General features: G+C 42.5%; 2 protein-coding genes across 3 annotated transcripts; both read right to left on the bottom strand.

The window, feature by feature from the left end:
* Window positions 2019-17486, bottom strand: AMACR (alpha-methylacyl-CoA racemase). Its single transcript, XM_018065752.1, has 5 exons — window positions 17146-17486; window positions 14316-14459; window positions 10276-10436; window positions 6747-6933; window positions 2019-2771 (listed from the first exon to the last, which is right to left on the bottom strand). Exons 1-5 carry the CDS (start codon window positions 17390-17392, stop codon window positions 2362-2364), a joined length of 1149 nt encoding a protein of 382 aa, XP_017921241.1. The 5' UTR covers window positions 17393-17486; the 3' UTR covers window positions 2019-2361.
* Window positions 21711-51621, bottom strand: C1QTNF3 (C1q and tumor necrosis factor related protein 3). 2 transcript variants are annotated; one of them, XM_018065775.1, is made up of 6 exons: window positions 51174-51621; window positions 43491-43602; window positions 40990-41144; window positions 35392-35521; window positions 25384-25483; window positions 21711-23834 (listed from the first exon to the last, which is right to left on the bottom strand). In XM_018065775.1, the coding sequence occupies exons 1-6, from the start codon at window positions 51474-51476 to the stop codon at window positions 23675-23677; spliced, it is 960 nt and encodes a 319-aa protein (XP_017921264.1). In that variant the 5' UTR covers window positions 51477-51621; the 3' UTR covers window positions 21711-23674. The 2 variants fall into 2 exon arrangements, with proteins under 2 accessions (XP_017921264.1, XP_017921265.1); XM_018065776.1 differs by having other exon boundaries at window positions 21796-23834; window positions 51393-51550.

The following is a 61803-nucleotide window of genomic DNA, read 5'->3' as shown; positions in this document are numbered from 1 at the left end:
CCATGGACTACAGCCTACCAAGCTCCTCCGTCCACGGGATTTTCCAGGCAAGAGTACTGGAGTGGGGTGCCATTGCCTTGTTGGGACCTAATTATTTACAAATGGAATGATTATGTATTTCTTTTGGCTTAGGGCCACCATGAAAAAAATCAAGACACTAAGGGACATGTGAACTAAGGTTTAGGACCATCTGAGCCTTGTGTCCACATCTATAAAGTGTAGAAACCTATGCTGTCTACCTCTTGTGATTGGTAAAGAGCAACTGAGATATTGTATGTCAGAGATGTTAACATAAATTCTCCACTCCTTCATCCTGATGGAATCTGGACCAGCTTCCAGAATCTACCCCTCCCTCAAACACCCACATGCTTCCAGGAAGTTGAGTCCAGGGGAGCTCCAGGAGCAAGTTGGTTTTCTCTAAGGATAATCCTACCTTCTCCACCAAAGACCAGTATGGGGATGGCTTGTGATTTAACTTGACCCAAGGAGACACGCTTGCTCCTTGGAAGAAAAGCTATGACCAACCTAGACAGCATATTAAAAAGCAGAGACATTACTTTGCCAATGGTCCGTATCGTCAAAGCTATTATGGTTTTTCCAGTGGTCATGTATGGATGTGAGAGGTGGACCGTAAAGAAGGCTGAGTGCTGAAGAATTGATGCTTTTGAACTGTGGTGTTGGAGAAGACTCTTGAGAGTCCCTTGGACTGCAAGGAGATCCAACTGGTTGATCCTAAAGGAAATCAGTCCTGAGTGTTCATCGGAAGGACTGCTGCTGAAGCTGAAGCTCCAATACTTTGGCCACCTGATGGGAAGAACTGACTCACTTGAAAACACCCTGATGCTGGGAAAGATTGAAGGCAGGAGGAGAAGGGGATGACAGAGAATGAGATGGTTGGATGGCATCATTGACTGAATGGACATGAGTTTGAGCAAGCTCCAGGAGATGGTGAAGGACAGGGAAGTCTGGCCTGCTGCAGTCCACGGGGTGGCAAAGAGTCGAACATGACTGAGTGACTGAACAACAAAAGGAAACACGAGATAAGATTTGCAGAGGGCGGCTGAGACCCTCTCTTCTTTTGGATGTTGTGCTGTGTGGAAATGAGATTCCAGATCTCGCTAAAGATGGGGGGTGGGGAAATTGAAGGCAATGATACTAGGGGTATAAAGCTGGGTAGGGAAGTTGAACAGTAGTCCAAGGAAGAAGTGATAGTGTCTGGATGAAAGAAGCAATGGGAGATGGGGAGAGGGAAGGAGATGGGAGTTCTGAAAATGGAACTGATAGCACTTCACTATTGAGATTCATCAGTTTAATAAATATTCACAAAATTTCCAATATGGGCCAGGCACTATTCCAGGAACTGGGAACTGAGCAATGAATGAAACCTACAAAGTCCTTCATAAAGTTTCCATTTTAGCACTCCCTAATTTAGAAGGAATGAGGCAGGGGTTAATCCATACAATGTCAGCAGTGATAGGCAGTATGAAGGAAAATGAAACAGGGTTCCCAGAGAGTGAGTGATAAGGCAGTTGCTATTTTAGACAGGGATCAGGAAAGGACTCTCTGGAAGGGACATTTGAACAGTGGCCAAATGGAGTGATAGGTAAACTGTGGGGTCTATTGAGACAGAGGTAGACATACTGGGAGTGGAAGCTGGAGACTAGTAAGAGGAAGGAAAGTCTAGTAAGACTTTCAAATGGATGATGGCACAGTTTATTGATAAAGAGACACACGTGGATGATGCTAATAACAGGCAGTTATACACAGGAGCTGGTCTAGATGGAGAGGCGGCAGTTATCTGAAGGAAACCTCAAGGACATTTTCTAAAATTTCAATTCAGAGACACCAGCTGAATGGTTTCCTTACCAAATTAAAAGGATCAGACTTTTCCATCTAAGGACATTCATTCTGGTTAACAGTAGAGCCTAAAATATTTCAATGAGCAACAAAAGGCTATTTTAGTACTACTGAAAGAACTTTCTTGAAAGCTTTTCACAAATTTAGAAGCAGGAGTAAACTTTATGGGGAATAAAGCTTTATTTAATAAAAAGCATTATATTAATGTATTTCAAGTATTTTATAAATATATAAGCATTTTAAATTGACAAATATAACCTATCAAGTAAATTGAAAGGCAGAAAAACTGCCACAATTTAGTACAGGCAAACTAAAAATATTCCCAAATCAAAAGCCACAATAACCATTTTCACAATTCCATCATTACTCTATAATCAGTCCTGTTTCCTGATTAGAATAGTTAGACCACTGTGATACTATTTTTTCATGTTTCCATGCACACAATTTTTTGTATTATACTGTAAATGCAATGTTCAAATTCATTTGCATTATGGGGCTTGGAACTTAGAGATTAACACTAAGTTTATGAATTTCAACAATATTATCTAACTTAAGCTGAATGATCTCTTTCTGGCTGAACCCAAGTTCTTTAAGAATCTGTTCAGTGTGTTCTCCTACAAAAGGATCCCTTTTAGTCGAAGGGAGAGCTGGGGTGTTGGACAGCAGAGGAGCAGGGCGGGGACTCACACGCTGCTCTGTATCAGTAATAAATGAGCCCCGATCTTTGTTGTGACCATGATGGATAACCTCTTCAAAAGTCAGCACAGGGGTCACGCATGCATCAGTGCCGTCAAAGATCTGACACCACTCTGCCTTTGTCTTCTTTGCAAAGATATCTGCAAATTTCTTCTTCATTTCTGGCCAATCCTTTATACTCATCTGATTGGGAAGTTCATCAGACTTTAGCCCAAGTCCTGAGAGAAAAACAGAATTTCTTAAATCAGCATGCTTTGGGTATAGTAAATATAATCAGTGCAAATGAGTTTTGAACTCATCATACTTGCCCCAAATGGGACATTTTATAAGAATTCTCAAGTGAGTCAAGAGAAGAAATTTAAACTCAACTTGAAGTTGGAGCCAAAGCTGGAGAAGGCAGTAGTGTAACGGGACTCAAAACAGACTTTCTAAGTCTTTGCGAGATCTTATTATTTACATTTCATCAAAAGCAGTCCATTTTTAATTGTCTAGTTTCCAGAAATCAACTTCTTCCCTCTGAGAAGTTTTTCCAAAAGAGACTTCCTCATGAAGTTATTATCTGCCATGTGTGTGCTAAGTCGCTAAGCTGTGTCTGACTCTTTTGTGACCCCCTGTAGCCCAGCAGGCTTCTCTGTCCATGGGATTTCCCAGGCAAGAACACTGGAGTGGATTGTCATTTTCTTCTCCAGGGGATCTTCCTGACGCAGGAATTAAACCCAAGTCTCCTGCATTGGCAGGCAGATTCTTTACCACTGAGCCACCTGGGAAGCCCAAAGACACATGCAAATTGTTCCGATAGCACACATGAGAGCAAGTTATCAGCCAGCCAGTCAACAGGGGACACAGAGACTTTTTCTCTCTCAAGTACAAAGAGTTCTGAAGGGCCCCTCAACACAAGGGGCAGAGACGATGAAAGGATTTGCCAGGGAATATCACAAGAAGGATGGCTTGTCCAGTCCATGACTTCATCTGTGCTCCCTTTATTGACTACAGGAACCCACCCCTGTAGACACACCCCAACTCCAGTGCTGATTAAATTATACCCAAAGGGCAATTTTGCCTTTGGGGTTTGGTGTAACTGTCATTTTTATTCTCTCTGTATAAGAGGGTTTCTCAATTTAAATTATGCATAATATTTTGCATAAGTTTAGCCAAGTTAATCAAGCAATTCTCATTTTTTATCATCCTTTCCTTATCTACCATGTTGAAAAACAATGACCAATAATTGTAAGCTGCTCTGAAGATGCAGAAGTGCCTACAGAGGTAAGAAGACAGGAATACTATAGGCTCTTCTTAGAGTTTTGAGGGATATAAGGCTATAAGAACTCACATAATTCTGAACAGCTGTGAAAAAACACCTGCACAAATACATTGTTCTCTGTAGCCACCTGTCCCATTCAAAACCAGGAAAGATATAAAGCCATAGTTTCAGATTTACCACAGTAATCTATGAAGAAATATTTCTAAGGATGTCTTTCACTTTGCTTTCTTCTTCTTGATTGTCCCAAACTCTGTGATTAAGAAGCATATAAAATGAGCAGTTAGCCAAAGCACTTAAGTAGACCACAGCTAACTGCTGGAAACATACACGCATGCTTTTATAAAGTTTCCTTTTTTTTTAATCAGAATGTGATCAGAATCACCAACTAAAACTGGAGCCAATAGTTCTCCAACAAACACTAAACTTAAGGTTACACAGGTTTTGTTAAGGTACACAGGTTTGTACACTGGAATCAGTTCAGTTCAGTTCAGTCACTCAGTCATGTCCGACTCTTTCTAGAAATCAGGACACTTCCACCCCTGACTGTGACACACCAGCTGTGTCAACACAGCTGCTATTTAAAAGGGTGAGGCTGAAGATATTCGGTATTGACAAAAAAGGATGTCTTTGCTATACTTTTTAATTAAAAAATTATTAATTATAAACTTACATGATTATGTATTTTACAAATTATATAATGTATATAGTTATATATATTATAAAAATTATATAATACAAATACATATACAAATTATAATACATTTATATTACATAGATTATTTTAAAAATTTAATTGTGTCTGTATGTGTACAGGGAAAATTCGTAAAGGCCACATTCCAAACTTTCCTAAAGTAGAAGGACATGGGAGAATTTTTACCTCTTACCTTATAAATTCTGTGTTGTTTACACTTTTTTCATAAAAAATACATTATTTTGAATTTTTTCCTTTTTTAAAAATTGTGGTAAAATATACAAAATATAAAATTGACCATTTCAGCTACTATTAAGAATATAGTACTATGTTATTAAGTACATTCATATTGTTCTGGAACCATTATCACCATTCATCTCCAGAACTTTTCATCTTTCCAAATTGAAACTGTACCAGCTTCCCTGGTGGCTCAGATGGTAAAATATCTGCCTGCAATGCAGGAGACCCAGGTTCAGTTCCTGGGTTGGGAAGATCCCCTGGCGAAGGGAATGACAACCCACTCCAATATTCTTGCATGAAGAAATCCATGGACAGAGGAGCCTGGTGGGCTACAGTTCACGGGGTTGCAAAGAGTAGGACACAACTGAGCGACTAACACTTTTACCCATTAAACACTAACACTCTATTCTCTGCTTCCCCCAGTCCTTGTTCAAATATCTGTTCAAGTTCCCACTTTTAATTCTTTTGGATATATAACCAGAAGTAGAATTGCTGGATCATATGGTAATTTTTGAGGAGTCACTATATCATTTTCCACAATGGTTATACAATTTTACATTCTTACCAGTAATGCATGGGGTTCCAATCTCTCCACATCCTCACCAACACTTATTTCCTGGCTTTCTTTTAATAAGTATTTTGAAATTTTAAAGCAACTTAAAAAAATTCTCTATTGCCTTTACTACAAGAATGTTATGTCATGAGAGTCTCAGTATCTTCAGATTTCTTTGCCCTGGAAAGCATTAGGAACATAGCACAGAGGAGTCTGAGCCTTACAAAAACCTTGTGTATTTATGCTCAGACACTGAGAGCTAAATGAAGCTATGGTCTCAAAGATCTCAAAATGTACGGTGAAATAATAAATTAACACTAACAAAAAAATCATTACAGATGTGGGAGTTTGTCCAAACCACTCTGTTCTATCGTTCTTCTAACTTACGGTTAAGTTAGTGAAGTTAATATAGTTGGTCACAGAATGCATTCTGATGCTTATATAAACCATCATTCCAGCTATATACAGACTACTCTGAGCAGCATTTTGCATCTGAAAAGCTATCAAACATAGAACTCCAGACTTAAAACTGGAAGATAAATGTGCTGCACCACATGTGCTTGTCACACTGCTTCAGCATATATTCTGAAACTTCTTAGAAACCAAATGATCTGTGAAGTAAACTTTAAATTCACATTTCACAGGGACAAAATAAGTGCAGTCCAATTATCAGTCAGGGCAGAAGGGATCCCACATTTTTCTGCTAACCTGTGGCAACATATCAGTAAGACAAGAATCTGCAAGAAAGGTGAACCGCAGAAGCATCAAGTGATGGTGACATATCCCAACAAACTCTCACTTGCCAAAGTCTCTCTGTGCTCTAGTGACCCCGTTATTAAGCACCAGGAGGGGCAACTATCCATCAAGGAATAAAAACTGGTAGAACCAGCAGATCATTTCTAGGCAAGAACAGACTGTGGCCATGCAACAGGCAAGATAAATATCCAACACTACTGAGTGTGGGCTTCCCAGGTGGCGCCAGTGGTAAAGACCCCGCCTGCCAGTGCAGGAGACGTAAGAGATCTGGGTTCGATCCCTGGGTTCGGAGGGTCCCCTGGAGGAGGGCATGGCAACCCACTCCAGGATTCTTGCCTGGAGAATCCCAGGGACAGAGGAGCCTGGCGGGCTACGGTCCATAGCGTCGCACAGAGTTGGACACAACTGAAGAGACTTAGCACAGCACCGAGTATGAAATGTAATAAAAACACTGAACGCCCACAAAAAGGATTATGATCTGTTTAATCTGAGCTATTTTATAGACCCTTTTAATAAAACTACTTGTCAATTTAAAAGATGGGGGAAGTGCCTCACAATATAATGATGACCATCATTAGGCTAATTAGAAACTGGATATATACATATAATAAAAGACATCATGAACTTCACAAGACCCCAAAATAGAGGCTGGAAAACATCCACAGAAAAGAAGTTCCTGAAAAGTTACTCACCCTTGATCAGCAGCTCGTAGAACTGGGGCTCTAATGCTCCGACAGCCATGAACCCCCCGTCGGCTGTCCGGTAGGTTGTGTAGAACGGTGCTCCACCATCTAACATGTTCTGTCCACGGGGCTGGTCCCACAGTCCTGCTTTTTGTGTTTTCCACAGAAAAGAACTTAGATATGCTGTTCCTTCCACCTTTGAAGAAACAGAACGCAATGTGAATCCAGGTAATGCAACTATACAAATTATGACTGTTTCCTACTTGGGTTTTTTAAAAAATGTTTGTATAAAAATGTTTATCTTCTAATAAGAAGGATTATACCTAATAATACAACTTCTTTGATATTTTGAGAAAGTGAATTAGGGCAGGTTTATGATAGAGCTCCTGCACTATTCAGATCAGGGAATATTGTTCAGAAAAGACTTCAAGGAACTACTTCTGCTCTTCCTTTCAAATAAGATTGGCAGAATGTTGACAATTTTTGAAGCTAAGTGAGGCTAGCTTCACTAGTAAGCTTACTTCACCATTAGGAAGCTAATTATATATTCTCTTTACGTTTATATATGTTCAGGATAAAAAAGCTGAAAATAAAAAGGTTTTTTAAAAATCTATCATCTGATCTCAATACTTATAAACACATACACACAAACACATGAAGCAGATCACATTTTAAAGGTAAATCACATGACAGTTATATTTAGTCGATTCTAGTTTTGATACCAAGCACAAGAAAAACAAATTTGAATATTTAACATATTTTAACTTTAATTATCACTAGAAAGTTACAGAATACACATAACAACATGGGTGGCAGGTGATAAGGGTTTTCTGAGTACAGACAAACTAGTTTGGGAATGCCAGCTTCCCACTAGTCCTGAAATAAAAAGGACTCACATCTCCGGTATGATCGCCATGAGACTGGATGCACTGAGCTAACTAAAGCACACTTCCCTACGCTTCTGGCAGTCCAGGAAGAGGGCCAGCAAAGTATCCTTGTCTCTGAGGTTACTAATAGAAAGGCCGCATTCCAACCGTGAGCATGGGATTTCTCACAGATTCTGGCTACGAAACAAACACAAAATTTAACAGGCAAGAAGACTGCAGTGGGTTGCCGTTTCCTCCTCCAGGGGATCTTCCCAACCCAGGCATCAAACCCTTGTCTCCAGGGTCCGCAGGTGGATTCTTTACCACTGAGCCAGTTGGGAGCCCATCTTTAGATATGTCTCAGTTTTCTCTTTTAGCTTGCAGAAGCTCATGAACACTTGAATCCATGGATCTGACATTTGCTGTCACCAAGTAGTGGAGTTTGCATAAGTGGCCTTTGGTGGTGCTGTTTTTTGAAATGAGGTTACACAGATTTTACAGTCCCCACATTTATACATACACACACAAACACACATATAGAAACATCTCACACACACACATATATACATTTAATCTCTTTCATACACTGGATGTACTGATGAGTATTGAAAAAAGACATCCTGTCAGTGTTATGGGTCTATTTTGGGTCACTCAGGATACAAACAGGCTCTAATCTAACTCCACCTTTACTGGGCGCCATAGAAGGACACAGGACAAGACACAGCAATTATAATCCTTATCTCATCAAGAGGCTGCCGAGCACACACCTTTCTTCCCCCTTCATCCACACGCAGCGTATGCTGCCACGGATGACAGCCCTTGACACAGGGAAACTGCAGCCTCAATTTCCCAACTTTTTATATTATTCTCATCACATAGGCAATGGCCTGCATGCCAACATGCAGTCCCCCAGGTCAGAAGCGTTCCCTTAGGTCAGGAGTAAACACAGTAAAACAGACCCCACATGCCATGTGCATGCATGCTGTTGCTTCAGTCCTGTCTGATATCCAGACTCTTTGTAACCCAATGGATTAGAGCCCAGTAGGCTCCTTTGCCCATGAGGATTCTCCAGGCAAGCATACTGGAGTGTCATGCCATGCCCTCCCCAAGGGGATCCCTGCAACCCAGGGATCGAACCCAAGTCTCAGGCATCTCCTGTATTGGCACGTGCGTTCTTTACCACTAGCACCCCCTGGGAAGCCCTAACTCTAGATTCTAAGGGAACAGTCTGATGAAGAGATGACTCCAGGTCATCATGGGCAGGCCTAGGTCACAGACTCTGCTGCTAAAGTCATTTGGAAACTATCCGTCTAAAAGAATAAGATGTATGTCCCCTCCAATCAGCCTCCTCCTTCAGTGGTTCTCCCCAGGGTACCAGAGCCACCATCCACTGGGTCTTCTAAGTCAGAGATCAGGGAGCAATCCTTGATTCCTTCCTCTCCCTCCACTGCCAAATACGAATCGTTAAATTCAGACCTATTCTATCACTGACCATTTTAGTACTTGCCTTTATCTCTTAGTCTTGTCTTCATCAGATCCACTCTACAGCCTACCAGCAAAGATAGGTCCAAATGTAACCTGTATAGTGGTACTAGCCTGGGCTCTCATCAACTAGCTGTGAGAACTCAGGCAAAGTTCTGAATGCACTGATGAGTCTGTTGAAGAAAGATGTCCTAACAGCTTTATGGATCTGTGCTTAGTTGCTCATTCATGTCCGACTCTTTGCAACCCCACGGACTGTAGCCCACCAGGCTCCTCTGGCCATGGGATTTTTCAGACAAGAATACTGGAGTGAGTTGCCATTTCCTCCTCCAGGGGATCTTCCTGACCCAGGGATCAAACCCACGTCTCCTGTGTTTCCTGTACTATAGGTGAATTCTTTACCTGCTGAGCCATCAGGGAAGCCCTGTTACAGGTCTAACTGGGTTCAGTACCAACGTATCTCAGGAGAAGGGAATGGCAACCCACTCCAGTATTCTTGCCTGGAAAGTCCGTGGACAAAAAAGCCTCATGGGCTACAGCCCATGGGGGTCAGGTCACACAACTGAGTGCACATGTGTGAGGGGTCTGGAGGGAGATGGGTTGGTAGCAATAAACAGGTAGAACTGGAAAAAAACAAACAAACAATGTATTCCAAGTGAAATTGTTGTTTTGGGGATTAGGAGAGATCACACAGGAGAAGTGCCTAGGAGAACATGAAGCAAGTGCTCCGTGCGTGACAGTGAAGACACTGAAGCATCCTGACATTCGAATCTCCACTACACAGAGCAGCAGGAAGGTCTAGACGGTCCATTTTATTTGAGCATCATCAAGAATCTCTTCTTCCTGCTAAAGGAGACCTCCTGAGCCCAGTTTTGAATGAAGATCTCTTAAAAATCATATTCAAAGCACGAGACACAAGATGGGGAAAATTGCTGAAACACACTGTAGTAATCAGGTGAGTCATGAACAGTTTAGAAAACTGACTCCACAAACAGATGATCAAAATATGACACTGGGACACATGTCAAACATAGGAAGCTATTTTAAAGAGAAGGCTGTCTTTGCTAACTTGGATTCAAATTTCAAATCTCAATTTATCTCTTGTCTTGTTCAAAAGAGGATTTGAGGCAGCCATGTATAAACCTTAGGAAAAAACGCTAGGTTTATCATTTCCCCCAGTTATCACTTACCATGCTTGCATCGATGACCTGACCTTTGCCAGAGCGTGTGCGTTCAAACAACGCCATAATGATGCCCATTGTGCACATGAGGCCACCACCACCAAAATCAGCCAGGAGATTCAACGGGGCATATGGATTCTCACCACTTCTGCCAATTCTTGATAAAACACCTATACCATGGGAAAAAAAATGGAGGACCATTAAGGGTAAATTTAATGTGTCTTTTAAATTTGTATATATTTATTTTTGGCTGTGCAGGATCTTCGTTGCTCTCTCTGGTTGCACTGAGTGGAGGCTGCTCTCTAATTGCGGTCCGTGGGCTTCTCATTACAGTGGCTTCTCTTTTTGCAGAGCACAGGCTCCAGGACACACAAGCTTCAGTAGCTGTGGCACGTGGGCTCTGTCATTGCGGCTCCGGGGCTCTAGAACAACAGGCTCAACAGTAAGCCTGTACTTTACAGGCTTAGTTGCTCCACGGCATATGGGATCTTCCCGGACCTGGGAGCAAACCCTGTGTCTCCTGCATTAGCAGGCAGATTCTTTACCAACAAGCCATCCAGTGGTAAATGGATTAAAAATCCCATTTAATGTGTACTTTAAATAAATACCTGAACATCTTAGAAGGAAAACCAATCTCTTTAGCTACTAGTTGTAAGTAAAAATTAATATCTAATGCCTTTCTAAATCTAAACTTGTTCGGTATAAGATGGTTTTCCTTTTTTTTTTTTTATGTCTTTATTTTCTTTAAAACTTTATTCCTACAAACATTTTCAGAATTCTACTGCTAAGTTTTTATTCACTGAGTTGTGGAGGGGAGAGGAATGGTTGCTATCCACTTAGTTTATAACTTAACAATGGTATAAGGCACTTCCATTCTTATTAGAAAGAGATGCAAGAAAATAAACACAAAAAAGAAAAGGAATTGCATTTTTAAATAGATGTGAAAAATCAACTCTCCACTCACTCTTTTACTCAACCTTTAAATGTGTACACACAGAATATTTGAGACTTCTTTTACTCAGCAATATGATTCTTATAAATCTAGAATTAGGTCATTCTAAGAGCTCCTTATTGCCAAATTCAGACTTAAATTGAAGAAAGTAGGGAAAACCACTAAACCATTCAGGTATGACCTAAATTAAATCCCTTATGATTATATAGTGGAAGTGAGAAATAGATTTAAGGGCCTAGATCTGATAGATAGAGTGCCTGATGAACTATGGATGGAGGTTTGTTACATTGTACAGTAGACAGGGATCAAGACCATCCCCATGGAAAAGAAATGAAAAAAGCAAAATGGCTGTCTGAGGAGGCCTTACAAATATGTATGAAAAGAAGAGAAGTGAAAAGCAAAGGAGAAAAGCAAAGATATAAGCATCTGAATGAAGAGTTCCAAAGAATAGCAAGGAGAGATAAGAAAGCCTTCCTCAGTGATCAGTGCAAAGAAATAGAGGAAAACAATAGAATGGGAAAGACTAGAGATCTCTTCAAGAAAATTAGAGATACCAAGGGAACATTTCATGCAAAGATGGGCTCGATAAAGGACAGAAATGGTATGGACCTAACAGAAGCAGAAGATATTAAGAAGAGGTGGCAAGAATACACAGAAGAACTGTATAAAAAAGACCTTCAAGACCAGATAATCACAATGGTGTGATCATACACCTAGAGCCAGACATCCTGGAATGTGAAGTCAAGTGGGCCTTAGAAAGCATCACTAAAAACAAAGCTAGTGGAGGTGATGGAATTCCAGTTGAGCTGTTTCAAATCCTGAAAGATGATGCTGTGAAAGTGCCCCACTCAATATGCCAGCAAATTTGGAAAACTCAGCAGTGGCCACAGGACTGGAAAAGGTCAGTTTTCATTCCAGTTCCAAAGAAAGGCAATGCTAAAGAATGCTCAAACTACCGCCCAATTGCACTCATCTCACATGCTAGTAAAGTAATGCTCAAAATTCTCCAAGCCAGGCTTTAGCAATACGTGAACTGTGAACTTCCAGATGTTCAAGCTGGTTTTAGAAAAGCCAGAGGAATGGGAGATCAAATTGCCAACATCTGCTGGATCATCGAAAAAGCAAGAGAGTTTCAGAAAAACATCTATTTCTGCTTTATTGACTATGCCAAAGCCTTTGACTGTGTGGATCACAATAAACTGTGGAAAATTCTTCAAGAGATGGGAATACCAGACCACCTGACCTGCCTCTTGAGAAACCTGTATACAGGTCAGGAAGCAACAGTTAGAACTGGACATGGAACAACAGACTGGTTGGTTCCAAATAGGAAAAGGAGTACGTCAAGGCTGTATATTGTCACCCTGCTTATTTAACTTCTATGCAGAGTATATCATGAGAAACGCTGGGCTGGAAGAAGCACAAGCTGGAATCAAGATTGCCGGGCGAAATATCAATAACTTCAGATATGCAGATGACTCCACCCTTATGGCAGAAAGTGAAGAGGAACTAAAAAGCTTCTTGATGAAAGTGAAAGAGGAGAGTGAAAAAGTTGGCTTAAAGCTCAACATTTGGAAAACGAAGATCATGGCATCTGGTCCCATCACTTCGTGGGAAATAGTTGGGGAAACAGTGTCAGACTTTATTTTTCGGGGCTCCAAAATCACTGCAGATGGTGATTGCAGCCATGAAATTAAAAGATGATTACTCCTTGGAAGGAAAGTTATGACCAATCTAGAGAGCATATTCAAAAGCAGAGACATAACTTTGCCAACAAAGGTCCGTCTAGTCAAGGCTATGGTTTTTCCAGTGGTCATGTATGGATGTGAGAGTTGGACTGTGAAGAAAGCTGAGCACCAAAGAATTGATGCTTTTGAACTGTGGTGTTGGAGAAGACTCTTGAGAGTCCCTTGGACTGCAAGGAGATCCAACCAGTCCATCCTAAAGGAGATCAGTCCTGGGTGTTCATTGGAAGGACTGATGCTGAAGCTGAAACTCCAATACTTTGGCCACCTCATGTGAAGAGTTGACTCACTGGAAAAGACTCTGATGCTGGGAGGGATTGGGGGCAGGAAGAGAAGGGGATGACAGAGGATGAGATGGTTGGATGGCATCACTGACTCAATAGACATGAGTTTGGGTAAACTCTGGGAGTTGCTTATGAACAGGGAGGCCTGGCGTGCTGCGATTCATGGGGTCGCAAAGAGTCGGACACGACTGAGCGACAGAACTGAACTGAACTGAAGCGCTTCCCTGGTGGCTCAGAGGGTAAAGAACCTGCCTGTCATGCAGGAGACTCAGATTCTATCCCTGAGTCAGGAAGATCCCCTGGAGAAGGGAATGGCAACCTACTCCAGTATTCTTGCCTGGAAAAATCCATGGACAGAAGAGCCTGGAGGGATACAGTCCATGGGGTCATGAAGAGTTGGACATGACTGAGTGGTTAACACTTTCAAGATATGTTCGTACAGGTGAAAACCATGGGCTTTTTCTAGTATTCATAGAATTTCTAAAATCATGCCTCAGTCAACAATTCACAATAAAGTAAGGGGGTACCAGAATCAAACTATTAATATATCTTTGCAAACCACAGAGCAACCATTTCTACTATCAATAAGTCTCTTACTTCTTAGCAGGGGCTTGTTTGAGAATTCACTCCACAAACATAGTCAGTAAATGTTACTAGTGAGTGTATTACCCCTCCCTGTGTGTTAAGGCAGGGGAAAGTGAAAGTGTTAGTTGCTCGGCTCTTTGTGACGCCAGGGAGTGTAGACTGCCAGGCTCCTCTGTCCATGTATTCTCCAGGCAATACTGGAGTGGGTGGCCATGCTCTCCTCCAAGGGATATTCCTGACCCAGGGATCAAACCCATGTCTCCTGCTTTGCAGGCAGATTCCTTACGATCTGAGTCACCAGAGGGAGGCTGACAGTGACTGTTCCAAGACAAACCAATCTTTTTTAAAGAAGTACACGCTCTTTATTAATTCCAATAAATATTCCAAACTTCACCTTTAAAACATTCTTTCTAATAAGTGTAACTGTAGATCTTGACTGGGGGAAAAAAGAGTGTAGAGAAATTGCTTTTTTTTTTCCCAACATACCTGACAAAGCCAAATAGTTGATGTCATGTCCGGCTGCCTTGGAGAACCTTCCTGACTGGCCGAATCCACTCAACCTGCCATAGATAAGCCTTGGGTTCTTCTTCTGCAGAATCTCTGGACCGAGCTGGAGTCTTTCCATTACCCCTTAAGAGAAAAGTTACATTTTTTTTGAAGACAGCATGAACTGAAGATGGGTATAATCCCTTCTTTGTGGCAAATATAAAATAGCACTTTTTTGCAAGGAAAATTGGTAACATTTGTTGTGAGTTTATAGTGAACGTATTGCCAGTAATTAAGAACCCAGACAGTGAAGCCCCCATTTCTGGAATGTGTGGCAGATCCCCCCACCCCAAGAATGCTATTTCCCTTCAGCACTGCCCTACATCCCTGCAGGCATACCCAAGCATCTTCAGAGTGGACATGCCATCCCTTCAGTCAGCCCCTTCAGAGTTTCCCCAGTTTGCTCCTAAGTAATTTATTAGAAGCGGTCTGTTCTTTTGGAAGTTACTCTAGGTCTTTAGTTGATCAAAAATTCACTTTGGAAGCTGCTTTTCCTTTCAGGACCTCTTTTATGTCTATGCCTGCATGGGTGCCTGCTATACTTATGCATGTATATATTCCATCTTCCCAAACAGCTCAGATGCTCCTCTGGCAGGATTCATGCCTCATCTGTTCCCACAGTCCTTTAACATGCCCAGCAGTTCCTCTACAAAAAGACTCAGTATAAATATCTGGTGGAAGAAGGGTTAGCAACAACAGCATTTAATTGCTCTTATCAGTGAGTACAGCCGACTCTTGAACAAGGCGAGTTTGAACTGTTTGGGTCCACTGACATGCAGTTTTTCAAAAGTAAATACTACAGTATTACACAGTCTGTGGTTGATGGATGCCGAGGAACTGTGAAGAACCACTGTAACTAAAGTACAGGTTAGCCCTGGTTTGTTCAAGGGTCAATCAATATTTATTCTGCTAAAGCCAGGGAACCTAAGGAGTCCTGGGGTTAAAGACATAAAATTAGATAATAAAACTCACTGACTTTGTCTCCACAAAGCTATGATAAGTTACAAAAGGATTCTATTCCTAGACTGGTGGTTACCAAGGGGGAAGGATAGGAGAGGGATGAATTGGGAGCTTGGGATTAGCAGATGCAAACAAGTATATACAGAATGGATAAACAATAAGGTTCTACCATATAGCACAGGAAGCTCTATTCAATATCCTGTGATAAACCTGTGATAAACGAAAAATATGAAAAAGAATATATATGTAACTCAGTGGCTCTGCTGTACAGTAGTAATTAACACAACATTGTAATTCAACCATACTTCAATAAAAAATAGAACTCTATTTCTCTAACTAGAAAAACATCAGCCTCAAACCACCCCAACAACCCCTGCAACTAGCTCCACCTCTCCCCTAATACTACAACAAATTATTTACCCATGTGGAGTCTCCTTCAATTTCAAGTTGTGTATTATTAAATTACAATATAATCCTAATTACTAAATTATTATTGTTGTAATCTCAGATCTGAGGGTGGATTTGTTCACATATTTAAATATACCTGGTGCCCCACATAGCAGATGCATTCCCCATTTACTGACTTCCAGCTATATACCAAAGCTTGGGATTTGTACTTGAGCAAGAGCAGGTGTCTGAGCAAAGATCAAAGTGGTGCTAGACCCAAACATCAGCTTTAAAAAGGCTGTTACAACTGTTATCAAGGAAGCTGCAGCAGGCGTGCAAAGAATCCGGAAGTCACAGAAAGAAGAAGGATGGGACTGATGATAACTGAAAGCTGGTGGTGGAAAAGGAAGATTTGGGAGCCTAGACAAAGGTACGAGTTTTTCATTCAGGCAACTGGGTGGACGTTGGTTCTATTCACTGAAATGATACAGAAAGAGAAGAGGACATTTTAGTAGGGAAGACGTGGGACTGTTTGGAAGATGTGGAAGCTGCAGTGCCTAGGAGACAGTCAGATAGAAGTGGGCAGAACTTGCCTATTCTGGAAGTCTGTGGCTCTAAAAGAAGGGGGCACAGTTATAGACTTGGCCATCACCTGCCTATAAAAAATAAAAACAGCAGAAAGGGATAAGGGCTGCAAGAAGCAGAGTGTAAAGGAAATTGAGCAGAAGCTGGAACCTGAACCCCAGCATTTAAGGAAGCAGGTGTTAGCCTGGCTTTACCCCGGTAAACCAAGCTCCAAAATTTGTCAAAGTTTGACTATGAACCTACATGCAGTTTTCCAGGGAGAGAATCTATGGCTTTCGTTTGTTTCTCATAGGGTTCATGACCTTCACGTAATTAAGAAACGCAAATGGGAAAGAGTAACTCAAAAAAAAGGAAGGAACTTGGGAAGAAAAGGGGGGAACTAGGTATAGGAAAAGTGGGGACAGCAGCATTATCTCGGACTCCAAGACTGGAAGATCGTCTCGGGGGCGAACGATCAGCAACATCAAATGCAACAGCAAGGTCTAGAAAGGGACGGAAAGGGTTCAGGTGGCAACAGGGCAAAGGTATGCCGGCAGGCTGCAGTCCATGGGGTCCCTAGGAGCCGGACACGACTGAGCGACTTCACTTTCACTTTCATGCACTGGAGAAGGAAATGGCAACCCACTCCAGTGTTCTCGCCTGGAGGATCCCAGGGACGGGGGAGCCTGGTGGGCTGCAGTCTATGAGGTCGCACAGAGTTGGACACGACTGAAGCGGCTTAGCAGCAGCAGCAGCAGCAGCAGCATGCGGGGTGCAGCCCCAAGCGGCCGGGCGCGGCGACCTCCCTTCTGCGGGGACCGTCCCCTCTCTGGCCCCGCGTAGGGGCAAGGAGGCTCACCGGGGCGGAAAGGTTCCAACAGCACGTCCGCCTGGGCGCACAGGCGCCGCAGCACCGCGGCTCCCCGCGGCTGCTTCAGGTCCACCACCAGCGAGCGCTTGCCTCGGGCCAACCCGCTCGGGTCGCTGCGGGTGCCGGGTCGGTCCACACGCACCACGTGAGCCCCGAAGTCCGCCAGGACCATACCGCAGAAAGGAACCGGGGCCAGGCCGCCGAGTTCCACGACTGTGATGCCCCTAAGCGCCATGGACTCCGCGTCTCCTTCCCAAACCGAAGAAGCAGCAGCTGCCTGAACTTCGACCTCTACAGCCTAGCGTCAGCCCCGGGGGCACATTTCCTCCCTCGTGGCCCCGCCCCCACGCGCCTGCGCGCAGCCGTAGAGCCTGCGAGCTAGTGCGTCTTCCGACCGCCTCCAGATCCTGGCGGCTGTTAGTGGACTGAGGTGGCTTAGATTTTAAAATTCTGCTGCTGCTGCTGCTGCTAAATCGCAAACTCTAGGGGATCCTAAATTGTGCCCTAGGGGTTGACCTGGGGGGATGGGGGATGGGAGTGGGGGTGGGACCCATGGCTGGCCCTGGATGTCTCAGGAAGGTTTTATTTTCCTTGCAGTCCCAGCCGCTGTGCTCTATGGACCCGTTTATTACCTCTCTGGCCTTGAAAAACATGAAAAATACATAAATATTTAAGAGTAATGTTAAAGTGTTGTTTTTAGCTTCTCGGCTATCTGGGGTTAGTATCCTGTGTTTTTACAGCCTGAGTTTCCTCCCTTTCACACCGAGGGAGTGACTGTAGTCCCATGACTGTCAGAAGGAAGGCACTCTTTTCTTTCCTGAGCTGGTTAGGCTCACCAGCTCACCTTTGGCAATAACTACAATGGACCCTTCGTTTAGTGACATGGCAGGCAGTGTGCCAGTTATGATTATTCACCCCCCACAAAAAGCTTGTGTGCTATCATGGAACATAAAAAGCACGTGTGAGCAGGTGGTGCTCATGAGAGACAAATCGGAGAAGTTGAAAAATATTTTTAATTTGTCACCTGCCAGCTCTACAATTATAGTTTGGAGTTTTTAATTTCAGTGCATTTTAAAAGTACAATAAAATAACAAATAGCCCCACTCCTTGCAGTTTGGAGTCTCCAAGAGCTAGGGAGAGAGTTTAATAGAGAAAAGTTGAGGCAAGGAAATTATTCATTGACTAGATGTAATTGCCTAGTTGACTGGATTTGTTTCGTACTTTGATTTCTGGACTCTCAGACCAGGCTAGATTCCCCTTGCTCACAGAGGATGCCAGGGCACGAGAGCCACATCACCCTAATGCTTCCTTGTCTAGTTAGCACCTCTTTGTTCCCTCTAGCCCTTTGTTCAAGCATAAATTTTCTAACCCAGCCCTCTTTTATTTTGATTTTGAGAAACTTAAAAGGGAAATGTCTAAAAAATACTCTAGCAAACACCCATAGATGGAGGTACTATTATTTCATGGTGACCCCCAATCTAAAAATAAGCAGTACAGATATTGCTTAAGCTAACACCCATGATTAGATTCACATGAATCAGATATCTTACCAGAATTAAGCTTTACTAAGAAGGTCAAAGATGCAGATCGTAGAGATATTCTCAGACAAAGCTGAGGTCCTGGAAATCTCACTTGACACTGCAGGCCCTTCCTTCCTCCATGGGCAACATACTCTCTGTTACTGATCTCGAGAGGCAGCAGTGAACGGTCCTGAAGAGAGATCTTAGCTGCCTGCCTAGGAATTGAATGTGGGTAGTCTGGCAATGGTGCCCCACTCCAGTGCTCTTGCCTAGAAAATCCCATGGACAGAGGAGCCTGGAGGGCTGCAGTCTGTGGGGTCGCTGAGGGTCAGACACGACTGAAGTGACTTAGCAGCAGCAGTCTGGATGAAAACCAGGACTCCTAGCCACCAGATCATCAAGGTGTTAGAGGCCAGAAGCAGCGGCCCTGACTCTTTCTCCCATTTGAAAGTGAGAATGCTTCAAAAGAGACAAAAAGTGTGAAAACAGGTACAAAGTTTATTATAAGAGACACAGCATAGCATGTGGGAGAACGTTCAGAGAAAGTTTATTTATTTAAGACTGAAGCCAGGTGGCGCAGCGGTAAAGGATCTGCCTGCCAATGCAGGAGACACGAGAGAGATGTGGGTTTGATCCATGAGCCAGGAAGATCCCCTGTAGTAGGAAATGGCAACCCACTCCAGTATTCTTTGAAAAATCCCATGCTCAGAGGAGCCTGGAGGGCTACAGCTCACGGGGTTGCAAAGAGTTGGAGGGAAATGAGCACACACACAGGCAGAGAAACAGACCCAGAGAGAAAGGGTGCGGGCCTCCTCTCTCATGACGCATGCAGTAGTGAAATGATTGAAATCAATTATAGAGGACAGGTCTTCCAGGTCTTTGTTTACCTTTGGCCGGTTATCTCGTTTCTTTTCTCACACTTGACTGGTCCTAGGACCCTCTCCAAAATGGGTGCACAACTCTTTGTTAAGATGGATCCCACCATGTAGGACTGTGGGTGCATGTCTACTCATTATGGGGTGGCAGCCCCTCCCTTGTTGGCCTCCAAGGAGCCTTTCTGTGCATGTGCGGACAGGGAAGTTCTCCTTGACCTCAAGAGTGGTCATCTTATCTCTTTACTTCTGCAGAGCTCAGCTTCTGCCATTAGCTTTTTCCTTGGACAAAAATTCAATTTTACTCCACTTGACAAATAGCAGCTATCCAACCTTAGGGCCCATCAGTCTCCTACCTTAATACAAGCTGAATTGTGTCTCTTTAAAATTCATATATTTAAGTCCTTACCCCAGTACTGTGACTGTATTTGGAGACAGAGCCTGTAGAGGTAATTAAGACAAAAAGAGGTCATATGTGTGGGACCTAATCCAATAGGACTGGTGTCCTTGTAAGAAAAGATTAGGAAAACACAGACCGAGGGATGACCATGTGAAGACACAGCAGAAGGCAGCCCTCTGCAAGCCAAGAAAAGAAGCTTCGAAAGAAAGCCATCCTGCTGACCCATGATCTTGGACTTTTAGCTGACAAAACTGTGAGAAATTAAATTTCTGTTGTTTAAGCCACCCAGTCTGTTAATTTTTTCTGGAATTCCTTGCAAATTAATATATTCTCAGATCCATGGTTACAGATGAGGATCTAATGAGGTCTCTAATGAGGTTCTCAGATCACGAAACAGACTATTTTCTATTCCAGAAAGTTACTTAGCCATGGAACCATGTTTCCTAAATTCTGGGTTTATTTAGCATAATCAAAGGAGATCCAACCAGTCCATCCTAAAGGAGACCAGTCCTGGGTGTTCATTGGAAGGACTGATGCTGAGGCTGAAACTCCAATACTTTGGCCTTCTCATGAGAAGAGCTGACTCATTGGAAAAGACTCTGATGCTGGGGGAGATTGGGGGCAGGAGGAGAAGGGGACAACAGAGGATGAGATGGCTGGATGGCATCACCAACTCAATGCACATGAGTTTGGGTGAACTCCGGGAGTTTGTGATGGACAGGGAAGCCTGGCATGCTGCAATTCTTGGGGTCGCAAAGAGTTGGACAAGACTGAGCGACTGAACTGAACTGAACTGAATCAGTCTTGTGACCAGGGATAACCATTAAGTCTATTCAATAAGTAAATTCTCTTAAGCCTGGCATGTTGCAGTTTGTGAGGTTGGAAAGAGTCGAATACGACTTAGCGTCTGAACAACGAACTTCTTCTTAGCAAATATGATTAATTTATTTACCTAGAGTCCAGTGGAGTCATGTGCCCTTTTCTTTGGCCTTCAGGGCTTCCCTGTACTAAAGAGAGTAAATAGATCAAAAGTCAGCTGCTTTCAACTCTTTCCAAAGCTTCAGTTCAGTTCAGTTCAGTTCAGTCGTTCAGTCATGTCCGACTCTTTGTGACCCCATGAATCGCAGCACGCCAGGCCTCCCTGTCCATCACCATATCCCAGAGCTCACTCAGATTCACGTCCATTGAGTCAGTGATGCCATCCAGCCATCTCATCCTCGGTCGTCCCCTTCTCCTCCTGCCCTCAATCCCTCCCAGCATCAGAGTCTTTTCCAATGAGTCAACTCTTCGCATCAGGTGGCCAAAATACTGGAGTTTCAGCTTCAGCATCATTCCTTCCAAAGAAATCCCTGGGTTGATCTCCTCCAGAATGGACTGGTTGGATCTCCTTGCAGTCCAAGGGACTCTCAAGAGTCTTCTCCAACACCACAGTTCAAAAGCATCAATTCTTGAGCATTCAGCCTTCTTCACAGTCCAACTCTCACATCCATACATGACCACTGGAAAAACCATAGCCTTGACTAGACGGACCTTAGTTGGCAAAGCAATGTCTCTGCTTTTGAATATGCTATCTAGGTTGGTCATAACTTTTCTTCCAAGGAGTAAGCGTCTTTTAATTTCATGGCTGCAGTCACCATCTGCAGTGATTTTGGAGCCCCAAAAAATAAAGTCTGACACTGTTTCCACTGTTTCCCCATCTATTTCCCATAGTGACTTATAATGACATGATTATTCAACTTAATTAAAAACATTCTAAAATAGTACATTTAACAAAAGTGGGTTTATTTCCATGTAATGCTTATTACATTTTTCTCATCTCAGTTTTATTTAAAGCCAGGTCAATATCTTACTCTAAATCACTTTATTAGTAATGCATGCTCTTTAGATATAAAGTCCTTCTGGGAAACATGCAACATTCAGTTATCTGTTGGCAATGCACTTCAAGGAAAGTTCTGAAATTTGGTAAAAATAAACTTCAACCCGTGACCCCATACTAAGGTGAGGTGGGAGAGGGAAAATATACACAAAAATCACAAAGATATTACAGTCAAGCACCTTAGAGCTAATATCCATTTCACTTTAAAATAGCATTGCGTATGGATTCAGGAAGAATTTCAAAATATTTGAAGATCAAAAGAAAAGAGTCAAAGACTGACATGAATTTGGAACACATTAAATTAGCTAACAGGGTAGCTCTCATTCATTATTTCCATTTTTAGCTATTGGAGTAATCAAATACAAGTAAATTTACAGTTAAAAAGCTTTTGTGAATATTCAAATTATAACAGAAAATAAATTTAAGGGTTTGTTACTTCCACGGGAATTCATTATGTAATATTTGTTAGATGGACATCTCTGTAGCACATTTTAAATATGATTCAACATCAAGATAAATTCATATTCCAATAATTCTTTGCTTAAAGTTAACTCTTTGGGGTTCTATCATCAGAATTTATGGCGCATTCTCATGAGCATAGTTTTCATGGAAAATTTAATCCTTTGAGAATTGATTTTGGGGGAGGAATAGGCAAAAGTCTAGCTGCATGGATGCTCCGTGAAAACGGATTAAATATGGTAATCAAAGAAGTCATATAACTTTTTAAAATACACAGATTTTAAAAAAATTTTGGCCCCACTATGCAGCTTGTGGGATCTTAGTTCCTTGACCAGGGATTGAACCCAGGCCTAGCAATAAAAGCACTGAGTCCTAACCACTGGACCACCAGGGAATTCCCATATAATCTTCTATTTTTAAAAAAGCTTAAGCAATTTTATTATATGTCTGCTGAGTGAAATGCCCTTATATTTTGTACGCATCAGTTTGACTGCATATGACTGGGTTTACAATTCCTTAAATACTCCATGCCAGTGTGTGTAAAGAATATTAGGCTAATTTCTAAGCTGACAAAAAAGTAGGTGATTACATTTGCACAATATGAACCTGCCCTCACTGCAGGCCAGAGTCAACAGAGCTCTATCGTAATGTAAAAAATGCAATGGAAAAAGAGTCCATCTGATAATCTCGACCTGATAAGCCCAATTTTGGATCATAGGAAAATTCTATTTCCAAAAATAAATGCCATTAGAAGTCAAGATTTAATTATAGCAGTATCCTTATGAAAAAGGAGTCAATTATTTGTGAGCATTGTGAATACTTCTGCTATCTAAAAGCTATCTGGAATTACTAAAATATATCTACTTTATTCATGAATATTGACCCACTGGATCAAAGTGTTACTCCCCAGTTTAGACTTTACAAATATTTCTGGTACCTTGGTCCAAGCAAGCGCCCCTTATTCTTTTCTTGTCCCCATCATAATCACTGCACCCTATTCTCTGAAATGCTCCAAAGAATAAGGAACCCCAAACCTTACAGCTTCCTGAAAGCTGTTATTAGAGCACCAAAAACTGACTTTTCTGATGGGAACAATCATTTCTAACCTGTATGAAGAGGGGAATTCTCTTTTAGGTGCCTAGAAAAGAGCAATAAATGTTGCTGGGTATATTAGTCAAGGTCTCTTGGTAAGACTGTTTTGTGGTTTATTCTTCTGAGCCCCTGAGTCATCCCATATTATTGATGTAACTGTACTGTGATTAGCAATGTAACCAATAAAAATGTTTTTAAATACAACATGTAGAGCCATCAACTCTAAAATCCCTTGGATCGTGACAACACCATCTCAGCTATAAGTCTCCCCCATAGTGGAGCTGGTCTATTCATAGTTTTACTTAGTTTCAAAGAGCAGGAAGCCTGCAAAGGTAGAGAAGCGCTGGTGGTCCCCATGAAGAGCACCGTTGCCCATTCTCAGCCACACCTCATCCCCTTTGGCCAGCTTCAGCACTGCATGGTTGCTGGATGTATCTGATTTCCCCTTTGTTTCATAGCTAGAAGGAAAAAGAACAAGCACCAACTACTTAGTCTGTGAAGAGAACAGTCGGCTCTTAACCAAAATCTATCCCCCTTCTCTCCCAGAGTCCCATACATTTAGGTATAATCTGGATTAAATTCTCTAAATGACACGTGAGCAGAAATTACATGTGCCACTTATAGAACTGGCCAGTAAAACTCCCACAGACAATCCCCCTTGATCTTTCCTCATTACGACTCTGTGGAATACTAATAACAATGACCAGAATGAACTTGGAAACCTTTTGTTGAAGCCTGAGTGCTTGAAGACTGTGGCATGAAAAGGAATTTCTATCATGTTCAAGCCCTTGGGTCAATGTTAGAGCAGTTCAATCCACCTTAACTAACAATAGAATTTGTATCTAAAGAAGTGTGCTGCCCTAACCCAAACTAAAACATGTTGCATCAGCTAATGGTCAGGGATGGAGCAATGAGGAAATAGATATTGCGGGCTTCAAAGCTGGACATCCTTGTCATGTTAGAGAAAACCATTTGGGAAAATGTGGTGACTTGGAGTAGAATGTCTGATGCATCAAAGCTTGTTCTTCTTTCCACCTTCTGACTGTGGCAATGATAATGACCAGTGCAAATTTGGGAGTCAGTTTCACAGATGGCAGAAAAGCTTTTACCAGCCCACATCCCTCAGAAACCTGTTGGAGCAATCCTCCATCCAACTTCCATACATTCCCCTCCTCTCTTTCTACCCCATTGTTCCCCAACCTGGAACCAACCAAGAAAAATAGAATTCTAATACGTTCAAGCCACAATCTTCTAGATCTCTTTGTTGTAGCAGTTTCACCTATCTAACTCATCTTTTCTCTTTTGGCTTTTCGAATACCCCATCTTACTAGAGGCCAGGTTCCAAAAGGAAAAAAAAAAAAGAAGGCAATCCCCACAAATCATCAAAAAAAAAAAAAATAGATAGCAAACAAAAAGTTTTTCACAGTTTCTCAACGCCCATTTATTTAATTATGGGAAAGGTGTTGGCCCTCTGCCTCTTTTCTACATTTTAGGCTTACATCAGAGCAAAGTGCATTTTTTCTTTTTTGTATGGACTTTTCTCCAAGGAGCCTTAGGGCCAGGTTGCTAAGATAAACATCAGAGTTGCAGCACAGCCTAAAGAAGGAGACTGGTTCCCAGCTCTTAATCTGCCAGCTCCAGGGACGATGAAGGTCATCAAGAGAGCTAAACTCTAGGCAAAGGGAGCAGAGAGTAGGAAAGGAGAAGGAAAATCTGAGAGAGAAGGAAAGAAAGAAAGAGTTAAGAAAAGAATGCAAATAATTAGTTATGATGAGCATTGCTAGTAATTAGCTCAAGACCTCTTATCAACCTGTGTATGTTCAAGTTTATCAGATTCACTGCCCCACAAAGAGTAATGGTAATCTGACCATATACTGGTGTGTGGGAGCTCTGGATGACACCAAAGTTTGTGCTGATCTCTGTTGAATCCTATTCACGTCCTGACATTGGCCATCCTTTGAGCAAATAATCGCAGCATGGATACCTACGATAGGAAAGACCACTTACCTGTACATGCTGAAGACCGTGTTGCCATTGTGCATGAGGTATACATACACTTCCTCAACATCCTCATGCTTCATCATGCTGAAGGTGAAGAAGTACACACCTGGAAGAGGCAGATATGCATCCACACTTTTGTTAACTATTGAACACTGAGGACTGGGACTTCACATTCATGTCACTGGACTTCACATTTCATTTGTTGCTATTCTAAGTGGTATGTAGGTTCTTTTTAAAAAAAATTTTTTTGAAAGTGTAAATGTTACTCGCTCAGTTCTGTCTGACTCTTTGCAACCACATGGACTGTAGCTCACCAGGCTCCACTGTCCATGGAATTCTCCAGGCCATTTCCTTCTCCAAGGAATCTTCCTTTCCCAGCAATTGAAACTGGGTCTCTTGTATTGAAAGGAGATTCTTTACCATCTGAGCCACCAGGGAAGCTCGTTTTTTGTGTGTTTGGGGTTTGTTTGTTTTTTTTTTTTTCGCTGTCCTTGATCTTAGTTATGGCACTCAGGATCTTCAATCTTCATTGCAGCACGTGAGATCTTTAGTTTCAGCATGAGAACTCCTAGTTGTGCCATGCGGGATCTAGTTCCCTGACCAGGGATTGGACGTCAGGTCCCTGAGCTGGGAGCACAGAGTCTTAGCCACTGGACCACTGGGGAATTCCCGATATCCCATGGACGGAGGAGCCTGGTAGGCTGAAGTCCATGGGGTCGCTAAGAGTTGGACACGACTGAGCGACTTCACTTTGACTTTTCATTTGCATGCATTGGAGAAGGAAATGGCAACCCACGCCAGTATTCTTGCCTGGAGAATCTCAGGGATGGGGGAGCCTGGTGGGCTGCCGTCTATGGGGTCACACAGAGTCGGACACAACTGAAGCGACTTAGCAGCAACAGCAGCAGCAGCAGGTTCTTCTTGGCCTTTATTCCTATGAGTATCCGTTTATCTGCTTGCACCTTCAAACTCCTTTAAATTTTTATAAGACTTTCTCAGTGCATAGAATAAGGTATAAAAGCCTATCCTTTAGGTTTAGAGTAACCATCAGCAGCACCTTCCTCAAAACATATACGGACACAGTAGAGAGCCCAGCATGGAGGCACCCGTGGGCTTCTGTGGCCTGACAAAATGACCCAAGGACAACACTGCTATTAACCAAAGATAAGGAAGTCATACAGCACAGAGAAATGTTCATCACTTCTGATGGCTGCAGCAATTTCTCATGTTATTCACTGTAAGTAGGTGAAATTATGTACAATAAATAGACTGAACTTTGAGCAGCATGACCTTGCTACTAAAAATATGAACACTTTTCATTGAAAAAAAAGACCAACACACTTTAAAATATGTTAGTTTTCCTGTAAGGGCCTAGGGTTGCTAATTGAAAGCAACTTAATATACCTGATTCACTTTAAATACCAGTTTAGGAAATACTTTTACTGAAAGATTAAGAGGAATCCAATAGGAGAGAGATGAATGAAAAGGAAAATCTTCCTAACTTCAAATGATCTTGGTTTTGAGAGTGCATTTTAGAAAGATGAATGAACATAAAGTATCACATTCTTATTGATTTCCATGTTACATGTTTAAACTAACGGCCTTGCCTTAATGCATTTGAGCTGCTGTAACCAAATACAACCGACTGCTCGTGCTCAGTTGCTCAGACATGTCTGACTCTTTGTGACTCCATGGACTGTAGCCTGCCAGGGTCCTCTGTCCATGGGATTCCCCAAGCAAGAATATTGGAGTGGGTTGCCATTTCCTCCTCCAGAGGGTCTTCCCAACCCAAGGACTGAACCCGGGTCTCTTGCATCTTGTGCACTGGCAGGCGGATTCTGCCACTGTACCGCTTGGGAAGCCCCAAACAGACTCAGCAGCTTAGAAATAGCAACAGATTTATTTCTCACAGCTCTGGAGGCTGGAATTCTAAGACCAGGTTAGGGCCCTCTTACAGGTCACTGAGTTCTGGTTGTGTCCTCTCATAGCAGAATGGGTTAGGGAGCTTTGTGGGGTCTCTTCTCTGAGGGCACTAATTCCATTTATGAGAGTTCATTGTGATGCCTAACACCATCACCTTGGGCATCAGATTTTCAGTGTGTGGGTTTTGGGGGAACACAATCAGACCATAGTATACTTTGTAAAAGAAAAGCCCAGAAACATCTGGAAGGAAAAAAAAAAAAAGCACCACACACAGTTCTATGCTGTTTTCCAAAGGTGCAATCAAGTGAAAGAGAAGCTGTAAGGCTACCATGTTGATCCATCTGCCTCTGAGTCAAGTTGAACCACATACAGATGTATCAGTTCAGTTCAGTTCAGTTCAGTCGCTCAGTCATGTCTGACTCTTTGTGAACCCATGGAATGCAGCACACCAGGCCTCCCTGTCCATCACCAACTCCCGGAGTTTACCCAAATTCATGTCCATTGAGACGTATAATTTTGCTTAATTTAGAGCCAGGCTTGCATTTTCAATGAGCTGAGAATAAAAGATACAGTATAAAAATAAGCCATGCCCATTCATATGCCTAAAGATGGATCTACAGATGAAACATAAAGGCACCTAGAAATCAGAGACTCAAATAAAATAATTTCCATATGTGCAGTTTTTTTGCATTTTACAAAATTTCTTATTACTTACACAATTTTCAATGCTTCAAGAAGATAAAGTGGGAATCAAAATGACAGAAAAAAATATTACTTTTCCTGAAGAAAAATGATGACTGCTATTAAAAAAATAGATGTAGGGGTATTTTAGAAACACTAAGAAACCAGATGGCAAATAAATGAAATGACTAGACTTGGAAATTTAAAAGTGCATCTGTCTTACATCCACACATGGCTTTTCTCCGCAAGGGAACATACTGAAACCAGAGACAATATATTTTCACTCTGGTTTTCACATCTTCATGTGAAATTCAACCTTCTCTGTCCCTTAACTCTCGAGTGGTCATTTATAATCAACTCAAAGTTTAAACAGTAAAGTGGGAGTCTAATGATGGCTGTTATTGTCCAAATTATGTCCAGCCCAAGAAAATTCTAAAACCCAACTAAATCCCTGAGCTTCAATTATAAAATCATTGAAAGCAATGGAACCAGTCATTCGGCATATCTAGAAGTGTTTGACAAAACAGTTACAGGAAAATTTAACATAAATTTTCAGAGCAGAAAATCACATAAAAAGGCTTAAAGCTGACTGAAGGGTGATGAAAGATTGCTTCTTTCACTTCATATGTCAGTTCATTTCTGACTTCAGCTGGGTAGAAAAATAAATCAAAGCACACATTAAAAGTATTTGTGACAATCTAACATGACCACTGCCTCCATCAGAATTTTCTTCTTTTCCTTCTCAATGCCATAGACAGAGACAAAGAAAATTGAAAACAAGCACCCAAAATATCCATTCTCTGCAAAACAAGGAGACCGGAAAGAAAATCAATCAACTTAAAGCATCAGTTAAGTGCTGTCATATGTCAGTGATAGCAGGCAGAGTCACATGGAGACGACATGGACGTTGGGCAAGGAATTTTGCGGAGGCCAAGTGGCAGCAGATCTCAAACAATTCCCAGAAAAGTGCCCTCCCCCCACCCCCAGTACAGAAGGGTCACTCTGAAGTACTGATGCTAAAAAGAAGCTCCCTCGAGCAGAGCTGAGATAAAGCAAAAGTTATATTTGGGAGGAAGTTTGCCAGATAAAGTACAGAGAGTGTGAAAAGTCCTTCTGCAGTGGTGGATCCTGGAATCTGCCAGCAAATAGGAGGCAAAGGAAATGGCAAGTGCAAGGCTGGCTTCATGTGTTTCTAGACCCGGTGTAGTCTGGGAAGGCAGAGAAGTGTGCTCACACAGAGAAAACACACAGAGCTGCTATAGTTAAAAGAAATGGAGAGTGCTTGCTTCAGCAGCACATATATTAAAATTGGAACAATATAGAGAAGATTAACAGAGACCCTGCTCAAGGATGACATACACATTTATGAAGCATTTTATATTTTAAAAAAAGAGAGAGAGAGATGAGGAGTCCCCTGGCAGCAAGGGAGGAACCATTGAATTACCAAGCCAGGAAGTAGGGTGGGGTCCCTTCCCTTCTTCAAGAAACTATGGCATAGTGCTGATCTAGGAAATCCATCAACCATGAGTTAATTTTAGAAAGTAGAAAAGAACAAAAATCATCAATAGATAAGGACTATTCAACAAGAAGAAATGTCATGTGGGAGAAGAAAAATAAAACCAAAGATTCCATCATGGGTTTAAAAGTATATTAATGAAGGAAATCCCTCTATGAAAGAACATTGTAAGACAGAACGTGGAAACCCATGGTAGAAATGATCAGACAAGAGGAAGAACTGAAAACCGGGATGACAAGACTAATGTAAAACACAGAACAGGTCAAAACAGTACCGCAGAAACAAGGCAGAAGAAAGAAGGAACTGGGAGAAGCAAAAGGAGAATTAATCCTAGGAAGAAGCAATTAAGCATATGTAGGATGTGTGTGCAGAGAAGGCGATGGCAACCCCACTCCAGCACTCTTGCCTGGAAAATCCCATGGACGGAGGAGCCTGGTGGGCTGCAGCCCATGGGGTTGCTAAGAGTTGGACACAGCTGAGCGACTTCACTTTCACTTTTCACTTTCATGCATTGGAGAAGGAAATGACAACCCACTCCAGTGTTCTTACCTGGAGAATCCCAGGGACGGGGGAGCCTGGTGGGCTGCCATCTGTGGGGTCGCACAGAGTCGGACACAACTGAAGCGACTTAGCAGCAGCAGCAGCAGCAGCAGGCTGTGTGTGTGTTGGCCGCTCAGTCGTGTCTGACTCTTTGCAACCCCATGGACTGTAGCCCATTAGGCTCCTCTATCCATGGAATTCTCCAGGCAAGAATACTGGAGTGGGTTGTCGGGACCTCCTCCAAGGGCTCTTCCCAACCCAGAGATGGAACCTGCATCTCTTGTGTCTCCTGCATTGGCAGGTGGGTTCTTCACCACTCGTGCCACCAAGGGAAGAAAGCAAACATGAAATGGAACTTATTCTGTCTTTATTCTACAAAAAAATTAGAGAAAATAATACATGTAGAAGACAAACTAAAGAAAGCTAAAAACAACACAAAGTGTAATCAGAGTTCTTAAAAAAGTTAACAAGTGTTGTACTAAGATGGACGGGGTACTGTTTGTGAGCACATGAGAATATTTTATATCTGACATTGTCCAGAACTGCTAGTCTATGATGATGAAAATCTAGTTGACTTTTAATTGGGTTTATTATAACTGAAATATGCTATAGACAATATACCTTATTATTGCCTGATTTCCTAACACAAGACAAACTACTCCCAATGCCACCTCACCTTAGTACAACAATGAGAAGAAAAAACTGTATTTATATTTTAAGATATAATTCAAAGAAACTTTCCTGGACAAAAAGAAGGGTTCCATACACATAATGAAAGGACACAGCAGGAAAATTTGATCCAGAATGATTAACATTTCTTCTAGAAAAATCACTGAACTTTGAAGATAAAGAATTCTTCTGGAAGTCAAGCGAAAAGATTAAGTCATTTATAAAAGGAAAAAGCTCAGATTTATGTCTGAGTTCTCCAGGCCAAATGCCAGAAAACAGGACCAGAAAAAAATATATAAACTAAGGTTTTTATTTGCAGCCAAAGTTATAACATATAAAGTTGTAAAGCATGTAAGTTATAGAGCATGTAAAGTCTTAGAGAATACTGATGTCATAAGCTTTTTTGAGAAAATAATTAAAGGACAAGAATACTTGAGTGGGTAGCCTATTCCTTCTCCAGGGGATCTTCCCAACTCAGGAATTGAGCTGAGGTCTTCTGTATTGCAGGCAGATTCTTTACCAACTGAGCTATTAGGGAATCTCTAATTAATAGGACAAAGTTTAGCTAATAAAGAGATGTTTGGAAAACTCTGGCAAAATGACCAATGGTGAACGATGAATATATATAACTACAGGATAAGTTCAAATTGTAGAAGAGGATAATACTGATAAACTAAAATGCAATTATTTTATACCTTGACAATGTACAAATGATTCAACCAGCAAAAGTTAAAAATTAAGAAAGCAAGAAAGATAGAATAAGTTCATTGACTGGCTTATTGGTAATAATATATTTAATATTACATATTATATATATAAACACACATAATACTATCCAAAAGAAAACTGAAAAAGCTACAATGTATTAAACAAAATAGTTTTTGTTTTTAGTCGCAAAGTTGTGTCCAACTCTTTGGAGACCTCATGGATGGTAGCCTGCCAGGCTCTTCTGTCTATAGAATTTCCCAGGCAAGAATACTGGGTAGCTATCCCCTTCTTCAAGGAATCTTCCTGACCCAGGGATCAAACCTATGTCTCCTGCTTGGCAGGCATTGGCAGGTGGATTCTTTAATGCTGAGCCATCAGGGAACAAACAAAGTAGGCCTCAGAAATATTATTAAGGACAAATAGAAACATTATATGATGATAAAGGGTCAATTCACCAATAGTCTAAATTGCTTTTTAATTCATGAATGGATAAACTAATATCATCACTCAGTGAAATACATAACAAGAAAAAGGAACACACTGCTGATTCATACATAGACATGGATAAATATTAATTTTGTTAAGTGACTTATATTCTACTATTTAATACCAAAAGACTGTATGACAATTCCATTTATATGATGTTTTAGAGCTCTAGGGATGGAAAATCAATCAGTCATTGTCAGGGGTTGTAGTTCACAGGGGTTGACTACAAAGAGATAGCACAAGGGAATTGGGGAGATGGAAGCTTGTTGTGTTTGAAACTACAGTGATGGAGACATACCTCTATGTACTTGTCAAAACCCATAGAACTGTACATCACAAAGAATACATTTTGCTGCATGCTGAATTTTAAAAGCTCAAGTACAATATCAGAGAATTTCAAAATAAGATTATGACAAATGAATCTAACCGTGTTATAAAATCAATGAAGTAACAGAACTAAAGGGCATGAGGAAAAAAGATGATCGGTTTTAAGGGCTTCCCAGGTGGCTCAGCTCCGCCTGCCAGTGCAGGAGATGTGGGTTGCATCCCTAAGTCAGGAAGATGCCCTGGAGAAGGAAATGGCAGCCCGCTCCAGTATTCTTGCCTGGGAAATCCCGTGGACGAGGAGCCTGGTGGGCTACCGTCCCTGGGGTTACAAAAGAGTTGGAGACAACTTAGCCTCTAAACAACAACAGCAAGGGTTTTAAAGGTGGCATTTTGAATAGATACCATAAAAAGAAAAAAAATGTACACAAACATTACACCTTAGTTGGTAAATGTATTTTTCATGGGACATGGGTGTGCAATTTTTTAACTACTTTATTTTTATACCGCTGCTGCTAAGTTGCTTCAGTCACGTCCGACTCTGTGTGATCCCATAGACAGCAGTTCAACAAATCAGTAAATATATTACAGATTAAGAGAGTTGGGGTTCTCCTTGTCAAAGAAAAATTTACAAAGAAATAAAGAGGATGCTAGGATGAACCCAGTGGATTTGAGTTAGAGGTATCAGGATTAACTCATTTTTTTTTTTTAAACACACAAGATAGATAGATAGAAAAATACAGTAATGTATGCACTCATGATTAGTAATATGTATATTTCTCAGCCCTGCCCATGGATAGGACCCAGAAGAGGTGAAATCTTCAGAGCAATGAGTATGTTTAGCATGGGTCTTTGTTTCTAAATACTACTCCTCAACAAAAGGAACCAGGGCACCTTGGAAAAGTGAGTATTGCCAGAGCTGGGACAGAAGAAAATGGAATATGAGCTTGAAGCAGCTTGTGGCACAAGAAGTAAGAAAGTTGTTGGGGACTGAATAATAGATTCCACATATGCTCATGTCTGGGCTTCCCAGGTGGCAAGAGTGATAAAGAATCTTCCTGCCCATGTAGAAGGTAGATATAAGAGACCTGGGTTTGATCCCTGGGTTGGGAAGATACCCTAGAGGAGGGTATGGCAACCTACTCCTGTATTCTTGCCTGGGAAATCCCACGGACAGAGGAGTTTGGTGGGCTGTGGTTCATAGGGTCGTAAAGAGTTGGAAAAACTGAAGGGACTTAGCATGCATGCATGCATACTCACGTCCTAAAATCACAGGATCTGTGACTGTTGCCTTATATGGCAAAAGAGATTTTGCAGGTATGATTAAATTTAAGGTTTTATGATGGGGAGCTTATCCTGGATTGTCCAGGTAGACCCAAGGTAATCACACCATCTCTATGAAAGAGCCAAGGAGGTCAGAATCTGAGAAAACAAAGTGATGTAACAATGGAAGCAGAGCCTGAGATGATGTGGGGCTGGTGACAGCCTCTGGGAGTTGGAAGAGGCAAGGCGCTAGAGCTTCCAGAGGAACCGGCTCTGGCCACCCCTTGACTTTAGCCCAGTTGAAGTGATTCTGAACTACCTATCTCTAGAACTGTAAGAGGATAATTTTGTGTTGTTTTAAACATCAGTTCAGTTCAGTTCAGTCGCTCAGTCGTGTCCGACTCTGCGACCCCATGAATCGCAGCACGCCAGGCCTCCCTGTCCATCACCAACTCCCGGAGTTCACTCAGACTCGCGTCCATCGAGTCAGTGATGCCATTCAGCCATCTCTTCCTCTGTTGGCCCCTTCTCCTGCCCCCAATCCCTCCCAGCATCAGTCTTTTCCAATGAGTCAACTCTTTGCATGAGGTGGCCAAAGTACTGGAGTTTCAACTTTAGCATCATTCCTTCCAAAGAAATCCCAGGGTTGATCTCCTTCAGAATGGACTGGTTGGATCTCCTTGCAGTCCAAGGGACTCTCAAGAGTCTTCTCCAACACCACAGTTCAAAAGCATCAATTATTCAGCACTCAGCCTTCTTCACAGTCCAACTCTCACAGTTTGTGGTAATTTGTTTCAGCATCAATAGGAATTGAGTACAGAAGTACTCAAATAAAAGTTTTAATGTTTTTAAAAAATGATGTGACCTTCCTTGGGGGGTCAAGGTGAAGGGATGAACACAGCTATGACATGTTTAAATTGCAATGAACTCAGTTATACCATATTTAAATTGTGAGAATACAATCTAAAGGGTTTTTCAAGTTGGAGATAACTGTGCCCTCTCATTGAACTCTCAGTTCAAAGAGAGTTAAGAATGTACCTTCTCCAATATACACACTGTATTGTATTTACATATACATATACATATGTGTATGTATGAAAGTGAAAGTGTCAGTTTCTTAGTAATGTTTGACTGTTTGCGAGCCCATGAACTATAGCCTGCCAGGCTACTCTATCCATGCAGTTCACCAGGCAAGAATACTAGAGAGTTCCCATGCTCTCCTCCAGGGGATCTTCCTGACCCCGGGATCAAACCCGCATCTCCTATGTCTCCTGCGCTGGCAGGCAGGTTCTTTACCACTAGCGTCACCTGGGAAACCAGGAATTGAAGATTAACTGTACCCATAGCAATCAAGATGATGTTGGTCAGATGACTAAAGATGACTGTCAAAGCTGACTGTGCTGTTTCTGCAGGTAACCTCCTCTCTGTGTATATAAAAGCTCTTGCCCCACTGGTTGCCTGGGGTGGGGGTGGGGATGAGCAGTTGCTGGCATCTGAAATAAAGCTTATTTTCCTTTCCACCCCTGACCTGTTTATTGGTGGCAAGCAGCCAGACTCCCCCACCCCCCATCCTTTCAGTAACAGGTTGACATTTCCTTCTCCAGAGGATCTTCCTGACCTAGGGATCAAACCTGAGTCTCATCCATGGCAGGCAGACTCTTCATTGTCTAAGCCCCATGTATGTATATATATGTGTATATTTATGTGTGTGTGTATACACATATGTGTGTATGTGTGCGTATATATGTGTGTATGTGTTATATATATATATATATATATATGTATGTTTTAACCAGAATTACAGAGAACTCATTCCCTTCCTCCCTCTCTTCCTCCCTCCCCTCCTTCCTTCCCCTTTTTGGTTGCTAGATTAATTAATACACTCATTCATTTTTACCTCTCACCTGATACTGGGGCCCCAAATCTCCCGGTCATGACATCAAAGAAGTTCCCGATGTTGGTTTCAACACTGCTGAAAATGATCCCACTGTTCTGATTGGTGAAGTGAGTTGCCAGGGAAGCCATGAATGCAATCTAAGGAAAGAGTTAGAGGTTAATTAAAAGGCAATTTATCTTAGAGAAACAACGTTTCAGGACAAGTATTATTTCAGCAATATTTGTAACAGCAAGAGTGGGAATAATGTGAACATTAATCTATGGAGAAAAATTGAATCATGGTGATTTTTAACATTTTAATGCTATGCAGCCCCTGGAATGACAGTATATATCAATAGTTGTGAGCATGGGTTTCAGCGAACATTAGACTTTAAAAGGCTTTTTGAGATATTAAAATTCTATTAGCAAATAATATGGGAAAATTTTGACGAAATAGTCTATGTACAGTTATTAAATGCCCATTGGCATATACTAAAGGATCTGAAAAGTCCTTCAGACAAACAACTTTTTAATTTTATTTACCCTGTGTTTTTCCCATAAAAGACATCTGTGACATTATGATTTATGATAAATATATATTTAATATTTGTCCCTCAGTTTTGACAGAGACCTCCTAAAATCCTCAGAATTTCCTAAGTGTTAAGGGCAATCAATGTGTATTTTGTTATGTCAATGAGGTAACTTTGGAAAAGCCCCTCAGGAGGGTCTGGTTGCCTGTAGAGCCAACTGAAAGTTTTGAATTCTCAGTGCCTCCTGATGAAAGTGAAAGAGGAGAGTGACAAAGTTGGCTTAAAACTCAACATTCAGAAAACTAAGATTAGAGCATCTGATCCCATCACTTCATGGCAAATAGATGGGGAAACAGTGAGAGACTTTATTTTCTCGGGCTCCAAAATCACTGCAGATGCTGACTGCAGCCATGAAATTAAAGGACACTTGCTCCTTGGGAGAAAAATTATGACAAACCTAGATAGCACATTAAAAAGCAGAGACATTACTTTGCCAACAAAGGTCCGTCTAGTCAAAGCTATGGTTCTTCCAGTAGTCAGGTATGGATGTGAAAGTTGGACTATAAAGAAAGCTGAGAGCTGAAGAACTGATGCTTTTGAATTGTGGTGTTGGAGAAGACGCTTGAGAGTCCCTTGGACTGCAAGGAGATCCAACCAGTCCATCGTAAAGGAAATCAGTCCTGAATATTCATTGGAAGGACTGGTGCTGAAGCTGAAACTCCAGTACTTTGGCCACCTGATGGGAAGAACTGACTCATGGAAAAGACCCTGATGCCAGGAAAGATTGAAGGCGGGAGAAGGGGATGACAGAAGATGAGATGGTTGGATGGCATCACCACCTCAATGGACATGAGTTTCAGTAAGCTCTGGGAGTTGGTGATGGACAGGGAAACCTGGCGTGCTGCAGTCCTTGGGGTCACAAAGAATCGGACACGACTGAGCGACTGAACTGAATGGAACTGAGCTGTGCCTCCCATCCCCCATACCTCTCTGCTCCCAGCCCTTCCCTGACAGATCTCTGCGGAGAAGATAGGGCCTGGACAGAGAATCCAGTAGCTAGTGATTTAATCATTTATGCCTGAAAAATGAAGCCTCCATAAAAACCCAAAAGACAAGTTTTGGAGAGTTTCCAGGTTGGTGAACACATAGAGATTTGGGGAGAGTGCCTCTCAGCCCCCTTTCTCCATACCTTGCCTTATGCATCTCTTCTATCTGGCTGCTCTTCAGTTACATCCTTTTATAATCAATGGGTGAGAAAGTAAGTAAAATGTTTCTCTGAGTTCTTCTGTGAGCCTCTTTAGTACATTAATCAAACCCAGTGAGGGGCTCATTTGGAACCTTTGATCTATAGCCAGACAGAAGCACAGGTGACAACCTGAACTTGGATTGGTGCCAAAAGTAGAGGAAGGGTGGAGCAGTCTCAAAGGGCTGCGCTCTTAAGGGTCAGAATTGAGCTGAACTGTAACACGTCGGCTTCCCAGGTGGCGCTAGTGGTAAAGCATCCACCTGCCAATGCAGGAGACGTGGGTCCAGTTCCTAAGTTAGGAAGATCCCCTGGAGAAGGGAATGGCAACCCACTCCAGTATTCTTGCCTGGAGAATCCCATGGACAGAAGAGCCTGGTGGGCTACAGTACATGGGGTCACAAAGAGTCACGACTGAGTGACTTAGCACACACACGCACATAGGACATCTAGGTGGTGTTGGAGAATTGCTCAGTGATGTGGGAATAACCCACACGTGGAAATTGTACCACCCCTGGATAGTCACATTTGAAAGTCAATGCCAATCCCCTGTCCAAAGGAGTCATTGAGACTGAGTGTGAATTAAATCAATAATTTAAAAAAAAAAAAAACCAATCGTTATTTCTTGGCTGTGCTGGTTCTTCGTTGCTGCATGTTCTGTTCTCTAGCTCCAATGATTGGGGTGTACGCTCTAGTGTGATGCATGGGCTTCATGTTACACTGTCTCCTCTTGTTGCAGAGTATGGGCTCTTGAGTGCACAGGCTTCAGTAGTTGATAAAGGGGGCTTGGTGGTTGCAGCATGGGCTCTACAGTGCTGGCTCAGTAGTTGTGGAACACAGGCTTAGTTACTCCATCACGTGTAGGATCTTCCCACACCAGGGATCGAACCTTCATCTCCTGCATTGGCAGGCAGATTTTTTTTATCACTGAGCCACCAGAGAAACCCCTAGATCGGTAAGTTCTTTAATTTGGTGGGGGGCGGTTATCTTCTTGAATGAATGGAAGTTTTAAGGGAGAAGAGTGAGAGAAGAAAGAGCAAATAACGTGAAGTTCTGGAAGACTTGGGGTAGAGTGGGAAGGCAGACCTGGGAGAATCAACACAGAAAGGATTTGGGCAGTCAGAAGGACCACAGGAGGGCAGGGAATGCAGAAAGATGAAGAAGGAGTGACATGAGACAAAAGATTTAGGAATGGGGATGAAGGGGCCAGAAGCTACCCTCCTTTACAATCTGTCTAAGACCAATCTTCTATCCTCTTTAAGGCTTCCTTCAAAATGTGTGACTGTAGTTCTCCCAAATGATCATATTATGGTTTTAGGGTTAAGAAGCGACAGAGCAAAGGTTACAGTTGCCAAGGTGTTCTCCCTTAAACTGGCTACTACAGGGCCCCTTAACTAGAATATAACCATTCACAGATTTGGGTTAATTCTAGCCTTGAGAATGTTTATCATCCATCTTATTAGGTACCTATAACCCAGACAGGGAAGCCTGGTGTGCAGCAGTCCATGGGGTCACAAAGAGTCAGATACAACTGAGCAACTGAATAACAACAATAACCTGGGCGGCTGTATCTGTCTCCTTTTCTTCTAAATTTATACTGGCACACAGACCCCAGGTTATTGCAATTATTAAACAGCATTCATTACAAAGTTACGAAAACACAAACACTGGTTGAATAACACACAGGACATCTTAGTTTACCCTTTAAAAAAACCTGAGACCCAGAAAAATGATGGAATTTATCCAAGGGTAATCAACTACCACATGTGCTCAAATAAAGGGCAGTTTTTCCCCCACTGATCTTTCAGATAGAGTTATTGTACTTTCTAGTTCTTTAAAAGTTTCTCGTGTTATAGTATTGTCCATGAAAACATTAATAATCTATGAAAGAAACTGGAAACTTTTATTAGAGCCAACCTGAGGATTCTAACCCAGGAGACAGTCTTTCAGAAAGCCCTGAGGACTGTCGTGAAGAGGTAAGGGAGTCAGGGGAGAGACCAGCGTGTGTGTGGTTTTGGTGAAGAAGTGCATGCAGTCACATGCGCATCTCGGTAGAAGGTGACTGCTATTCTCGAGGACCAGATGTCTTAGTCACTGGTTTCAGTGCTTTTCTAAGTGTGGGAAGATGCAGGAAACTGGATCCCTAAGATTCTCTCCTGAAAAGGTTTAACTGTCTGAGGGCCAATTCTGCCAGTTTTCCCAGAGCACAAAGTGCTTCATCCTGATCTTCCCCTTGAATTCCTTTCAGGGTATATTGTAGGTCAGCGACTGCAGTGGTTAACGACTTGGTTCTTACAGAACTGGCTGGTGGGCAACACTCTATTTTACAGTCCTTTCCCTTTTGCCCTTAATTTCAACCAAGGTTTGGGAGGCATTTTGTGACCAGCTGTCCCATTGCCATATGGATGCTCATTCCAGGACCAAGCCAAGACTTCCTTGATAGGACACTCCATGTACTGTTACTGGATGAGGCCCACTTAACAGCAGCCAACAGCCTCTGGACCTCCTGCCTCACTAGTCTATAATGGTCCAGGACATGGTTCCCCCTTGTTGCTTCTTCCCGTATCTATTACAATTATTGACCTTACAGAATTATTTGGTCAATTGTTTCAAGTTCCCTAGTCATCACTATTTTTATGAGAGACTCAGTCACACACTGGTAATGCAAGAAATAATAATCTTATATAATAGGCAGAATACAAGTAATATCACTAGTGACTTTAATAAGGTTGTAAATAAGTAGTGTTATCTTCTAAGGAGTTACATGTCTGCTGTCAAAAGAAGAGAAATTGAGCTTTATGGTCGAGTAGGTATTTCTGCCACTGGCTTGGTCTGGCTAATGCATAATGCAGATGTGCAACGCACACTAGAGAGGAGAGAGGAGGCCCAAATGGGCAGAGAAAATATTATGTATAAATTTTCCTTGACTTGCTTTAAAATATAAATTTTATTTCATCAGTATATTCTCTTAATTAATTAATTTTAATCACAAGTTACTATTTCAGAAAGACATTTCAGCCAGAAACAAGCAATATAAAATGCTAGTTTTCAGTGTTGATAGGTGTTTCTTGGAAGAATCCATTTTTAAAATATTAACCAAATAAATACATAAACAACTCAGACTTAGTAATTTTCTTAGTGTGCCCCAATCTCACATTTGCAAGTTTTAGGTGTTACTGACAACAAGAATTTCAGAAGATCACTTAAAAGAGAAATAACAGATAAATGGGTAGTTGGGCTTGAGATTAAAATGTCCAATGATAGCCTCATAAATGAATTTTTAAAACTGTAAGCTAAAGTGAATATGGTCTGGTCTGGAAATCTGTAGGTGAAGGGCTCAGAATGTCTTTAGTGATAAAGAATATACTGATGAGAAAATTTAAATAAAAATTACTGGCACAAAAACTGATTTGATAGAAAGCAATATTTGTACATTAATATCTATCTGTGTGACCTAAACATGCAAATGTAACAAGATTTATAAATAAATGGGATAGTCAAATGTCTAATAATATTTCATGCATCTAAAAGTTTATATATTCAAGTTGCCAAAAATCTTTTTATTGCACATATGTTTTCATTTGGAAAATGGAAATTGGCTGATGTTCAGGGTTACTCTGTATTTGGTCTAAAGAGGGTGCTGAACTTCACCCTTCATACAATTCTCTTCTCCCTAAGAATGATCTCAAAACACTCTGACGGCATTGGTCTTAGGCAAATATCCCGTGGTGAAAAGATTGAGATGAACAAATTGAGACAGGGTTTGTTTACTCAACAGTGAGGATGAAAAAACACTCAAGCCTTCTGACTCCTGGACCCTAAGGGTCACCTGGAGACATGCCAAGATGGTTTACCTGCAGTTCTGGTGGAATCCCCGGGTAGCCTTTCTCTCCTTTGGGGCCATGCTGCCCACGCTCCCCTCGTGGTCCCAGGTCACCTTTGTCTCCTTTCTCACCTTTGGCCCCTTCGTGGCCAGTGGCTCCATTGTTGCCATTGTTCCCGTGGTTTCCTTAAACAACCAGACATCATCACATGAGAAAGCCTAGTCACTCATACTCACTGTCTATTTCTATAGAAACATAGTTCCTTTCTTCAAAAATACAGATTCAATGGCATAAGGGGACCATTTGAAACAAGCCTAAACACAGCCATGAGGTCATCATGGAATAGGATCTCTCTTAAATGGAACAATGAAAACAGACTTAGATACTCTTAAGTGTCCAGATTCTAAAGTCTATTTTTCCTATAAAGCAAGACTTGGAAGAATAGTTGCATAGAAGACTGATTATCAAAGGATCCTTTATAATAGCAAAGATTAGAAACCACCTAAAGGTCCATCAATACTGAAAGGGTAAAATTTTTAAATGGTACGGAATTCCCTGGTGATCTAGTGGTTAAAACTCTGTGTTTTCACTGCAGGGGGCATGAGTTCTATCCCTGGTCAGGGAACTATAATCCTGCAAGCTGCATGGCACAACCAAAATAATAATAATAATAAAGGATTTGTAAACAGAATTGTTTTAAAATGGTGTATATGTATCCCAGTAAATAATGTTATATAGTCACAAAAAAATAATGATGAAGAAAAATATTTAATAGTATATGTTTTAGATAAAAGAGGCTACAAATCAACAGGGTTCGCATGATACTATATGTAGGTTATGTATATTACATATACACATATATATATGTATATGTATATATATATATACATGCTTTATCCAAAGGGGAAAAAGACTATAACAAATTACATAAAAATATTTTACAGTGGTTCATTTTGCCTGGGAAATCCCACGGACAGAGGAGCCTGGCAGGCTATAGTCCATGGGGTCGCAAAGAGTCGGACGTGACTTAGCGACTAAACAATAGCAATGTTTTTTCTAAGTGGATGGGACACAAGTGATTTTTGTATCATCCTATATAACTTTCTGCCTTTTTAAAAATTTCTACAATAATATACACCACTTTTATAACTGAAGGAAAAGTAAAATCATTGATAAAAATTATAACAATAATCTTGAAAGCAAGATTTGAATAATGATTTCAACTCTTTACTCAGTGGGAATTTCTACACCTCTTCCTTTATTTTTACACTTGTTGAATTCCAGGCCCTTCTGCCATTTATTTTGTGTGCCACCTTTGGTCAGGTTTCATAACAAGCTTGCGATTCTTCCATACTGATGAACTTTGACTGTATTTGCAGGTTAATGTGCTGATGACAAAACTGGTTCTGATAGGAAACGTGTAGTCAAAGCCAGTCCATCCTCTGGCCTCAGAAGAGTGTAGAACTAAGAATATTTTAGGAGGGTCTGAATGTTCCCTACCCCTAATCACTGCACCTGCTGCCTGCTGCCCGTGGTGGTCAGTGACTTAGGTTCCAAGCTACTAATCACAAAGTCTAACAGAGCAGTTGCTGGTTCTATATTTGGTTTTGTTTGAGAAGCCTCTCAAAGGTATTAAGAAAAATTAAGTCTCATTGTTTTTAACTACTAACATCAATGGGAGTAAGAGAAGAGTAAGAGGACTTTTGCCGAACCTTGAGAAAAAGTTGTACTCCCAGGAACTGACCTGGAGACAACAGAGTCAGATAGGCCCTCAGATTTGGAGGTCGTGGACAGAGGGGACCTGGCTGCCTTCTCCTTGCCTGACCCAGGAGGCTAGCAAGTTCTGCAAATGATCCATCCCTGGGGCTCCACTCAGTAGAGTAGAGATGGCTGAGCAATGGCTCTAGAGGGACCCAGTGGAGCTCGACAGCACACCCCGTGCCACCATATGGTGCTGGAGCCCAGAAATGTTCCCATGAGTCCAAGAGAAGTACAAGGGTCAACTGAGAGACAGCTGAGCATGGAGCACCTAGAGGCTAGAGGAAGACAAACTCAGCCAGACCTAGAATCAAACAGAAGGATGCGTCATTCAGTGAAAAGGACTGTGAAGATGACTATAACCCAGACCAGCAGTCTCTCCTCCCCACTCTCAATCCCCAGAAGGCTAGATCTAGAGTGCCCTATGAAGCACACAGTGGCAGAAACACGGAAACAAAAGTATGAACCTGTTAAGGTCCAGTGATTCCACACTGAACGCTGGTGAAGGGCCTCCTGGCATGTAGGCTGAGGTCCTAGTATGCCTAATGCCTGTGGGATTCTGCGAGTGGTATGGATAATAAATACTCTATCTTGTATACATCTTCCTCACAAACTCAGTAAGCTCAGTTGCCTACCCCACTCTCTTTCAGATTTTCCATGCGAGAGCTCTAGATCATACACAAGCGATGCCAGATCACTGAGGTTCACCCCTGGCTCCTGATTTGGTATGGTCTTCAAGTAGGCTGGAAATAATGCATCTCTCTCATCCTTACCTGGGATACCAGGGGGACCAGGAGGTCCAGGGGGGCCTTGGTAGCCTCGGAAGCTGTAGTCTCCATGGCAACACTTGCTGCAGTCTGGGGGCAGTCCTCCGGTTTGTGGAGACTTGAAAAAAAAAAAAAACACACAAAGAGAAACTTCAAAGAAAGGTACATGTGAGTGATTAGAACTTTTGAATTTCTTCTGGCTTTGGTCCCTAGGTAAGTTTAATTCCAAACAACCCACAACAACATCAGAAAAGAAGGTGTGGGGTGGGTATGTCAATGGCAAAGAAGTCAGGGAATAGCTCAGGTGAGGTGATGATCAGAAGGCAAAGGAAAGAACAGAGTGGGTAGAATAGGCTCCTTGGAAAGTGGGAGTGGAGGATCGGGGCAGTGTTTCTAGAAAGTATGTTCCAGAAGCTATGAGAAAAGAGAAATCTCCTTCAGAAGTAGACTTGGAAACATTCCTTTTCTTTTCCAACTGTCTATAGTCTCAGACATAGCTAGACTGAGTAGATGACCCACAAATGATAAAACTACCAGCATCAAATACAGTAATTAAGAGTATGTATATTCATATACTACTGCATTAAAAGCTCTTAGAAATTCTAAATTGCAACTCTAGTTTTTCCAACAGTCACAGCACACAAAAATTGCCTTAGAAAATTAAGATTCATGACTCCAAAAAAGTTATTATTAATTATTTACAACTTGAAACAATTTCACCTTTTTAAACTTCTGCCTTTAACATGCAGGTCTGTTTTATATTCCACTTGAAAATTTAAGCGATTATTCCATTATTTGAATCAGGATAGAATGTCCATTGAGTCAGTGATGCCATTCAACCATCTCATCCTCTGCCATCCCCTTCACTTCCTACCTTCAATCTTTCCCAGCATCAGGGTCTTTTCCATGAGTCAGTTATTTGCATCAGATGGCCAAATTATTGGAGCTTCAGCATCAGTCCTTCCAATGAATATTCAGGGTTGACTTCCTTTAGGATTGACTGGTTGGATCTCCTTGCAGTCCAAGGGACTCTCAAGAGTCTTATTCAACACCACAGTTCAAAAGAATCAATTCTTTGGTGCTCAGCTTTCTTTATGGTCCACCTCTCACATCCATACATGACTGCTGGAAAAACCACAGCTTTGACTAGATGAACCTTTGTTGGCAAAGTAATGTCTCTGCTCTTTACTATGCTGTCTAGGTTTGTCATAGCTTTTCTTCCAAGGAGCAAGCATCTTTTAATTTCATGGCTGCAGTCACCATCTGCAGTGATTTTGGAACCCAAAACGATAAAGTCTGTCATTATTTCCATTGTTTCCCCATTTCTATTTGCCTTGAAGTGATGGGACCGGATACCATGATCTTAGTTTTCTGAATGTTGAGTTTTAAGCCAGCTTTTTCACTCCACTCTTTCACTTTCATCAAGAGGCTCTTTAGTTCTTCTTCACTTTCTGCCATAAGGGTGGTGTCATCTGCATATCTGAGGTTATTGATATTTCTCCCAGCAATCTTGATTCTAGCTTGTGCTTCCTCCAGCCTGGCATTTCATATGATGTACTCTGCATATAAGTTAAATAATCAGGGTGACAATATGCAGCCTTGAGGTACTCCTTTCCTGATTTGGAACCAGTCTGTTGTTCCATGTCCAGTTCTAACTGTTTCTTCACGACCTGCATACAGATTTCTCAGGAAGCAGGTCAGGTGGTCTGGTATTCCCATCTCTTGAAGAATTTTCCACAATTTCTTGTGATCAACACAGTCAAAGGCTTTGGTGTAGTCAATGAAACAGAAGTAGATGTTTTTCCGAAACTCTCTTGCTTTTTCTATGATCCAACAAATGTTGGCAATTTGATCTCTGGTTCTTCTGCCTTTTCTAAATCCAGCTTGAACATCTGAAAGTTCTCGGTTCACGTACTGTTGAAGCCTTGCTTAATGAATATTAAATGTATTCAAATATGACTCTGAGTTCAACTATTACTTATTCAATGATAAACGTCTAAAATTTGGGCTTACTGTCAAGGAGGTAAAGATTTCGTAGAAGTTGAAAGGCAGAAGGGTTAGTCATTTGTAAAACTTTGAGTCTTCTAAATGGACAACTTTTAATTATAGACAGCATACAAAAAACTTGTGGAAACTTTCCTTGACACCAATTAAAAAATCAAAGGGTTTTTTTGAAAATAGCATATTGTTGCTAAGGGATTCATTTTTTAAAAGAAAGGGATGGGATGAGAGAGGAAGGAAGAAGAGAGAGAAAGGAAGAAGTCATTTAAAATTCAAGTTTTCTTTGTCATTAGAAATCCAAGCAAAAAAAAAAGAAAAGAAATCCAAGCAGAACAATGGATCAGTGCTTCACATTGGTGCACCTCTAGACATTTATAGCACAGCAAATTCTACTCAATACTCTGTAATAGCCTATATGGGAAAAGAATCTAAAAAAGAATGGATAGAACATCCCTTGTGGTCCAGTGGTGAAGAATCTGCCTGCTAATGCAAGAGACCGGTTTGATCCCTGGTCAGGGAAGATTCCATGTGCTGTGGGGCAACTAAGCCTGTGAGCCACAACCACTGAGCCCGTGTGCCCTAGAGCTGATGCTCTGCAACAAGAGAAGCCACCACAATGAGAAGCTCAAGCACCACAGCTAGAGAGTAGTCCCCGCTCACAGCAACTAGCTAGAGCCCGTGCATGGCAATGAAGACCCAGTGGAGCCAAAAATAAAATAAACAAATACATAAAATTTAAAGAAAAAGTGTATGTGTGCTAAGTTGCTTCAGTTATGGCCTACTCTTTGCAACCCTACGAGCCTTCCAGGCTCCTCTGTCCATTGGATTCTCCAGGCAAGAATACTAGAGTGGGTTGCCATTTTGTCCTCTGGAGGACCTTCCCAACCCAGGGATTGAACCAGAGTCTCCTATGTCTCTTGTACTAGTAGGCAGGTTCTTTACCATCATCACCACCTGGAAAGCCCCATGTATATGTGTATGTATAACTGATTTACTTTGCTGTACATCTGAAGCTAATACAACATTGCAAATCAACTATACTCTGATAAAAATTATTTTAAAAAACTAAATTTGCATAAACAAAACAGAAAACAAGCTAAAATTTTCCCTGACTCTTATTTCTTTTTTATTTAAACAGGTTCCCATCTAGTTATAATATTAAGAAACAAACGCCTCATCTGTAGTCCAGCAAAAGCTGCAACAGCTGAGAGCCCAAACTCAAGGTTTCAGGAGCTAGGATTTGGATCAATCTCCTGGTTTAGTCTTCAGTTCCTCAGACCCAACCCTGGACAGGTATGGGAGTCTACGAAAACCTTCTACAAAACTAGTGGAGGAAAAGAAAATTAGCCAAAGCAATTGGTTGGAAACAAGGGATTTCAGACACTTGGAAAGTCAGACACTGCAGCACTGCCCCACCTTCTAATCCAAAGATGAAATCTGAGGAGTAAGTATTCTGTAATTTCCTGGTATGATTTTGCTAATATGAAATACAGATTTTTAAGCTCCAAGAAATTCTAAGCTCTGCCAATAATGAATTTAAGGGAAGGAGATGGGTGGATGAGGGAAAATCCTGAAGTGGAACCATTTATTTAAAAATAGAATTGAAAAACTGAGACAACCAAGAATGTCAGAAAGAGAACTGGACTGGAACCAGAACTCCCATTACAGGTCTGTGTGACTTTCATGAAGTCATTTTCTCCCAGACATCATTTTTCTTGTCCACTAAATTAGAGGACAGGGTAAAAATGGTCATGAAATTTCCTTCCAGCTCTATAACACAAACAATGATACTGAAGTCTTTCCCAAAGCCTCAGATGGTGACTGGAAAGCTTTTGTTTTGAAGTCTAGTGTCTGGGCACAGGAAATTAGCAAGAGATGAGGTGCACACCCAAGCACTTTGAGAACACAGTTGTTTAGTCGCTAAGTTGCATCTGACTCTTTTACAGCTCCATGGACTGTAGCCCACCAGGCTCCTCTGTCTGTGGGATTTCCCAGGCAAGAATACTGGAGTGGGTTGCCATTTTTCAGGGGGATCTTCCCGACCCAGGGATTGAATCCGTGTCTCCTGCATCTCCTGCATTGCTAGGCAGATTCTTTACCACTGAGCGAGCCATCAGGGAAGTTGAGAGCACAGAGCTGCCACCAAAACAGGGAGAGATTTCTGGTCACTAGAAGGCAATGGCACCCCACTCCAGTACTCTTGCCTGGAAAATCCCATGGACGGAGGAGCCTGGTGGGCTGCAATCCACGGGATCGCTAAGAGTCGGAAACAACTTCACTTTCACTTTTCACTTTCATGCACTGGAGAAGGAAATGGCAACCAACTCCAGTGTTCTTGCCTGGAGAATCCCAGGGACGGGGGAGCCTGGTGGGCCACCGTCTATGGGGTCGCACAGAGTCGGACACAACTGAAGCAACTTAGCAGCAGCAGCAGCAGCAGCATGTGGGCCCCATCCTAAGAACCCTCTTGCAACATATCACAACATGGTCCTCCCTCTGGCCTGGTCTTTCAAAAATCAATCAAATGCAACAATGTCTGTGATCCTTAAAACAAGTTGGACAGAATGTGTTAGTTGAGAAGTTTTCTCCCAGGTAAGGGAGATTCACATACTAGGTAGTCCTGCAGGTCACCTTGCTATTGACTCTTTTCCCAAAATTAGGTCAAATTTGAGCACGAAGTTCATGCAAATGTGTGGTATGGGAGGAAGAAGGTCGCTAAGACAAGTTCCATCTATTCTGTAGCTGTAGGCCTAGGAGCAGCTACCGAGAATGAAGCTCTACTATTGGGAAATGACTTCAGGAAGAAGGGTCTACGGCTCCTTCTGTGGAAAGGGAAAAGCGAAGAGAAAGAAAGTGAAGAGAAGTGGAGGAGGGAGAGACAGGCGCCAAGGAAGAGCAGGGAAGTTGATAAAGATGGAAATGCTGAAGAGCTGCAGAGAAGAAAATGCCAGGAAAAGGGAGTGCAGGTCTCCCTGGGAGAGTGGTCCCCCACCTCTACACATCTTTGCACAAACTCTATGGCCAGAGTCCTCTTTTTAGAACACAACCCTGACTTCACTGCCCCGCTATGCACGAAAACTTCTGCTTGCAAAATAAGGTCTAAGCTTTTTAACCAGTCAACAGAATCCACCAAATGGCACTAAAATCATGGGTGTCTTCCTCCCACAGCCCAGGCACGCCACCAACACCCACTCCTCCAGGCTCTCTCAAGGCTCTTCCCGTCACACAAATTTATCTTTTCTGTGAATAGCCATCCTTTTTGTCTCATCCTTTGAGATCCAACTCAACAGCCACCGCCATTCTGACCCTTTCCTCCCAACAGTCTTTTGTGTGTGAACTTTATCACATGGTATTGAATTATCTGTTAATTTGGCCCCATGAGAGCCCTTCAGAACTGTTCAGCAATAGAAGCTTGAGTGTATCTATCCCCATCCTAAAATGTGACTCACAGGAGAAGCACATGGAAAAGATTGGTGAAGGAAAAAAAAAAAAGATTGGTAAAGGAGTGAATGAGGATTAAGAGAAGAGGCGGGAAGTGGGGGCAGTGAGGAAAGAAGGAAGCATACAGAAAAATCCTAAGTTCAACATGGGGCTCCATATCCATGGGCAGAGAACTGTACTAAAACTTTAGAGTATCAGTGGCTAAATCTCCACAGTCACTCCTGTTGGGGGCTGATTTGCAAATACTGCAGGAATCCAAGGGAGCTTAAAAGCACCCCCCCTTCAAAAGAAAAAATAAAAAGGAAACCCCCAAGTGGCTTCTTACCCACCTCATCTGATTTTAATATGCTAGATGCCTAGGGCCACCAGCAGGCAGCATGGAACAGAAATGTAATTTGAATTTCAGTGGCCTGCTGGGTGCCAAGAAATAATGACCCATGACAGCCTGCATCTGCCTTCTGCTGCCTCTGGGGTCTCACACTGCCATGGCCAAGAAGGATCCAGCAGAGAGCCCATTTACTGCAGTGGAAAGTCCAAATCAAGGCTCAGACAAAAGCACAGACATCTTCACCACTGATAAACACAAATCAGTGTTAATCACTCTTCAGCCAAAAGACTGTCAGATGAAAGGACAATCTCTAAAAGTGGCTTTCAAAGAGCAGGACTGGGGATTTCCCTGGTGGTCCAGCAGTTAGGGCTTCTCACTTCCACTGCAGGGGACACGGATTCATCCCTGGTTGGGAAACTAAGATCTCACTTGCCACACAGCATGGCCAAAAAAAAATAAATAAACAAACAGGATTGTGTATAGAGTTTATCTTTTCTCCCGCAGCTCCACAAATTCAACCAGGCCCCACAGAACGGTTTGAACAACTATATCTGTGGTCAAGTTAGAAGTCCAGGTTTGTCTCAGATTCACAACTGCTTCTGCCTGTGATCTTGGTGTGATCATTCTACCGGTCTCAACCCACACGTTCAGTTTGTGGTTGGAAAGGTTGAGATTTCAACTGCATGGACGTTTTCAGGGCCTATCCATTGCATGTGTGTGTGCATGCTCAATTGCTTTGCACGCTCAGTCACTTCAGTCATGTCCCACTCTGACCCCGTGGACTGTAGCCCACCAGACTCCTCTGTTCATGGGATTCTCCTGGACAGAAAACTGGAGTGGGTTGCCATTCCCTTCTCCAGGGGATCTTCCCAACCCAGGAATTGAACTGGGGTCTCACACATTTCAGGCAGGTTCTTTACCAGCTGAGCTACCAGAAGCAGTTAATTCTTATAGTAAAATTTACCTGTTCAAAAATCATATAATTCAGAGTAACTCTCCTTGCCCTCTCATCTGATTTCATCATGCTGATTCCCGGAAGGCAAATCAAAACCTGCTTCTTCCTTATGTTGTACACCTGAGACTAATATCATGTTATATATACCTCAATTAAATTTTTTAAATTAAAAATGTTAGACATTTAAAAACCTGTTTCTTCCTGTTCTTAATGTTTTCAATGAAATTGAGTTTCATCAATTTGCTATTCACTACACTAAAACATTAACTCACTCCCACACCACCCTAAAAGAGTTAAAGATGCCTCCTCAGATGCTGAGCTTATACTCAGCATTTTACACAGATCCTCTGATTATTAGGCACTCGGTCATACAATAGCATGAGGTCTGCATTTTAAATACAGATAGATATATGTTTTTGTTTTAACTCTTTGGTCTTTTCAAAACAAATTGAAAGTAGAGGCTTAGTAACCTAGAGTGCTATTAAATCAAATAATCAAGCCTGGCATGAAATGTCACAGTAAACTCGCAAATCAAATGAAAAACTCAAAGGGCAGCTTCTCTCTGCCAGGAAGAATTAAGAAAATCCAATTTATGATCTGTAAATGATTATCTCCAGCAACCCGTCTATCGGCAAAGGTCAGCTCTCCTCCTCCTTTCCACACCAGCAGAGCAAGAAACAAAACCAGAGCAGCGCAGGGCTGATGCTCCACTCCGCTTTCTGATGGGGCGTCTATGGCTTCTCTTTATCTCAGTATATCAGTGCTACCTCTGCTGAGTGTCTAACGCACACTGCCAGCGCCCCTAGCATCCCACAGCAAGCCAGAGAGAGAGACCCTCAAGCAGTTCAGCCAGCTTCTGGAAAGCACTGCTCCCGGGAATCACAGCTGAAAAAAAAAAAAAAGAGCAAAGACAACAGAACTCATGAAGCTTTGACAGTAACCCTTAAAAGAGAATTCCGAGTACCTGGCCCCAGAATGGGGTGGTCTGGGCTAGGTCATCTACCTCGGGGGGCGGTAGCTCATCCGGCCTCAGGGATTTTAGGTCTGTAGAAGTGTTATTATCCACAGTCCCAGCTCTAGGATGGCTCCGCTCTCTCACTTTCTCCCTTCTGGAGCCGCTACGGCCAGTCTGCTGATGGCTTTGCACTATTCGCGCCACCACTTTATTAGCTCTTCCGCTCACCTCCATGTATTCATCTTGACACAGGCAAAAAGGGAGGAAAAGCAAAGCCAGAAGGTGCCAATAGACGAGCTGCCTCCCCAGCATGGTTCTCAACAGAGCCACAGAGCTTCCCGGGGAAGACGGCTGGGGCTCTGGGCGCCGTGGTCTCCTCGGGCAAGCGCCAGGGGCTGGAGATCAGAGCTGCCTCTGGCCGGGCGGTTTTTATAGTTCAGTGTGTAATAAATAAGGCAGCAGGCAAGCCAGAGGGAGAGCGGTCCTCCTCCGCGGGCAGAAGGGGCCCCATTCATCACTTTCCCACACCACAGGCAAAACGATTTGTGTGCACAGCTCCCAGTTGGTGGGGTTCATAAATGTCACACCTTGGCACGTTTTTTTGTGAAAGTGTGAAGGGAACATACACAACCAGCTGGAAACAGGCAGCATGTGTCCAGCGGTTTGTTTTTGCGATTAGACATGGAAAGGCTGCGCTTTTGCGGTCTAAGATGCCTTTTGGAAAAAACTCCTCCCGGGCTTGCCAGGAAATTCGGGCTTAACTGCATCAGTTCCGTCTGAAATGGCAGTGGGAACGTGTTCAGGGCCATCGAGAGAGCTATGCGCTCTCATTATACAGTTCATATTTCCCTCACTTAAAGGAACTCATTTCCCGTTCTGGCTCCGGCAGCAGGAGGCAGTTGGGTGACTCCAGAACGCTGAGCTGGATTCAGGTTCAGAGTCTCTGGGTTTAGCAAAAGCATCTCCCCATCCTAGGTTTCATTTCCTTTTCCCTGGAGTTTTCAAAAGCCAGAGTTAGATCAAAGTGGATGAAGTCGCTTCTGGCCAGATGAATATCCGACATCCTGCTTCATATTAAAAGAAAATTGTCTCTGGCTTCTCTTCCTTCTGACACATTCTTGATTAAAATGAAAGAAATGCAAAGATTCCAACCAAACACCCTCCTCCAAGTAGATCAGGCTGGAGAAGACTGTCATTGCCTTTAGGATGCTTGCCACATTTTAATGAATTCAGCCAAAGAGAAGGTGGACTTTCCTAACTCTTTCTTTTTTTTTCTCCTGGCCTGCTGGGTCTTCCTTGCGGTGAGCTGGCTTCTTGAGTTGTGGCACCAGCTTAGTTGCCCTGCATCGTGTGGGATCTTAGTTCCCCAACCAGCAATTGAACTCACGTCCTCTTCATTGTGGATTCTTAACCACTGGACCACCAGGGAAGTCTCGCTAAGCTCTTTATGATAATAAAGAGAACTCACATAGTTTTGCCGTTAAAAACTGCCTCTATTTCCATATCATTTTATTTAATAGTGCTCATTCACTCACGTAACACAAAGTCACTGTCCTCCCCCACAAGAAGAGACCCTGGGCCTTAAAGGCAGTGAGTGGCCAGTATGTGTGATGCTGAGAGGACAAGGGCAGCACTGTAGGAAGCCACAGCTGGGGAAGCCAGGCCTGAGGAGGAGGTGACAGCCCCTGGAGAGAGGGGAGAAGCTGCTCACAGCTGTCCTCCTCACTCAGCGAAAGGGGCCTGGGAACCAAAAGCCATCTCTCGCTGCAGGACGCCTCATTCCTGCCTCTGCCAGAACAGCGGCTTCTAGAGCCCACACTTCGGCCTAGAAAGGATTCGGTGTGGAGGATGGAGCGAGAGAGGGAGTCAGTTAAATAAAAGTTCTCTGGTTCACAAACACAGGGGTCTTGGGAGTAATGCTTCTTCCAAGCAGGCAGCTCCCCCCTCAGTCAGTTCAGTCACTCAGTCATGTCCGACTCTTTGTGACCCCATGGACTGCAGCACGCCAGGCTTCCCTGTCCATCACCAGTTCCTGGAGCTTGCTCAAACTCATGTCCATCTAGTAGGTGATGCCATTCAACCATCTCACCCTCTGTCATCCCCTTCTCCTCCTGCCTTCAGTCTTTCCCAGCATCAGGGTCTCTTCCAGTGAGTCAGTTCTTCACATCAAGTGGCCAAAGTATTGGAGCTTCAGCTTCAGCATCAGTCCTTCCAATGAATATTCAAGACTGATTTCCTTCAGGATTGACTGGTATGATCTCCTTGAAGTCCAAGGGACTCTCAAGAGTCTTCCCCAATTAAAATTTAAAAAAAAATAAATAAATAAATAAAAAGAAAACAAAAAACAAAAGCATCAATTCTTCAGCGTTCAGCTTTCTTTAGAGTCCAACTCTCACATCCATACCTGACTACTGGAGAAACCATAGCTTTGACTAGATGGACCTTTGTCAAAAAGATAATGTCTCTGCTTTTTAATATGCTGTCTAGGTTGGTCATAGCTTTTCTTCCAATGAGCAAGCGTCTTTTAATTTCATGGCTGCAGTCACCATCTGCAGTGATTTTAGAGGCCAAGAAAATAAAGTCTGTCACTGTTTCCATTGCTTCCCCATCTGTTTGCCATGAAGTGAAGGGACCAGATGCTTGGATGTTGAGTTTTAAGCCAACTTTTTCACTCTCCTCTTTCACTTGCATCAAGAGGCTCTACCCTAGTGGAGTGTAAGAAACTCAGCCATCCCCACTTCATAAGTCTTCCCTTAGATGTCCAGGATGTACCCCCGGAGGATTTTTTGAGTTCTTTGATGAATGCTCTTGAGCAGATATCCCCAGGGAAGGCAGCACGTCAAGCTATTATCTGGCATTAATTCTTAACAGAATATTTTTGAACAGATCTGGAGCAAGAGGCTGGGGAAGGACAGCTCTTAGGTCTTCTGGATGAGCAAGTGTATGGCAGATTACTGTGGGAGAAAAGGCCTAGGGTCTCTCAATGGGGATGCCCCATCATCAGGGAAGCCTGGAAAACATTCTACAGGGAGACTACAAGGCAAGATATGTCTCTGAAATCTAGGTCACCTCATTCACAAGTTTTCTAAGAGCTGTTTCTGGCAGCTCTGCCAATCTGGATAAGTAGCTTCAGGTCAACCTCTTCTGACTTTCAACTACGTTGAGATTTCCTTTTCTTTTTTTTTTTTTTTCTTTTGAGATTTTCCATTGGTGTTTTCCGCTCTTTCATTTATTCTTGTGGTTCTCAATCCTGCCTGCATAATAAAATAAACCAGGGAGCTTCTAAATATATCATGCCTGGATCTCATCTCAGATCTATTGAGTCAGAATCCCTAGCGGGGCCTGGGCACTAAGAGCTTTTGAAAATTCCCTGAGATGATGCTAATGTGTAGTCAGGGTTAGGAATCGCTAACCCATCCTTTCCTTTCCTCGACTCAATAGGAATGTTGTTGTTGTTGTTGTTTAGTGGCTAAGCCGTGTCCACCTCTTTTGTGACCCCATGAATTGTAGCCTGCCAGTCTCCTCTGTTCATGGGATTTTCCCAGACAAGAATACTGGAGTGGGCTACCACTTCCTTCTCCAGAGGATCTTGACCCAGTAATCGAACCCGCGTCTCCTACATTGGTCAGCGGATTCTTTACTGCGGAGTAGGAATAAATGACAATAATATCTCCCCTTTGTTGATCATTTACCATGTGTCAACTGAGTACTTCTTTGCTTTAGCTCACTGACTTCTCTAAGTAAACCTATTGTTCCCATTTTATAGATGAGGAAATAGAGGTTCAGAGAAATAAAATGACTTGCCTGGTATTGCAGTTGGAAGGGGGTTATTAGGCTATGCCTCCATCTGTCCTCCTGCCTTCCTACAGCAAAACAAGAGAAAACCAGTATCAGGCAGACTGCAGAGAGAAGGCCTGCTCCATAGCTTCCAGGGCAAGAATTTGGGTCTGAGAATTATGAGTTGAATTGTAGCACCCCAAAAGATATTGAGATCCTAACCCTCAGTACCTGTGAGTATGATTTTGTTTGGTAATAATCTTTTTAGACAATCAAGTTAAGATGAGGTAATTAGTGTGGATCCAGACATGACTCTGTTCTTATAAAAGGTGGGAAAACTAGACAAAGAAACAGATATGGACACAGGGAGAACACCATGTAAAGATGAAGGCAGACATGGGGTGATGCATTTATAAAGTAAGGAATGCCCAAGATTGCCAGCAAACCACCAGAAGCTAAAAGAAGGGCATGGAGGAGATTCTCCTACACAGTCCTCAGAAGGAACCACCCTACTGACATCTCCGTCTCAGACTTTTAACCTCCAGAACTATGAGACAATAAATTCCTGTTTAAGCTGCCCAATTTGTGGAACTTTATTATGGCAGTCCCAGAAAACCAATAAAGAAAGCATATAAAGAATTCTTTAAGAAACCTCCGGACCTTATCATTTTATAGACATGGAGATGGCAGTCTAAAAGATTTAGCCAGTTGTTCAAGTTCATGGACAGAGAATAGCAAACCTGTCCCAGAGAAAAGTCCCCAGCCCCAGTATGTCTCCTCAGGCACCTTCCCAGGAAATGCATTTTAAACCTTGGCTTGTTATTAAACCTTATTTGGGTGCTCTGGCAACGTCCTTTGCTCAAAGATGTGAATCAGAGTCGAGTATAATTTCTTGTCTGTGGACTGAGGGTTGAGAACATCTACCTTCAGAAAATTCATGGAAGGTACCAAAGTCCCAGTTCTGCACAGTGATCTCTGGCTCTGAAAGCCCACAGTAAATGCCTGGGGACAGCTGGCTGCTAACATGCACTGGGACTTCCACTGCTTACTTGGTTGGCTCCTACAGTATAGTCAGGATGGTGGCACAGCTGAAACAGGAGGTAAGGGGCAGGGCACGACCTTTAAAAGAATGACATCACCATGCTGCTGCTGCTGCTAAGTCACTTCAGTCTTGTCCAACTCTGTGCAATCCCATAGACGGCAGCCCACCAGGCTCCCCCATTCCTGGGATTCTCCACGCAAGAACACTGGAGTGCGTTGCCATTTCCTTCTCCAATGCATGAAAGTGAAAAGAGAAAGTGAAGTCACTCAGTCGTGTCTGACTCTTCACAACACCATGGACTGCAGCCTACCAGGTTCCTCCGTCCATGGGATTTTCCAGGCAAGAGTACTGGAGTGGGGTGCCATTGACATCACCATAGGACATGACAAAGACTGGTTAGAACCATGTCCAAGATGGTGGAAGATTAGATTTTCAGTAGACCTTGAGCCTCATTATACACTCATTGTAATGCATTGTTGTTCGGTCATCAGGCTGTGTCTGACTCTTTGTGACTCCATGGACTGCAGCACACCAGGTCTCTTTGTCCCTCACTATCTTCCAGAGTTTGCCCAAGTTCATGTCCATTGAATCAGTGATGCCATCCAACCATCTCATCTTCTGTCACCCTCTTCTCTTTCTGCCCTCAATCTTTCCCTCCATCAAGGTCTTTTCCAATGATGCAGCTCTTTGCATCAGGTGGCCAAAGTAGTCAAGCTTCAGCATTAGTCCTTCCAATGAGTATTCAGGATTGATTTCCTTTAAGATTGACTGGTTTGATCTCCTTGCTGTCCAAGGGACATTCAACAGTCTTCTCCAGCACCATGTAAAACATTGAAAAAAGTGAAACTGAAAGTCATTCAGTCATGTCTGACTCTTTGCAAGAGTTGGACCCATGAACTGTAGCCCACCAGGCTCTGTTCGTGGAATTCTCCAGGCCAGAATACTGGAGAGGATAGCCATTCCCTTCTCCAGGGGATCTTCCCAACCGAGGGACTGAACCCAGGTCTCCCGCATTGCAGTTGGATTCTTTACAGTATGAGCAACCACGGAAGCCCATGAAGCATATTAGCATATGCTAAACGATACACCTACAGGCACCACAACCAGTCTGAGACCAACTATAAAAGGTCAAAAAGTGGCCAGAGGCCCAATTCCTGTGATTCCAATCCCTGCCTCTTCTCCCCAAATGATTGCAATAATTCTCCCATTCATTAGCCTGTGCAACTACCCAGTCCATAAAAACTAACCACGTCATATTTCAGGGCCCACTTGCCTTCTGCAATGGCTCATACTCTGTCTGTGGAGTGTGTTTCTCTTTAAATAAATCCACTTCTTACTTATCACTTCGTCTCCAAATTCTTTCGAGATGAAGCAAGAATCTCAGATTCACAGGGAACACAGTTATCACCATGAATGTAGAGGTGCAGACACTGCAAATACGTGTGAAAACTCAGCTCCACAGACCAACTCTGCAAACCAGAGGCAAATATTTGTTTAATGTCACAAAGAAGGCTGTTATGAGATGTGTAGGTATCCTGTGGCTTCCCCCAGGGTGCCCCACTGTGGCCTTGGCCAAAAGGAGATCAGCTCTGGTCTGGCAAGGGACAGTTGAGAATTGTACGGGATTGAACATGTCTTTATATCAGTGCCAACTGAAACGGTAGCTGAGGAAGGCATATGTTTGCATGAGTTCTAGAAAGGATCAGTTGGAGTGTGACCCACCTCTCTCCTACCCCTTCCCACTGAAAAATTCCCCCTGCACTCAGTTCAGTGAATTCTGAGGTTCTAAACTCAAGGCCTGATCCCTTTGATGGGAACCAATTAGAGGTTTGCACGCATGCCTGCATGCTCAGCCGCTTCAGCCACGTATGACTCTGTGACCCTATGGTTTGTAGCCAGTCAGACTTCTCTGTCCATTGGATTCTCCAGGCTAGAATACTGGAGTGGGTTGCCATGCCCTCCTCCAGGAACCATTTTATGCCGTTTGAATAAAAACAGGTTCATGCTTGGCACCAACATAAGGCAAAGTCAGAGAAGGAGTTGGTCAACTAGTCAGAATGTCATCACCTTGGTGGAATTACATAGTTTATGGTCTGACCCTCATTAGGCAAGTGAAGGAGACCCGTTGCCAGTGTCCCGGGAAAGGACAGGTCTCTATGGCCAAAAGAAGGCTGCCAGAGACTGATGATTAAAAATACGCATTCAAACATTTTCACTCATTATGAAAAGTACGACTCTCAGATGAAGTATATTTGTTGTACTCACTTGCTGGACAGCAAATGTTCTCTGCAGAAATCTACAAAAGAAGTCAAATTCTAATCAGAGAGGTGTGTGATAAGCACGAAATTGTGTGTGTCTGTGGGTGTGTGAAATGAAATTTGTTTGTTAACATTAATGACTGGTATCATCAAACATTTTTATCAGTAATTAGAGCCCAAGCAGAAAATCAGAAATCACACCAGATATTTCAATAGAGGAGAATTTAGTATTAGAAATGGATTCAACACAGAGACAGTAATCTCAAGAAGTAACCATCTTTCTTACTACCCCTGGAGACAGCACCCGGACATTTGGACTGGATTAGAGCATTCATAGACAACCTTTTGGGTCTTTTTCTTTCAGGGAATAGTGGACACTAACAGAATGACCTCCCCTAAGACAGCACAACCCCATTTTCTTCATTCAGAAACTGACGTTTCACTTCTACCAATGGAAGCCAAATGAACTTGATCCAGATGCTGAATAGGTCTGAGGCAGAAGAAGCTGACACTCAGGAATTAAATTTTCTAGCAGGGTCCAGGCCATACTATCCTCCTGATCACTTGAGGCAAAGTATAGTCACATAATCAAGGTGAAACAAAGGTGGTTTCCTCCGAGATCTTGCTGGACTTAAAGCAAGATCCAGCAAATGGAATCAATGTATGCATATATACATACATATACATATAAGTGTATATATATGTGAGTGTGTTTATATGCATACATGTATCTATGTATTCCTGCTGTGTGTGTCTAAGTTGCTTCAGTCATGTCCGACTCTTTGCAACCCTATGGACTGCAGCCTACCAGACTCCTCTGTCCATGGGATTCTCCAGGCAAGAATACTGGAGTGAGCTACCATGGCCTCCTCCAGGGGATCTTCCCAGCCTAGGAATCAAACCTGTGTCTCCTGCAGCTCCTGCATTACAGGCGGATTCTTTAGCACTGGGGAAGCCCATATCTATGTATATCTATGTATCCATGTATATATACAGATATATACATGAGAGATTTGGAGGCATATACACATAAAGAGTGGAGCAGGAAATGACAAGCCACTCAGTATTCTTGCCTGGAAAGTTCCATGGACAGTGGAACCTGGTGGGTTACGGTCCATGGGTCACAAAGAGTCAGACATGACTGAGCACACACACGCACACACACGCATAAAGAGAGGGCTTCCCAAGTGGTGCCAGTGGTAAAGAATCTCCTGCCAATGCAGGAGATGTAAGAGATGCAGGTTTGATCCCTAGTTCGGGAGGATTCCCTAAAGGAGGGCATAGCAACCCACTCCAGTATTCTTGCCTGGAGAATTCCACGGACAGAGGGGCCTGGTGGGCTGCAATCCATAGGGTCACAAAGAATCAGACAGACTGAAGTGATTTAGCATGAAGTGCCCACACATACAAGAGATTTACTTGAAGGAATCCCACATGCAACTGTGGAGGCTGACAAGTCTGAGACCTACAAGACAGACAAGCAGTCTGGAAATTCTAAGAAGAGTCCATGCTACAGTTTTGAATCCAAAGATGATGTGGAGGCAGAACTTCTGTTCTCCTTGCGGACCTCGGTCTTTTCTCTTAAGACCTTCAGCTGATTGGATGAGGCCCATCCACATTATGGAGGATGACCTACTATACTCGGCACCTACTGATTTCGGTGTTAATCACCTCTTTAAAAACACCCTCACAGCAACATCTAGACTGGTATTTGACCCAGCAACTGGGCACCAGGGCCTGGCCAAGTTGACCTGTAAAGTTAATCACTACAGGTGTCATTATAAAAGGTGAATGAATAGATATCTCAGGAAAGCTGGGTGTCTTTGGTAACCACAAAGATTAATCTAAGAGTCTTTGAGATTCTGGAAAAGAATTTTCTTGTCCTGAAATATTCCAGAGGGGATTAGCTCTTGGGCACAGACCTGTGGGGGTCCCTCACTCTCCCTACCTCCAGTGTCTCTAGGTCCAGCCTTCCTTAGCCTTCCAGAGATGTCCTCACCCCAGCCTGACCCTTCCTTCCCATGTGCAGCAATCATACGCTCCTCTCTCCTGGTTAGTCTCCTTGCCTCAAAAGCCTTCTGTGATGGCAGAGTTTTTCATCACGTTTTGCCAGTCTTAAGCAGATGACACTGGAACGGGTCCTCTTACTGTTATAATAAATGTTTAAAGATTCGTTTCACACTTAGCATCATCTCCATGGCAGACACTATTTGTTTGAGGCCCAGCAACTACTATTCTCTTTCTTCTTTGTAATAGAATCTTGATTTTGTTCTTCTTTCTGAGGAAGCAAGCCTCAGGCACAGGTAATAAATCAGGATTGATGTCATCTTTCTGCCTGTGATTACTTGGGGCGTCAACATTAACATAACCCAGTGGGAAAGGAATCTGCTAGGGTATTTAGGGGAAAGACTCCTCACTCTTAAAAACAAACATGCAAAATGGAAAATACACTTCTTCTGTCTCTTCTTTCACTTAATAGTGTCATGTTTACAGATGAAGTGGAACAATATGGACAACCCTAAGGACAGCAGAAGGGAAAGATGCAAAGAACCTGATCCTCGAGGGCTTCCATGAGCCATTGATTCTAACCTCCATGCCACTCGACTGTCTTGTTCTGTAAGAGCAAATATTTGTATTGTTTATGCCTTTGATAAACAGTACCATCTTTATTACACTATTTCTTAATACTCTGCACATCTGCCGTCTTTAAACTAGACAGAAGGGATCCTTGAGGGAAATAATAACACCAGGTTTATTATTGTACAGAGCCTTATTCTGCAACCTTCACATAGTAAACACCCCATAAGTGCCTTTCATTGGTAGAATAAGTAAATGGAAAATATAACCCAAACTAATAGGTTACATATGGACCAATTAGTGAAAGCTTGCTTTTAGTGGAGGTAAATAAATCAATTATAAAGACACCAAGGAATTTGGAGGCTGGGGAATTCTGCCCCTACTTGCAGGTCTCCCAGTACTTCCTAAAGAGGCAGTGTACCCCCACTTCATGTCAGTCCCTTTTTCCTCCAGGAAAGCTTTTATGACTTCTCACAGCAGAAACAGTGCCCTGTGTTGCCATTTCATTGTTCTCTTCCTAGACATTGCCCAGCCTCCCTTGCTGTACAGGTGACTGGATTTTGGTCGATAAACATGGGTGAGGTAAGACACTTCTGAACGTGGCCTTGAAAATCTCCAGTGAGATTATCCTATTTTTCTTCTCCCACACTGACCTTGGAGGCCACGTGTTCCAGATGGAGGCTGTGATGGCAGAGCCTCTGTTAGCTGAGTGACTGGATGGAGGAGAACCCTGTTGACCCCTATAAATCACGTCCTCTAAGTAAATGATGAACTTCATTGGGTTAAACCACTGTGTTTTGAGGATGAATTTATTCACATGGGTAGTCTATATCCTATCCCACTTAATAGGCATCCTTAACTAAAGCAGTTCTTTCTATGTTCTTGGAGCACTAAAATCTCTTCTTTGTAGTACTTTCCCAGTTAATATTTGTGTTTGTTTCTTGTATTCTTTTTTATTGAAGTATAGTTGATTTGCAATGTTGTG

The sequence above is a fragment of the Capra hircus genome, chromosome 20 (genome assembly GCF_001704415.2).
Source record: "Capra hircus breed San Clemente chromosome 20, ASM170441v1, whole genome shotgun sequence".
NCBI lineage: Eukaryota > Metazoa > Chordata > Mammalia > Artiodactyla > Bovidae > Capra > Capra hircus.
This window is presented reverse-complemented; position numbering and strand designations above follow the sequence as displayed.

Bases quoted from the DNA above. Each gene is read 5' to 3' on its own strand.
- AMACR (XM_018065752.1), bottom strand. From the start codon at position 17,392: ATGGCGCTTAGGGGCATCACAGTCGTGGAACTCGGCGGCCTGGCCCCG. The intron at 14,460-17,145 runs GTGAGCCTCCTT...TTTTCTCTTAAG, and splicing joins GTTGGAACCTTTCCGCCCCG to GGGTAATGGAAAGACTCCAG. The intron at 6,934-10,275 runs GTAAGTGATAAC...GTTTCTTCAAAG, and splicing joins AGGTCATCGATGCAAGCATG to GTGGAAGGAACAGCATATCT.
- C1QTNF3 (XM_018065775.1), bottom strand. From the start codon at position 51,476: ATGCTGGGGAGGCAGCTCGTCTATTGGCACCTTCTGGCTTTGCTTTTC. The intron at 35,522-40,989 runs GTAAACCATCTT...CTCTTTCCTTAG, and splicing joins GGATTCCACCAGAACTGCAG to ATTGCATTCATGGCTTCCCT. The intron at 25,484-35,391 runs GTGAGAGGTAAA...TGCCTCTTCCAG, and splicing joins ATTTGGGGCCCCAGTATCAG to GTGTGTACTTCTTCACCTTC.